At 32.8% G+C, this 72,089-nt stretch overlaps 6 protein-coding genes across 7 annotated transcripts in view; 1 reads left to right on the top strand and 5 right to left on the bottom strand.

The window, feature by feature from the left end:
• The first annotated feature begins 27,916 nt into the window (after nucleotides 1–27,916).
• Nucleotides 27,917–29,283, top strand: LOC137835609 (probable CCR4-associated factor 1 homolog 11). Its single transcript, XM_068644198.1, has one exon. The coding sequence runs from the start codon at nucleotides 28,281–28,283 to the stop codon at nucleotides 29,223–29,225; it is 945 nt and encodes a 314-aa protein (XP_068500299.1). The 5' UTR covers nucleotides 27,917–28,280; the 3' UTR covers nucleotides 29,226–29,283.
• A 3,917-nt stretch (nucleotides 29,284–33,200) lies between these two features.
• LOC137834393 (uncharacterized) lies at nucleotides 33,201–33,815 on the bottom strand. The gene has a single exon (XM_068642450.1). It carries the CDS (start codon nucleotides 33,813–33,815, stop codon nucleotides 33,201–33,203), a length of 615 nt encoding a protein of 204 aa, XP_068498551.1.
• A 6,274-nt stretch (nucleotides 33,816–40,089) lies between these two features.
• On the bottom strand, nucleotides 40,090–40,587 carry LOC137834392 (transcription repressor OFP6-like). The gene has a single exon (XM_068642449.1). The coding sequence runs from the start codon at nucleotides 40,585–40,587 to the stop codon at nucleotides 40,090–40,092; it is 498 nt and encodes a 165-aa protein (XP_068498550.1).
• A 12,685-nt stretch (nucleotides 40,588–53,272) lies between these two features.
• LOC137835608 (NDR1/HIN1-like protein 1) lies at nucleotides 53,273–54,241 on the bottom strand. Its single transcript, XM_068644197.1, has one exon. The coding sequence runs from the start codon at nucleotides 54,205–54,207 to the stop codon at nucleotides 53,455–53,457; it is 753 nt and encodes a 250-aa protein (XP_068500298.1). The 5' UTR covers nucleotides 54,208–54,241; the 3' UTR covers nucleotides 53,273–53,454.
• A 10,958-nt stretch (nucleotides 54,242–65,199) lies between these two features.
• On the bottom strand, nucleotides 65,200–66,366 carry LOC137835607 (uncharacterized protein At1g08160). The gene has a single exon (XM_068644195.1). The coding sequence runs from the start codon at nucleotides 66,253–66,255 to the stop codon at nucleotides 65,512–65,514; it is 744 nt and encodes a 247-aa protein (XP_068500296.1). The 5' UTR covers nucleotides 66,256–66,366; the 3' UTR covers nucleotides 65,200–65,511.
• Nucleotides 66,367–68,824: 2,458 nt separating this feature from the next.
• The window catches only part of LOC137835606 (serine/threonine-protein kinase Nek5-like), an 8,118-nt gene continuing 4,853 nt past the window's right edge, over nucleotides 68,825–72,089 (bottom strand). For both annotated transcript variants that reach the window (XM_068644193.1, XM_068644194.1), the window contains 4 exons: nucleotides 71,895–71,968; nucleotides 71,580–71,631; nucleotides 70,836–71,486; nucleotides 68,825–70,734 (listed from right to left, as the gene is read on the bottom strand). In XM_068644193.1, the coding sequence (XP_068500294.1) occupies nucleotides 69,022–70,734; nucleotides 70,836–71,486; nucleotides 71,580–71,631; nucleotides 71,895–71,968 (2,490 nt within the window). In that variant the 3' untranslated portion in view covers nucleotides 68,825–69,021. The remainder of the gene's footprint in view (nucleotides 70,735–70,835; nucleotides 71,487–71,579; nucleotides 71,632–71,894; nucleotides 71,969–72,089) is intronic.

The following is a 72,089-nucleotide window of genomic DNA, read 5'->3' as shown; positions in this document are numbered from 1 at the left end:
ACGAGAGAACGGTCGGCTATTAGACAAACTCACAAATGAAAAGAACAATGTCTCGGCACTGTTGAGACCGCTATTTATAGGAGCCAACAACCTCGGAATTCGAAACGTCAAATTAATCTCAGTCGTTAGATCTTCTCGATCCAACGGTCCACAACGCTTCCCGCCCGAAAAACTCCTCCTTCATGTCAGTCACGTCACACCGCCTGAGGTCACGTCACGCCACCTGAGGTCACATCACACCTCGGGGAACGAGACAACCACACGACTAGGGAGACCGAACAACACCCACTTTTAAAGATTCATCGAACGTAACCGTCCTCGAGTATGGGGGGCAAGTGTACTGGTATGGGCGAGACCGAAGATCCGGTCACCCTGACTGAGACTCGGGCTTGTTGATCGAGAACGGTGAAACCCGACCGAGACCACGGAAACTTGGCCAAGACAAGGGAAATCGCCACGGTCGGCCTGGTCGGCCGACCCATACATCCATTAATGATCAAAACCAAGGTCAGTGAAGTTAATCCGTCATTAAGGATTAGGTAATACACCCATAAGTGAGATCCATTCCACTAATCAGGCCCAATAAGGTAAGCCCATTAAAATAATATAAATAGCATACATCCTAAGGAGAAAGGTACGTCATTTATTATTGTGCACCTACCCGAATACCGATCACCTGCTTTACTGACTTGAGTGTCAGAGTGTCTTCCGCAGGTACCCCCCCCCCCCCATTCGGTGTTCACCCAAGACCGAGAGCTGAAGGAGAAGCACGAAGACGAGAAGGACCCCAGTCAAGCACCCAACAACTTGCCCGACCGAAGGAGGAAGACGAAGACTTCAATAGTTCTCTAGGTCCCATCTCCCTAGCAGGAACATATATTGAAGACAATATATGGGTCATGAAGAAGTCTTAGTGAGGGGAAAACGTTCCCTAAGGAGTCCATGGTGGAGGAGTTTTTTTTTTTTTTTTTTGTCAAAGAATATAATGAATTAATTGGAATTTTTAAGAAATGTATATCAATCCATTTTAAAAAAACCAAAGAACAACTATAAGTCATTTAGTACACACACCATGTCTTGTAAAACGAAAAGTCTATACAAGACTTGGTCTCTTACAATTTTTTTTTACAAAGAATAAATAAAATAAATAGGATATTTAAGAAATAACCTAACCCTCATACAAAAACTACTTCTTATAGCTCCCAAGAAACCAAGCATCACAGAGATCTTACAAGAGATCACCTAAAAACATTAGTTATACTAATACAATAACATCTACAAAGAGCTTTTCAACCAACTAATTTTACTAGAGGACTTGCAATCCCACACCCATACTATTGATGACATTTACCATTTCCTTATTTTTGTTTGATAGCAGACTCAACACAGTTCCAACACACTTTATTGTATTTTAGCTAGCTAAATCAACCATTGAAAACTTGCAAACCCATTGTCATACTACATATGACATCCTTCCATGCCTTATGTTGGTTTAAAGTAGTTTTAGCATATCACACAACATCCCGTAATCCCCTCATGTAGCTTTTGATAACTAAAGTTCACCAGCTTTGTGGTATGTATCCTTGAATTGCAAAGGTTCAATGGAGAACAAAAGCCACTTCTTCCATGTATTAGACCCTTCCACACGTAGGTGCTAATACAAGACTGATAAAACATTTCCTTGTTGCCTAACACCCCTGCAAAACAACTACATCTAGACCTTTCCCAACCCTTTAGCAGAGAACAAACAATAACAATCATAAAACACACACCACCACAAAACTAGATTAAACAGAAATTTTCAAGCAAATATCTGGATTGGTGATCCAATCAGAATAACCAAAATAAAAGGCATGTAATTTATATTTCAGCCATAACCAAGTTTTTAGTTGACTCATTTGCAAAACTTTCTTCACATCAAGCTTTCCTTTGTTTAAAGATAACATTGCTCCTATGGTCTCAAATTTGACAGTGACCCATAAACCTTTCCATATCAAATTTTGAAATTGGTTACTAAACAAGTGAAATTGTTCAAAGTAACACATAAGATCCTTATGTTGGACAAACTTATAGCTTATCCAGGTACAACAACTATTCGACAAAAAATTAGCTAAACCACATTCCACAAATAGATATTGCACAGATTCTTCATTTGACAGACAAATAAGGCATAAATTAGTATTTAGATTAATCCCTCTCCTTAATAAATTTACTCTGTGGGGACTTTACCCAACAACACCCTCTAGGCAAGAGTAATCGTCACACTAGGAAATAGGGGGTGTTTTATAGTGCCAATCGTTGCTAGGTGATTTTCTCCCCTCTATAAACTCTAGTTGATTATCATTAGGTATGTCATTTGTATTTATGTGCTTCGAGGATCTTGTTCTTGGACGAAAAGATATGTGTATGCAGATTACGTGCCAAAGGAGCAGAAGACGATCTTTGGAGATAAATGTAACCATTGGACAGGAAGGATTGGATAGACACCTTGTAATTGAGACGAGGCAGCTTTGGAGAACATGGCAACATGAGCTAATTTTTTGTTGTCATTTATATGTTGTTTTGAAAAATCCATATTTATGCTCTCTTTTTTCTAAGGTATTGATGGAAGAACAATGATAGAAACATATGCTTGTAATTGCATTCATAAATACGTGAACTTTTCACTTTGGTTCTACAAGTTCTAAGGGGATATAAAGTAGGTTTATTACAATGCCTGTTTTTAGCAAACATGGTAGGACTTTGTTGTTGAAGATAGGCTTTGTTGTCTCCAAATCTATGAGGATTGCTTGAAGGCCTAGGTGTTGCTTGTATGTGTGTGTTCTGGGTAGTTTAAATTTGTAAATTCACTCTTTGTTATGATCCAAACTTGTTTTAATCAAGATCTTTTGAAGAAAGAGTGTTTTCTAAAGAAGTGGAAAAACAACCAATTGTTTCATCGTTTCAATCGGTTGTTTTACACTTAGTGGTTTTTGAAAAGGATTTGGAAAACTTGACGTTGTTTGACTTTGCTGTCAAACAAATTCAACCGGTTGTTTCAAGAAATCAACCGATTGTTTTTTGAAAATCCTTAACAGAATCTGTTAAGTTTGTTAAAGTTGTCTTAAATAATTCAAAACTGATTTGGCTCTTGCTTAAATGTTTTTAACAACTTTTTGGAGTATAAATAACTGTTATACGCTCCTAGTTGTTATGAAATCAAATTATACTTTTCAAATCAATTTTCTCCAAGATTGCTTCAAGCTTTGGATTCTTTTAAAGAGTGGAATAAGATTGCTTTGTAATTTTCAATTCAATCTTTTGATTGTATCAGGTGTGATCATTCCTTTTCTCTCTTGATCTCTGTAATTCTGTAAAGACTGGTGTGTGCAGATCTAGAAGGTGTTCTGATATGTGGTGTGTTGTTAGCCAAAGGAGGAGTGTGTTCTTGAAGGATTCAAGATCACCTCTTTGGTGTGTGGTTTGTAATCAAGGTTTTGATTGCTTAGTGGATTGCTCAAAGGTTTCTGGGAATTGGATGTAGCTCTTGGTTAAGAGTGAACCAGTATAAATTTTTTGTGTGATCTTTCTATCCCTTATCTCTTTTAAATATGTTTTAGCTTATTTTTATTCATTGCTGATAAAAACATCCGGTTGATTTTCTAAAATCAACTTAAAACAGTTTTATTTGTCGGATGATATGGTTTCTTATTCATTAATTCTTCACTTTACCTTCAATATTTGCGAAAAACGTTTATAAACAATTCACCCCCCTATTGTTTAAGGCCTACAATTCCAACATTTGTTACGAGTTTGGTTGTTTGTCCCTGTCTCTAGACAAGATGTTCTGCTGGTGCAGGGTACACAATGAGAGGGGAAGCAATTATTGCTGGAATACCTTACTCATTTTAGGTAGGGAAGGGGATTGGGATTGCTTGTGTAAGGATTTGCAAGGGTTCTTCACACTATAACTTTTGCAAATTTGCTATCTAATTTGCAATGAAAAAAGCCTAATGAAGCCTAGGTGTACACAAGCCTTTGTTGTTTTGTAATGCTTTTGGTTTGTAGGATAGGCGGTGAGGATTTTGGGACTTGTATAAGGAGTGGGACACCTTTAAGTTTCCCTTTTTAATTTAATTTATTCTTTGCTGATCAAAAAAGAAATAGACATGAAAAAAAGACATCCATATTCCACAGAGGTGGATTTGTGCAGCATTTTATAGGTAGACCTCATTGAGAACGACCCAAAGACTTCACTTGCCCAAGGCATGGAGTCACTAGCCTCCCTATGGATTTGTGCACAATTAAGGAACAAAAACAAGTGACCTACTTGTGCATCTTTTCATTCCAATATGATCCTTCTCCAATTTAGTCTCCACTATCAACCTGTATATGTACACACTCCTACTTCCCCCACAATTTTACCCTGGTCTACTGATGTGGAAAAGCCTAGGGAACATATGTTTGAGGCTATCTTGATCTAACCAAGTATGCTCCCACAATTTGATTGTATCACCTGCTCCGATTTTGCTTTCCCAACTCCCACAATTTTCTTTGTTCAATCTTATCTTTATAGCATGATAACTGCCTATTGTAATTGAAAATGTCTTTATCAGAAATAGATTGGCAGAGGTTATGGATTGCTAACCTGTTTGAGCTATTCTACTTCGATTGAAGCGCTTCTATGATATCTATAGCTTTCTACCATGATTGCCTACTTCATTCGCCCCGTAGAAGCATCCTTCCTTGTTGTATACCTTCTAAAGTTATTTGAGCTTCTTCAATCAAGCATATCTTCCCAACAATAGGTTCCTTTGGGTGCTTTGATTTTTGTCAATCTTTCATTATTGTCTTTTCTTCCCCCCGAAAGCCTCATTTGGGACGTTTAGGTTTTGTCTAACATTTGTATAACCACTAAGCTCGCGCGTGGAATTATTGATAAAGAGCGTGTCATTTGTTGACTGAGGCCCACCAATAGACGTCTCCACCAAACTTTTTTAGGCTTTAATAGTACCAGACTCACTGCTTTGGGTTGTTTCTATGTTGAGCCTTTTGGTAAATTTATTAACAATTGCTACCAAGTTAATCAAAGCATCTTGTACTACCACAAATTCTTCAACAATGGAGTTAGCTGTGTATATCTCAAATCCCACCTAACAATTAATTTCCAGATTGATGTTTAGATTTGCACCTTTCACCTGTTTACGCTTTTCCATGGCAAGACTTTCCAAAAAGGGGGATGTTGTTGACCTTTGTAAATTTTGAGCATCGACTTTTGTGACCATCTCCGGTCAGAAGTATGCATTAATGATGGGAAACATGATGTTTATGGATTCATGGATCCCCAATTAATTAATCCTATGGGAAATAGGAAGACTAAAACTAAAACTTACATAACGAACTATCTAGTTACAGGGGAAACAAATATATATTTCCCTTATATTAATGAGTAAGTACAAATTTTAAGTTGCCAATTATTAATATTTCATCTTTTAAAGTTATACTAATTATTTTCTCAATGCTGGTGTCATTGGCCATTACTTGTGATATCCCTAAATAATCACATTGTTGTGTGATTCTGCTCATTACACAAGAAGTCACACACATACCTTAAGTAAATAGTGGATTGGTAATTACATTATTAACTTACCTAAAAAGTTCTTTTATTAATTAACTCATACACTAAATAAAACATATGAAGAGGTTACTAATGAGAATATATTTATTCACACACAATAGCCTTAATCATATGCCCCAACAACCCATGCTATTTTGTGAAGTCTTTGATGTGTGGGGTATTGATTTCATGGGTCCCTTCCCTATTTCTTTTGGATTCACTTATATCCTTCTTGTTGTGGACTATGTCTCCAAATGGGTGGAGGCAATAGCCACAAGAACTAATGATTCCCATGTTGTTGCAGCTTTTATTCGATCTAACATCTTCTGCATATTTAGGATTCCTAAAGCCATCATCAGTGACCAAGGCACACATTTTTGCAACAGGATACTTGATGTCCTATTTCGAAAATATGGGGTGATCCATAGAGCGTCCACACCATATCATCCACAAACAAATGGTCAAGCTGAGGTCTCTAATAAAGAAATAAAACGCATTTTGGAGAAGATGGTTAAGCCAACAAGGAAGGACTGCAGTAAACGTTTAGACGATGCTCTTTGGGCCCATCGTACAGCCTATAAAGCACCTATTGGGATGTCTCCCTTTAGGGTTGTCTTTGGAAAAGCTTGTCATCTACCTTTGGAGATCGATCACAGAGCTTACTGGGCAATAAGGACATGCAACATGGATTATGACAAGGCAAGAGAGCAGAGAAAACTTCAGCTGCAAGAGTTGGACGAGATCCGTTTGGAGGCATATGAGAACTCCAAATTCTACAAGGAAAGGACCAAGCATCTACATGACCACTTCATCACTGGAAAGGAGTTTGTTGTCGGCCAGCGTGTGTTAATGTTCAACTCCAGATTAAAGCTCATGCCTGGAAAGTTGCGTTCAAGATGGATTGGACCGTTTTTTGTCACCCATGTCCACCCTCATGGTGTTGTAGAATTGCAAAGTCTAGCATCTACCAATACATTTAAGGTGAATGGACACCGTCTAAAGCTCTTTCATGAGATTCCTCAAGACGAGACGGTGGAAGAGATTACCCTCAAGCTTGAGGAGGGAGTATTTCTTCCCTTACTTTTATCATACACATATATTAATTGTTTTTACCTGTGGACAATGTAGGATTTAAGTGTGGGGGGAGAATTGTAGTTAGGATTTGTTTTACTGTTTTATTTTTATTTTTTTTTTTACATTTTCTTTTACTCATTATTTATGTTTTTTTTTATTTAAAAAAAATTATTTTGAAAAGTGATCCAGGGAAGACTCTGGCTAGGAAAGACTTGGTATTTAAGTTTGTCCATTTGTGACTCACCTCTCTTTCCTGGGAGTTTACTTGGTTTGCTTTCAAATAAAAATTCCTTAATATTTTTTGTTTTCTTCTAGCAAACATTTAGAGCATCTAATACAAGCATTATGCATGTTTCTAGATAAATTTTGAGTTTCTTGATCTTTGTTGTGTGGATTTCTTAGAAAAGTTTTGAAAAATAAGTTGGTTATGAGAAATTTAGAGTTGAATATTTTGTGATAAACTGTCCCAGGTGAGATTTTGAGCTTCATTGACAGATTGTCTAATATTCTTTTTAGTGTGTTTTCACTTGTGTTTGCTTATACTCTAGAACTTAGCTTGATTCTTTGTTTTACAACTGTGATTTACGTGCATGAACTGATATGATAGAGGCATTTTTTGTTTAAATTAACCCACTAGCCATATTAGCCTACCTTTATGATAATCCATTTGTTAGCCCCTTGAGCCTATAACCTTTTTCTTATTTTTAACCCTCATTACAAGCCTCAAAACAAGAAAAACCATGTTTGTCCCTACCTTAGAAGATAAAGGAGCTTTGAAATCATTTAGGAATAGGTTTTTGAATAAGTGTGGGGGTGTATGTCATTTTCATAGTTTACCTCTTCAGTTATTTTTTTTTTAAAAAAAAGGGATAGAAAAAAAAGAATACAACAAGAAAAAGAAAAGCAAAGCAAAATAAACAAAATAAGAGTATATCTTCTAATACATTGGATTGACTATCTACTATATGAAAAAAAATTATATCTTGAAATAAAAAGAGGAGTTGAATTGTCATAATACTTACACTTATTTTTAGACCTATCCTTCATTGCTCCTTTGTTTTTCTATGGTTTTTAAGCCTATTTTCCCACTTTTACCTACGTTTACCTTAGCCCCATTACATCCCTTATAAAGTCCTCTTGATCTTTGATTGCATATTTTTCAATGGTTGTGAATATTAGAGTCCTGCTAAGCATATGGTGGTGTTTGTCTGCATGGGTGCTGAGTGTAAATATAAACCTAAACACTTGAGAGTTAGAGAGCATTTAGTGAGAAGTTTATCAAATTTTGATTCACCTTTGAATTCGATTACCTACTGGTAGTTCAATTCATAGGATTCCATTCATGCTAGTTTTGATTCCTTGATTGTCTTGAAAATGTATCATGTTGATATAGTTGTTCTGGTTTGCTGCATTTTAGTTTTCATTATTTTTCCTTTTAGCTTTCTAAATATTTGTAGAGTGTTTTGCCCAGGAGTGCAAAAAGGATAAGTGTGGGGGTATTTGATGAGCATATATTTATTCACACACAATAGCCTTAATCATAGATTATTGGACTATAATAATAAATAAATCCATTGTTTTAATTAATATTCATATAATTGGATTTATTTGGGCATTAACTATTATCTTTGGTAATTTTGTGTTTTTAGGGTAAATTATCTGAAGCATCTACCTTTGTGAGTGGGCCAAACATGCAAAAGTCCAAGTTGCTTCTTTAAATCAAAACAGAAAACAAATTTTGAGGAGAAGAAAGAGAAAATAAAAGCTACAAGATTCCAGAAATAGAATTGGAAGCAAATCTTCTGCAAAATAAAAAGAATTATGGAAAATGGAAACTGTTTACAAAATCTAAACTGCAATATTTTCCCAAGATCCTTGGAGCAGAAAAGCCTATAAAAGGACACAAGCATCAAGGAGAAAGGGGAGAGCTTCATAGGATTTTCTTAGTTTCTTTTCTTATTTGTAATTCTTTTGCCTCCGCATGGAAAGCTAAACCTTTTGGTTGATTCCTTTGTGATTCCCCATTGAGTTTTGAGGTTTTGATCAATAAAAGTTTCTATTTTTAATTCTCTATAGCAGTTGTTTTTATTGTCTAATATCCTGGAAAACTAGTTTTTGTGAGAGGTTGTACTTGAACGCATGATTGAGAGTCTTCCTTTTCTTAAACTTTGGTTTCTTAGTTAGTTCGTATCGTTCTAATTAATTTCTTGGGCGCATGATTCAAGACAGAGGAGATAAGCATTCCCATGGAGTATACGCATGGAACAAAGTGGGTATTGATTAAACCGGTAGACGCATGCTTTACTGGTGAGCTTCAGTTGAATTAGGTTTGGCGCATGTTCAATCTAGTTTAGCTCTGCTGAGGATTGAGAAAGGAATAATCTTTAGAGAGCCTGTGAAGAATTCATTGGTGGAAGAACTTGGGAGTCAATTTGCATTCTTTACTGATTCAAATCATCATTTATATTTTCCTGCTTAACGATCGCAACCCCTGTTACTTTACAATTATTGCTAATTTTCATTGTTTGCAGATAGGTTTTGAATTCTATTCACTGAAATTACTATTGGATTCGTTGGGAGACAACTTGGGGTTATCTGACCACAACTATACTATCATCTCTCTAGTGTTAGACAAGTCTACACTAGAATCATATTAATTTGACAGCAAAACGACAGCTATCAGTTACCAAGTGCAAAGTCCCAAAAAATGACATGATGGCGGCTAAAGGTTTTGTAATTTTTTATTATTAATTTCCTATCTTGTGAAAGAAATATCATTATTAAGTTTTCATTAATATTGAATTGTAGTGCAATAAACAAACGAGAGTATATGAATGTGATTACTATGTCATGCAATGGATGACAAACCTTGTATGAGCTGGCAATGACAGAGGTTGAGGCCAGGTAATCATGTTTAACTAATTGTTTATACAAAAGTATGCGTAGTTTATAGACTTATTTGAACTTATTATGTGATGCAATATTTTATGGATGTTTAATCACTGGTTTCAGAATCAATGGATTACGCGAGGAACGCTTGGACCATATATGTCATTAGATTTTATAGCACTCTAAGATAGATGATGATCAAAATAGTTAAATCATATGTTGTTAGTTTTAGTTTTGCTTTATATGATTTAGTGTATAGAAATTTTTACTTTAAATATTACTTTATAATTTTGTTTGATTTATTATATATTTTTTTATAAGTATTCATAATTTTTTTATATTATTATTGAATTTGGTTAAGGTTTTATACAATACGAGTCAACTAAGAGGAGGAAATGTAATAAACAAAATTGAATCTTAAAAAACCCCATATAGACGACGATTTTGACTAAAACTGAAGTCTATGAGGCACTATAGGCAACAATTTTGACTATAATCGTCTTCTATGTGAGACTTTTGTCATACAAAACAAGAACATAAACGATGTCTCATACAATAACCGTCGTCTATGCTTTCATTTTTTTTTCCACTACATGACTCACGTTAAATGACGATTGGTCAAGTAACGATCATTTATAAAATATAAATTGGCGACAATTTAGATAACAGTCGTTATCTATATAGCAAAATATAGACGATAACTTAAGTCGTCGTCTATATTAAATTATTTTAAACAAGATCAGTAAAAATTAAATTTTAAAATTTTCGCCTAACAATTTTAAAAATCATAATCTAAACATGTTTCTACAATAGTATAAATAGGAGTATCATAACAAAATTTATATATATAACACTTTTTGTTCCATATATAACAAGAGATTCTTTAATTTTGTGTATAATTTATATTTTAAAATTAGAAATTTTAAATAACATAACTATATTAAGTAAGTAGCCTAATCGTAAAGAGAAAGAAAAGGAATAGAATTAATATGAATTACTTATCTACAATAAATAAATACACATTTTTCAATTATTCTATAATATAATTATGTTTCTTTCTCTTTATAATCTATATCACATTTTTTAATCAAATTAAAAATTACATATATCAAATTAAAATATAATGATCTAAATATTATATTTAGGTAAACTTATTAAATTAAAAATTAATATAAATATTTAATTTACTAAAATAAAATATCCTAAATAAAAATATTAAGACAAGCATATGCCTTTTCATCAGTTTAAATAATGTCGTTTTAAGAAAATGATTTCAAAAACGGTTTATTGTAATTATATAATCATATCTAAATATTATGTGATTAATTTTAAATAAAAATATTATATAATTATATATTTATAGTTATTAAAAAGAGTTATAATAAAAATAACGCAACAAATAATATATATTTTTATAACTAATAAAAAGAAACCGTCCATATATTTATATATTTTTAGAAGATATAGATTATTTGAAAATATAAAAAAAAATTATGAGTGGGAAGTAATAAAAATAATATTTACAAATGGTAAAATTGAAGATTAAGTAGATAAAAAACAAAGCATGTTTTTGTATATAGTTGTTGACCATAGTGTCCGAGTCCGCGGAAGCTGTTTGGGAGTATTTATAAAAAACGGCCCACTTATCCCTAAGACAGCACAACATGGCTCATCTTCGTTCCGTACCATGTAGAAATAACTAGGTAACTGCCACTATTAGATTCCAATTTAATTACACATTTTAATTCTCTCAACCACTTTGTGTATCTCTCTGCCTCATCAGATGCCACTAGTCACTTCACTCCAATCATATACTAACAACTTCATGCAATCATCCTCACATCAAACATAAATTATGTTTTTTTATCTTTAATAGGATTTTCAATTTACCTTTAGAAATAAACCTCTCAAATTTAAAATTAGATATTTATAAATAACTATTTTAATAAATTTAACTATAATAAAATCTGATATTATAATAGAAAATATACTTCAATTTTAACTTAAACTTTACTAAGAATAAAATTTTTATTATTCATAATTATAATTTTATCTTATTTTTAATCAGTATAAAATTTTAGAAAAATTATATCATTATTAATTACTAATTTATTTCAAAAATAAAGTTTGATGAATTAAAATATTTGTTTGCTTTAAAGTAATAACCTTATAACGATTTTGTTTTAACATTAAAATAAGATAATATTAGTAAATTATTCTTAGCTTTAGTTTCTAAAGAAGTTTATCATTAATTTCTTTTAATAATTAAATGTTTTTTAATAGTTTAAAGCTAGTAAGTTTTAATTTTAATTCTCTAATTTTTTTTCTTTGTATTTATCTTTTTAAAATTTAAATTTGTCACTTTTAATGTTTAATGGTATATATTAATAATTAACTATTTATGTAATGCACGTGTCTTCTCAATGATATAATGTATACGTATATTTCTTTGTCTCTTTAAACCAGTAATAAACCATGTTATATCCCAACAGCTACATGTGCACAAAACTTTAGTGGGATCACTAATTTTAATAATTAATCAACTTATTATAAATAAAATATTTATTGATTCTAGCTTTTTAATGCTTTTTTTTTTAATTTATAATTTACACACCCTTTGCCAAGTACAGAAAGATGTAAATTTGTCTTTCTTCTTTTCTCACACAGTGCCTAGAGATTAAGCTGAGACATAAATGTTGAAACAAAGAAAGAAGGGATGAAAGTGACCTTTCTGCTGTACATGAATTGATAGGCCAAACAAACTTTATTGGGTTAAGGTGTTTATTTTCAATGTCTTCGTCAATGGTCTGTTTGCTTTCGGGTGAAAATAGTTCATGTCGATGAATTATAGGAAAGAGTTGTTTATATCAATTGATTGTAAGAAATTAAGAGTGTGGAAAGATAAGGAAATAGGAGAGGTTTTTTTCCTTGTGTAGTGATTGTAGAAAAATACACTTATCTAGCTGAAAAGCTCGTGTGGTGATAGTTTTTCTAGTTGTCGGTGGTGGTTTGCTTTCGAGAGTGAATTCTTAATCATCTCATTTTAAGTAACAACTCTCTGCTTAAATTTGAATGTTTAGACTATTCATGTTGACGAGGGAAAATTAATTCTCAGACTTTGATTTGGGAATCAATTATCAAGAAAGATATAATCAGTTTTTTAAGACAATTTGTAGGGATATTACCTTTTTTTTATCTGGAAATCGACTTTTGCCAATCATAATCAATGTTTATTTTTTTTTTTATGTTTTATGTATACATGGGTTTATTTGGTTTGGAAGAATGAATATTTTATTTATTTTGCTTTTGTAACAGTATAGGCAAAGAAGAACTAAATGGTATATAAGACTACTGGTATAATTGTTTACGTGTCGATACTTTTCTAGTTCCTTCCTTCGAGTCTCCTTCATGTTGATGCTTGGTCAGGGTTAACTGAAAAAAGGTACTTTAACGATTAAGTAAATACTCTATGTAAAGAGTGTATATTGGTAATTGATAAAAACGTACCTTACACCTCCGCAAAGGGTTTTTATATAGTGTTGGTCATGGGTCTTTGTTATGATGGGTCGGATTCCAGTTATTCTCTGATGTGCATCATGATCCCTCTGTTTAATAGGGAGGTATATTGATATATAGGTATGTTGGAATATCTGAAGAATATTTGTCTCATCTATCAGTTAATCAGTTTGTAGCTGATTTGTCAGAGATACTTTTCGCGTTTGGGATACAAATTATGACTCGTTAAGTGTTATTGGAACTGTTGTTACTATCATTTATTCTTGAGGTGTCCTTTAACTTGGATGGTCAGTCACTCAGGCAGAGACTAGCTTGTCCGGTATCGATCATTACACTTTTTATTTTTTTATGTATATATATAATGTTTATTTTTGTTGAATAAGGTGTATTTTTCATAAAGTAATATGAAATTATTGATTGATAATGGTAATTAGGTTTGTAGATATAAATATTTTTGAAATAATAATATTAAGTAGAGTTTAGAAAATTAAAATTTGTTTATATTTAACTGCAAGAAATATTTTTAAAACTCATTTTGATAGATATAATATAAATAAGGATATAATTGAAAAAACTTATAAATGTTATTTTGAATTTATAATATAATTATAGTTTTGGAACAAAACTAAATTGTTAACATAAGTATAATTTCGAAAGAGTATTATTAATTTGGGTGCAACAAAATATGCAATAGGTATGGGGATAATCTTTTAATTGCAAATTACTAAATTTTATTGGAAATAATTACCGAAAATAATGTTTTAATTTAAAACAATTATCATTTATAAATGAATAAATCAAATTAATTTTTTAATAATTTTAAAATATAAGAACAAATTTGTAAACTTATATTTTTATCAATTAAAAAAAATATAGTTTCAATAACAACAACACAAACTTCAATAAATTTTTAACAAATATTTATTCTGACATAAAACAATCTCATCTTCTTCACAATTTTCCTTCAAATCATCTGAAATTCATTCCCTCAATTTTACTCTCTAATCCAAACAAAACATAAATATTTTTTATTATTTACATGTAATTTTTTAATTATTATATTATTATTATCTTAAAAATATTCATTTAAAATGTAAAATGAAATCGATAAATTATAAATTATATATGGCTAGAAAGCTAACTAAATATATTTTGTAATATTTAATTATTATTAAAATATATTTTATCAATTTATAAAAGAAACTCAATAAAATTGAGTAATTTCGTTTAAAGCCTTTTCACAATAGAAGTCTTAAGTTGGAAATTTTATAATTTCTGCATTTCAAAATTTTCGTGATTTCAAAACCTAATTTAAATATTTTATATATATATTTTTCAATAAAATGAATTTCAAAAATAAAACATTCATTACAATAAAATCATTAAATAAAAACTAATTTTATAGAAAAAAATAATTAGGTTCTATATTGACTAAGTTAAAATTAATTTAGATAATAATAAAATTATTGATATCTAAATTAATTTATATTATTAAAAAATAATTTTTAAATTGATATCTAATTATTTACCAAGATTTTAAATATTAATTTTAAAATCTAAATATTGGTAGCTAAAATTAATGTAACTAATTTTCGAGGATTTGACGTTTATAATTTTTTTTTGGACATGTAGACTGAAATTAGAGAAATTTATAGAGTGAATTGAAAGATTTTAAATAATTATCAAATAAAATCACATTTCGAATGAGAGATAATATTATGAGTATTGTGATTGGTTGGTATATGTTTATATAGAATTTAATCATGTATGGATAATCTTGAATGAATAACCAAAAGATAGAGTAAAAGATAAAAAATAAATAAATAATATTAAATTAACAACTGTAGTAAAGTATACAAAATAGGTTTAAATGTGTAGTGTGTGTTTAATAAATATTAAATGCAAAAAGAAAAGGTTCAAAACAGGTTCTAAGTCCAATAATAGAGTATTATAAATAGATGACCAATCCAAAAGGTAAGTAGAGTGAATTTATCTAATGATTAACTAGTACTAATTCTGACTTTAGCATCGGAGCACCTTGTAGGTACACACACCCACCTGTGAGAGGAGATTGAGATCGAGAACCGAGAGATCCCGTTGACCTAGACCCAGGGAAGCGAGAGTCATCAAATCATATCCAAGCTCAAGCCCAAAATAGAAGAGTAGCAAATTTGATAGTTGTCGTTTTGCTGTCAAATTAATATGATTCTAGCGTAGACTTGTCTAACACTAGAGAGATGATAGTATAGTTGTGGTCAAATGACCCTAAGTCGTAAATCAATAAATCAATGTTTAGAATCTATCTACAAGAATAAAAGTTAGCAATAACAACAATAATAAAAAGGGGTTGAGATAGTTGTGTAAAAGAGATTAAAATAAAGAATAAAAAAGCGGTTGATCCCCAAGTTTTTTCATCATTGAATTCCTCACAGGTTCTCTAAAGATTATTCATTTCTCAATCCTCCAACAGAACTAAACTAAATTGAACACGTGTCAATCTAACTCAATTGAAACTCACTAGTAAAACATGCGTCTACTGGTTTAATCAATACCCATTTTGCTCTATGTGTATAATCCATGGGAATGCTTATCTCCTTTCCCTTGAATCATGTGTCCAAGAAATTAATTAGAAGAGTGCGAACTAACTAAGAAATCAAAGTTTAAGATAAGGAAGACTCTCAATCATTCGTTCAAGTACAACCTCTCACAAAAACCAGTTTTTCAGGATATTAGACTATTAAAACAACTACTATATAGAATTAAAAATCGAAACTTTTATTAACCAAAACCTCATAACTCAATGGGAAATTGCAAAGGAATCAACAAAAAATGTTTAGCCTTCCATGCGGAGGCAAAACAAAAGAATTACAAAGAATAAAAGAAACTAAGAAAACCCTATGAAGCTCTCTCTCTTCTCTTTGATGCTTGTGTCCTTTTATAGGTTTTTTTGCTCCAAGGATCTTGGAAAAATATTGTATTTTATATTTTGTTAATAGTTTCCAAGTTTCCAATTTTCCATAATTCTTGTATTTTGCAGAATATTTGCTTCCAATTCTGTTTCTGAGATATTGTAGATTTTATTTTCTCTTTCTTCTCCTCAAAATTTGTTTTTTGTTTTGGTTCAAGAAGCAACTTGGACTTTTTCATATTTGGCCCATTCACAAAGGTAGATGCTTCCTCCTGATAATTTACTCTAAAAACACAAAATTAACAAAAATAATAGTTAAGGCCCAAATAAACCCAATTATAGGAATCTGAATTAAAACAATGAATTTATTTATTATTATAGTTCAATAATCCATGATTAAAGCTATTGAGTGTGAATAAATATATGTTCATCAAAGCCTAAAGTCGAAAGCCCAGACCGAGAGCTCGCACTGAGAAAGAAGATCGAGAAGTCAATCAATCAAGGAAGAAGAAGTTTGCTTCTAGGCCCTTGCAAGAACATTTTGGCGCCCACCGTGGGACCCGAGAAGCAAGTTAGTTGAAAAGGGTAAGAAGATGAGTGAAAAAAAAAAGCAGTCTATGGAGCAGGGAGACAATCAGAATGCTATATATCGATGGCTATGTTGATGCAAATAGATAAAGAATTTGAATGGTTGAAGAAGAGTAATGAAGACGAGTTGAGCATGTTGAGAGCAGAAAATGCGTACATGAAGCGGAAGTTAAATGAAGAAACAATTTTAAACACATCATTTGAAACTGTACAATCGAGAACACAAGTCCACCAAAGGGTGCACAACGAATAAAGTTTTGAAGCAACAAGGAAGAGATTACCATAGGCTTCTGGTATGTTTGCTGGAATGTCTTCCAGAAAACATGCATTCTCAGATGCCATCGTAGAAACTCCATTGCCTAAAAATTGAAGAATTTAACCATGGACAAGTATGACAGAAGTACAAATCCTGATGAACATATTGTAATATATACAACTCAGATAAGTTTGTATACGTGGAATGATGCCATTTTGTGTCGAGTGTTTCCAACAACTTTGAAAGGAGCAACTTTGAGTTGGTTTACACGGTTACCATCGTTATGTATTGATTGCTTTGATACTTTAGTTGAGAAGTTTGTTGCTCAATTTGCGACGAGTCGATCACATCACTTGACATCAATTGCTTTAGTGAATATAAGACAAGAAATAGGAGAATCCCTGAGGATATTTATGGATTGCATTGGAAAGGTAGCATTGAGTATTCAAAATCTTAGTTCGGAGGTTACAATGCATCATATGATTACAGCATAAAAACCAAGACCATTTTTCGACATTCTTTGTAAAAAACCGACAACAAATCTTGTTGAGTTAAGACAACATGCGTCAAAATTTATGCAGATGGAAGAATTGAGAGAATTCTGAAATCAAGTAAGGGTGGATGAAGGAGGTGACAAAAAGATGGGTGAGAAGGAAGTAGGACATCAATTCAGAAAAGGGAAAGAAGAACCTCGTGGCCGAAGGTTTCAACAATATACACCGTTGAGTACTAATAGAGCAGGAATCCTACATAAAGCAATGGCAGCAGAGATAATCATGCCACCAAGGAAGGCAAAAACACTAGAGAGAGTTGATCAAAGAAAACATTGTCAATATAATAAAAAACATGGTCATCATATGGAAGAGTGTGCAGCCTTGAAAGACCGAATTAAAGAGTTGATTCAAGCAGGGCAGTTGAAACATTTTGTTAGAGATGGATGAATAAGGAATAGACAAAGTCCTGAGCTGAGAGGTAGGAGGTATGTTGGTAGAAGAGAAGAACAATTCGAAAAGGGAGAAGGTAGGAAGGATGAGAGGAGGGACGACAGAAAAGAAGGAAAATTGAAAGGAGAGAAGAAAGAAGCTACCATATCCCTCGGCAAAGGAGGAGAAGTCAAGAACGAAGTCTAGGAAGACCTGTCAGAGGTTTCATCCATACAATCTCTAGAGGCTTTTCTAGAGGAGGAAAATCTTCATCCGTGAGGAAGAAACATTTGAGGAATGTCAGAACAGTTAACCATGTTTTCAAAAAAGAAGTTTGTTGCCAATGCTTTTTACTGATGACGATTTTCAAGAAATTGATCCTGAGCAAGATGACCCGATGGTAATAACGGTGGAGATAACACAGTATGCCGTAATGAAGACTCTTATAGATCAAGGAAGTTCAATGGATATTTTGTTTTGGGAAACTTTCGGCAAGTTGCATTTGAAAGAAGAGGATATGATATCATTTCAAGAACAAATAATTGGGTTCTCATGAGAGAGGATGGATACAAAGGGTAAATTGATTTAGAGACAACGTTTGGAAGAGGAAGTGCCACAAAAACAATGAACATCGGGTATATAGTGGTGGATGCTTGAACTTCGTATAATGCTTTGTTAGGAAGGTCTTCGTTGAACAAGCTAGGAGCCATAGTGTCAACACCACACTTAACTATGAAATTTCCAACTGAACGCAGAGATATAACAACCATATATGTTGATCAAAGAGCGGACTGAGAATGCTACGTAGCAGGGTTGAAGATGGTTCAAGAGACCAGGAATATGATAGCGATGGCGGATTTAGATATGAGGATGAATGATGATGAGAGAATGGAGCCAAGGGAAGAAACAACGTCTATTCGGTTAGGTGAAGATGAGAAACAATGCACGTATGTTGGAGGTAGTATGCCTGAAGGGTTGATAAATGGCTTCATTGCAACATTAAGGAGAAATAAGGATTTATTTGCTTGGAAATCAGCTGACATGCCGGGAATAGATCCTAGTGTTATTTCTCATAAGTTATCTGTTTTTCGAGAAGCAAAGCCGGTAGCTCAAAAAAGAAGGAAAATGGGGGAAGAAAAGAGGAAAACAGCTTTTGAAGAAACTGAAAAGTTGTTGCAAGCGGGTTTTATTCAAGAAGCTCAATAAACAATGTAGCTAGCTAATGTGATGCTTGCTAAAAAGCCAAATGGAAAGTGAGAATGTGTATTGATTACACAGACCTGAACAAAGCATGCCCAATGGATTCATAGTCGTTGATAGATTGGTGGATGGAGCTTTCAACATGATTGTTAAGTCATGTAAGGTGGAAGAGCATGTAAAAGATCTTGAAGAAGTCTTTGCGAAGATAAGAAAGTACAATCTATGATTGAATCCTGAGAAATGTGTTGTGAGAGGTGGAAAGATTCTAGGTTTTATGTTGATCAATAGAAGTATTGAGGCAAATCTAGATAAGTGTGAAACAATTTTGAAGATGAGAAGCCCAAAAAAATTGAATGAGGTGCAGAGGTTAGTTGGAAGATTGAATGCCTTAGCAAGATTTTTCCAATTCTTGCCGAGAGATCAAAATCGATAATAAAGTTATTGAGAAAAGCTGAAGCTTTCAAGTGGAACGAGCAATGTGAGCAAGCCTTTTCATCAATCAAGAAAATGATAGTTGAACCCCTACCTTAGTTAAACCAGTGTCGACCCAACCTATCATTGTCTATCTAGCAACCTCATATGAAGCCATATGAGCAGCCTTAATCCAAGAAAGTCCAGAATAAAAGCCAATATACTTTGTAAGTAAATCCCCAAAAAATGTCGAAACCAGATACCAGTTAGTTGAAAAGATAGCCTTGACCCTTGTGTGTACAACAAGACTTCTCCGACCGTACTTTCATAATCATCAGATAATTGTGAGGACCAACTATCCAATAGCAAAAATTTTAAGAAAATCGGAAGTTCCAGGTAGAATGGTAGGATGATCAGTGGAGCTTTCAAAGTTTGGAATCAGATACGAATCGTGAAGAGCAATCAAAGCACAATCACTTGCAGATTTCGTTATCCAGTTTCCAACAAAAACAGTCAATCAAGAAGCATGGGTTTTGTTCGTTGATGGATCATCAAACAGAAAGGGGAGCGGAGCAGGAATTGTTCTAGAAGGACCTAGAAGTTTTCATCTAGAGATGACGCTGAAATTTGAATTCAAAACTTCAAATAATCAAGCCAAATATGAAGCTCTAATTGCAGGGTTAATTCTTGCCAGAGATATGGGAGCTCAAAATGTCATATGCAAGAGTGATTCTCAATTAAAAGGTGAGTATCAGGTAAACGATCCATTGTTACTAAGATATTATCATAGAGTTTATTATGCAACACTTTAATATTTCCGAAGTCAACCACATCCCGAGAGAGCAGAATACGAGAGTTGATTCCTTATCCAAGCTGGCAACTCAACGAAGGAAGACTCAACACAACTCCATTATACAATAGACCCTCAATAATCCGATGGTTGGAGTAGAAGAATTCTCGACAATCACAACAACAAAAGACGACTAGATCAAAGTATATAAGGAAGTAATCAATAATCAATAGCAAGGTAATGAAAATTATGTTAAGATGGCAAGAAAAGCCGCCAACTTTGTCATCATAGGCGACGAGCTATATAAAAGAGGACATTCAACTCCACTGTTGAAGTGTCTTTCTCAAGAGCAAGTCGAGTTTGTGATCTGAGAACTTCATGAAGGACTTTGTGGATTACATTGCGGTGCACGAACCATGGCAACAAAAGTTTTGCGAGCCGGATACTACTGGCCAACAATACGAGAAGATTGTAATGAATATGTGAAAGTTTGTAAGAAATGCCAAGAGTTTGGTAGTCTTAATCATATACCATCTCAAGAATTACAAGGAATTGTTTCTCCCTGGCCATTTGCCAAATGGGGGATGGACATTCTCAATCCGTTTCCTCTAAGACAAGGACAAACAAAATTTTTTATTATTGTAGTCGACTACTTTACAAAATGGATAAAGGCTGAAGCTCTCACAAAAATAACAACTCAGCAAGTCCAAACATTTGTGTGGAAAAATATAATTTGTAGATTTGGTATCCCATACGCTATTATAACTGATAATGGTCGACAATTTACTGATAAAAGGCTTATGGAATTCTATGCAGATTTTGGAGTTAAGTCTGTGACAACCTTTGTAGAACATCTACAAACAAATGGGCAAGCAAAGTCTGCCAACAAAGTCATTCTCGGCCAACTGAAAAAAAGACTTGGGAGAGCAAAAGGATTATGAGCATACAGATACACACCTCAAACAACAACTGGTGAAACTCCATTCAACCTTACATATGGTACTGATGCCATGATACCAGTTGAGGTAAATGAACCAACTTTGTGAAGATAAATAGAAGATTGGAATATCAACAATGAATGCTTAAGAACAGATTTAAACTTAATCTAAGAGCTTCAGGAAAAGGAAAAAATAAGAGAGAAGACAGTGAAGAGAAGAGCATGTAAGAGGTTTAACGCTAAAGTCAAGCCAAGAAGTTTCAATGAAGGAGATTTAGTATGGAGGATGAGAACTGATGCCAGAAAAGATCCGCAACAAGGCAAATTAGCACCTAACTAGGAAGGCCCATTTAGAATAATGGAAAATATATAAAATAGAGCTTATAGGTTAGAAACATTATATGGAAAGATTATACCGAGAACATGGAACGCAAGCCATCTAAAGTTTTATTTTAGTTAAGTATGTTGTAAAGACGAATATCAAAATTTTGTATAAAGCTTCCTAACAAGGATGGTTTCTCTTGTATAAAGAAACTTTCATCCAAGATCAAATCATTAATGAAGCAGATATTCATGAGCAAAACTATTTCTTAATATCACTTCAAAGCCTCTCGGCCTAAGATGCTTTCACTCAAGGTGAAATCTCTCCCGGAAGTGTACTTCATCCAAGTTATAAACCTCTCGGCCTAGGATGCTTTCACTCTAGGTAAAATCCCTCCAAGAGTGTACATCATTCAAAATCCAAACCTCTTAGCCTAAGATGCTTTCACTTCAGGTGAAATCCCTTCTGAGAGTGTATTTTATTCAAATTCCAAACCTCTCGACCTAGGATGCTTTCACTCCGGGTGAAATCCCTCTCGAGAGTGTACATCATTCAAAATCTAAACTTCTCAATCTAGGATGCTTTCATTCAAAGTGAAATCCTTCTCGAGATCACATGTGGTTCTAACTTCTTAAACTTCTACTCAAATATGAATCACCCTCGAATCTTTTAACAAAAGGCATCCCACACACGTAAGGCTTCACAAAGAAAAATAAACATTTTATAAAAATTTATGCAATCCAAGTTTTATAAACCTTGAATTCAATAAAAAGTTAAATATTGAAATTAAGCATGTCGCATATATATGATATTTTCGATAGATTAGCTGGTAAGCCAATACCGAAAGGTCAGCGGAAAGGTTGGACCGAAAGGTTGATAAAAATGGTCAAAAGTTTTTACGAAATTTATTTAACAAATCAAAGGGTCAAAATCTTTGAATACATATGGAAGTTCTATATATAGATTAAGTTTTTCTTTTAATCCTAATTTGAAACTTATTATATTTATTCAAAGTATCAATTTGAAGCTTTATTATATAACTGAAAGATCAAACCTAGAAATTAAATGATCAGAAATGTAACTGAAAGGTTGATAAGAAAGCTACGTAGCAAAGAAAATATTATATATGTTTAAGTTTCATACAATAAAAAAGGGTCATTAAAGGCCAAGATGAAACATGTTGAAACCCGATAACTCATAACCAGGAGCTATTACAAAAAATAAAAGTAAGCACTAATGCATCCTTTAACATCAACATGCTCATCACCACGCACAGTTCCTTCTTCCGGTGTTTCAACATAAGGAATTTCGTCAACCGGGATAAGCTCATCATTGTGAAAATCTTTGCCAACATCAAAGTTTCCTTCATCTAAGAGAATATTTTAAAAATACTTGGCTTGTTGAAAAGCTTTGTCGAAACCTAGTTTATGTTGCTCAATAACGTAGTCCTTAGCTTCTGACTCATTTAACTTCAACTGACTTATCTCAAGTTGCAAATGATGTATATGCTCGGCATCAGCTTGCTTCGCGAAAGACAAGTCAAACAAGCCTTCTTTCAGTTGTTGATTTTCATCATGAAGTTTCAAACTTTCACCAGTTAAACCGACAATTTCATCCTTTAGCGATTCCTTCTCGTCCTTGTATTGAGCATTCACATTTGATAACTCTTTAACTTTAGTAGTTAAGGATGAGTTGGCTTCAAGAGCCAGTTTAAGATTTTTACCTAACTTGGCCAACTCTTTTTTTAAATTTTCAAGTTCAAAAGAAGAAATACCTGTTATACTTTCTTCTTTGATAATCTTGCCAAATAACAAAGCGTGACTTGCAAGTTCAACCACTAAATCTACTAAAGAAGGAATATAAGACGTCTTAAGCATGTGATGAGAAGGCTCATCAAGATTAATTTGAACAAATTCTGAAAAACGTGTAGAGGCAGCAAAAATTGTTTATGGAAGAACCCGAGAAGAACTGTCGGCAACATGGAAATGACGTCTAGAAGAAGAATGTGATCGTCTACTACTTATGTCTCGCTTCTTGCTCTTTTTAGAAGGCCCAACATCAGCATTCTCGGTGTTACCGATTTTGATGGCAACTTCCACTCGACAAATAGGTTCAACAACTTCAACTTTTATTTCATGTCAAACTTCTCTCTCGGGTTGAGGAGTTGAACCTCCAGTCTTGCTAAGAATCTTTGAAAAGTAAGCTCGTCCTTTCAGATTGGTAGTGCCCATTTAACCTAAAAACCAACAAAAGATTTAGCAAAGTTAAAAAAAAAAAATTGTAAAAAGAAAAAGCTCGAAAAAATCACATACCAATAAAATCCTTTTGTGGCCTACGAGAGGTGTACACTTGTAACAAAGCGCGAGTAGAAATTTTTTGGGATAAGTGACCAAGTACCGAAAGAACATGTCGATTTTCTGCGTTCATTGAATGATATGACCAGGAGTTAAACTTCAAAGGAGAACACGTCCAATAGTGAGAAAATTTCGAAACATTACCATCATAGAAATCATTTTTTCTAGCTTTCTCAATAAGTATTTTGAAGAAACCTCCTTTAAAGTTCTTATAAGAAGAGGTAAATGGAGAAAAAATAAATTTTTGACTTGCTAATAAAAGATAACCAACTAGGTTGCTTGCCAGGCCGAGAACTATAATAGTATAGGAAAGCTCTCGGACTAGGAGACAATGAAAGAAATTTACATAAAATACTAAAAGTCTGCATATAAGCCCAACTATTGGGGTGAAGTTGAGTAGGGGCAACATTGAGAAAATGAATGATACCCATTTGAAATTCATCTAAATGAAACTTAACATGAAGGTCAATGAAAAGACATTCATAAAAATAGAAAAATTCACAACTCTCACCTTCACGGCCATGGCAAACATTGTCAATGTCTCGAGCGCGTCGAAAAGAAATAATTTCATTTGTTGCATTACGAGAATAAATAGAAATGTTGGAAAGAAAACTATGAAGGACTGAAGAATAGCAACCAAGAAAAGTATTCCCGGACTTTAGGGTTAACCCAATCATAGCCGAGACGAAGGCTTAGTTTCTCTTATGCTCTCTCGGCCATTTCTTCAACCTCAGCACCTATAGCTTCTTCACTCGAATCTTTCATACAAGAAATTGTAGCAGATGAAGAAGCCAAATCAATATCTTTATTAGTCTCAATCACTCTCCCAGTAGACCCATTACTTGCACTCGAAAACCCAGTAAATTCATCAGAAATGGAAACAGAGCTCGAAGAAGACATTGTACCTTACGAGAATATTCGACTAGCCTTTCGGAAGCAAGAATGCAAAGAGTAGTAGGGTAAATCATATGAAACCAAATATTTATAGCGTTCACAAAGCCCTTACATGCGAAACATCATAACATCACGATCGTTGAATTGGACTACATCCAACGATCAAGGGTTCATCACTTGTCACATCAATTGGCACATTCAAGAGAGGTACATGAAACGATGCAATCTATTCATACGAAAACACATTTAATACAAAATCAAAGCCATTTTCAACAAATATTTCTTATGACAGACATTAAATGCAACTTTTCACTTTTTAATAGGCATTGTGTCTTTTCAAATTCCTCATGCCTGGGGCCTAGTGTACTATCTAGATCGAAAGGTCAATCGAAAGGTTGAGTGAAAGGTAAAAAATAAATAAATAATATTAATAATGCGGCTATTTAAAATAATAAATAATATCATGCGCTTTGATGGAGAAGAACTAGTTTTGAGGTCTTTAAGTTTTTTTTTATTTGGTTACTTTTAATTACAATTTTAGGTTTTACTTGGATCAGGATGAGAGTAAAAATAGAAGGAAACAAAAGGAAAGAGAGGGAAAGATGAGATTGTTTGAACATAAAAAAAAAAAGTAGTGCATTTGAATAAAAAGTAATATAAAAGTTTGTAAATGATTTGATTAATTTGATAAAATAAAAAATTTATAAGAAAATATAGAAATAATTTTTAGAAACATAAATTAGAATTAAAATAAATTTTAAATTAAAAAAAAATAATTATAAAATATTAATAAAAATCATATTTAAAACAATAAATTATTATTTTTTAAATATCAAAATTTAAATTATTTTATTTTAATTATTCATTTTATTATAATATAAAAAATATATTAATAAAATATTAATAATTAATAAAAAAATTATCAACATTATATATATTATATATACGGTGGGTTATACTTTCAAATGTCAATTTTTTTTTTCACAAATTTTACCATATTTCATTTTTTATTGGTCATTCTCAGGTCTTCAGTTCAAGCACTTAAGTATGATAAGTTTGGTTAGATAAGTTATATTCAACTGGTATGTTCCTGATAACACATTACGAGGAGGTCAGTCTAGATGTTTGGTAGTCTATACAAAAAAAATAATTAAAGTAAAAATAACATAAGAAATAACTGAATTAATTAAAGCATATATCTATTAAATACAAATAAAAGTTGTTTGGAATGATGTGGCATAGCACCTGGAAATAAAGGTGGACGTTAACATAATGTTTTACTATGAAAATTATATTCTAGCGGTTGAAATTTTTGATGGTTTTTAAATTATTTTTATAAAATTATTATGATAAAAATGTATTTTTTGTTATAAAAATAAAATTACTTAAAAAAGTATCATTTCCCTATATCTATCACAAATGATGGAGAAGAACTAGTTTTGAGGCCTTCAATTAGTTTTTTTTATTTGGTTACTTTTAACTACAATTTTAGGTTTTACTTGGATAGGATAAGGATGAGAGTAAAAATAGAAGAAAACAAAAAGAAAGAGAGTGAAAGATGAAGTTGTTTGAATATAAAAAAAATTGTGGATTTGAATAAAAAAGTAACATAAAAGTTTCTAAATGATTTGATTAATGTGATAAAATAAGAAATTTATATGAAAATATAGAAATGATTTTTAGAAATATAAATTAGAATTAAAATAAATTTTAAATTAAGAAAAATAATTATAAAATATTAGTAAAAATCATATTTAAATAATAAAAAAAAATATCAAAATTTAAATTATTTTATTTTAATTATTCATTTTATTATAATATAAAAAGATATATTAATAAAATATTAATAATTAATAAACAAATTATCAACATTATATATATGGTGGGTTATACTTTCAAATGCCATTTTTTTTCACAAAATTTCCCCTATTTCATTTTTTATTGGCCAGATATGTTTAGGTCTTCAGTTCAAGCACTTAAATATAATAAGTTCGATTAGATAAGTTATACTCAGCTCGACCTGGGAAGGCATGGGCCCGATAACACATTATGAGGTCGAGATCGAGGTCGGTCTAGATATTTGGTAGTTTATACGAAAAAGATAATTAGAGAAAAAATAACAGAAGAAATAGTTGAATTAATTAAAGCATATATCTATTAAATACAAATAAAAGTTGTTAGGAATGATGTGGCATAATACCTGAAAATAAAGGTGTACATTAGCATAATGTTTTACTATGGAAATTATATTCTAGCGGTTGAAATTATATACCCGTTGTTGAAATTATATTTTTATTGTTGAAACCATATTCAGGTGGATGAAAGTTGTTGAAGGAATGTTTATAAAAGGGGTTTAAGACTCCAAGTAAAGGTAAGTTATTCTAAACCTGATATTGATACAAAATTATAGTTTGAATGCTCTCACTGACTTACTCCGACGAGTGTGATAAACAGGTGGAGTCTCCTTCGTCTCAAAGTTTTCTCAATTCGGTTCAACACCCAAGTAAGGACACTTCTGATAGGAGCTAACTTCTGAATCTGACTGAAATTAGCTGGTGAGAACACAATTAAAATTGATTATGTTTCAAGTTATAATCAATTATGATATATTTTTTTTTCACAAGTCTCTTGGTTATTGAAAAAAAAGGTTTAATTCATTAAAATTACCTTTTTTCTTTTGTTTTTGTATATTTTATTACCTTCTTTTTTAACTTTCCTCCCTGCTTCTAATCTTCCCCTTTGCGTGCCTCCATCGAAAAAACATAGTTAGCCTTTGTCAATTGGTTGGAAGCTTGCTTGAAGGGTACAATTCCCATCTCTAAACTAAATTTCACTAATTTCTGAAAAATATCAATAAATTAAAATAAGTTTACATTACATTACAAAAATATAAAATATAACTTATATACTTAAAATTATATTAATAACATAATTATAAAACCTTAGCAATTAAGTTTCAAATTTGTCAACTTTATATTTCTATAAAAGTTCTTACTTGAAAGACATTTTAAGGTAAGACCATTTAAATTTCTGAAAATATATAACCCTATATATCATGGCAATTTCTAAAAGTAAAAAATCTTAAAAAGTATAATTTGTGGATATTTTAGTAAAAAATGAAAAATGATATTAACTTACATAGATTTAAGGACTACATGATATAAGTAATTAAGTCTATAAATTGATTTATATTGAAAGCATTTGTTTAACCATATTTGTTAATCTGAAAACCTATTCTAACAATGTGTCTGGATTTTCAGCATAATTTGAAGGCAGTTAATGATATTTAACAAAAAAGTTGAAGAAGGATCACTGTAGGTGACACATATAATGTTTTAGGGAAAAAAGAAAAAAAAGTGGAACAGGAATAGGACTAGAATATGGAGTATGGACCAGATGGATGAATGGTGGCAGCAATGGCACATAGTATTAGGTGGATGACTCAAATTTTCTGAACACTTTTTGAACTTCAACGTAACAGTTATGCACTCTTCATATAACACCAATCTCTATATATAAGTTCACCGTTTCGCATACACACTCATTGTCGTCACGTTACCCACTCTCGAAGCAACATCGCCAGCCACCAGCCACTTTTTCTTGCATATAAAACTTCCCCTTCATGATTTCTCCGCAACCCAAAAAACCCTTATTCTGGTTCTTCCTCCTTTTCCTCGTGTTGTTGCAGAAGCGATTCCAGATGGGCGTGGTCGACCAAGACTCTTCTGATTCCCAATCCAATCGGATCCTGATCCGTGAGGTCTGGGCCTCCAACCTTCAATCAGAATTCCAGATTATTCGCGACGTAATCGACCATTACCCTTTTGTTTCCATGGATACGGAGTTCCCCGGCGTTATCTACCTACCCCAAGTGGTGGCTCCGACAGAACCCACCCGCTGCGCCCTTAAACCCTCCGAGCACTATCGCTTCCTCAAATCCAACGTCGATGTCCTCAACCTTATCCAGGTGGGTCTCACGCTTTCCGACGCAGACGGAAACCTCCCTCACATCGGGACCAGCAACAGCTTCATCTGGGAATTCAACTTCCGCGATTTCAACGTGGAGCGTGATTCCCACGCTCCTGACTCCATCGATCTACTCCGCCGTCAAGGGATTGACTTCCGGCGGCACGCAGCGGAGGGCATCGACTCCTGCCTTTTTGCGGAGCTGATGATGTCATCGGGATTGGTGTGTAACGAGGCGGTGAGTTGGGTGACGTTTCACAGCGCATATGATTTCGGGTATTTGGTTAAGATTCTGACCCGACGGAGCCTGCCCCATGGGTTAAAGGATTTCTTGAAGATTTTGAAGGTGTTTTTTGGAGAAAATGTATATGACATGAAACACATGATGCGGTTCTGTGACACCCTTTATGGCGGTTTGGACCGGCTTGCACTAACCCTCAACGTGGACCGGGCTGTTGGGAAGTGCCACCAGGCCGGGTCTGATAGCCTGCTGACGTGGCATGTGTTTAAGAGAATGAAGGATATTTATTTCGCGGAGGATGGGCCCCAGAGATATGCGGGTGTTTTATTTGGATTGGAGCTTGCATTTTCTTCAAGTTGAGAAACTCAAAATGAAAAAAAAACAACAATATATATATAAATAAATATTTTATTCTTTATTTTATTTGTTGGTAAATTAATTATATATTCAGAAACTGCCAAACTCAACGATCTTCTCTTACATTGGGGCGATGAAAAGTTTGGAATTTGAAACTTGTGCGTTCTCTTGGAACTTGAAACCAGGACCAAGTTAGCCTTCCACTTTAGTTTTTTTTTTTTCTAATAATTTAGGATAATTCACTTCAGTTTTTTAAGGTTTTATTTAGTTAATAATTTAATTTTTATTTATTAATTACTGTACATATATGATAAAGAATAAATAATAAAAGTTACAACTCTCTGAATAATTTCTGTTTGTATTTATTCTTGAAAAATTGGTCTGTGACTCATTTTTTTGTATTTGTGTCATAGAAAAGTTTGTAGATGTCTAAAGTGAGAAACAATTTTTGTGAAAAAATATCTCATTTTCTGAGTTCAACTTATCGGTTGGTTTTGGTACTATTCTTTTACTGTAGTTTTATTTTGATATATTATTATTTTTAATATATTTTAAAATATTAAAAATTAATATATTTTGAAAGTACTCCAAAAGCAAATCCAAATTCTTATTTTCTCTTTACCACTGGATTTTTTATTTCTGTAGAAAGCAAAAACATTTGTATTTGACCATTGACCGTCATATATTTGTTTGAAACTTATGACAATAAAGTGATTTATCAGTATAACTATCACACTTCAAATACACACGTATAATTATCACACAGAGCAATATTTGTATTTGAACCACCATAACTATGAATTTAAAATTAAAAATATAGTTTATTGTTACGGTGAACATATCATAAAATATAAACTAATTTTATAAATTAATTAGTTGTTATAGTTATAAATTAGAAAATATTTTAAAAATTTTAAAAATAATTTTTAAATTAGTTTTTATTATTATTAAATAGTTTTTAAATAATATTTAATTAGCTGTCAAAATTTTAATTACTAATAATTCAAATTCTAAATTTGATAGTAGAAAAACTTGTTACTAATTAGATATTAATTTAAAATTATTTAATAATAATAAAAACTAATTTTAAAAAAAAATATTTAGTTACTATAATAATTAATTATTATTATTAAAATTTAGTAGGGTTTAATATTTGAAAGTAGTGATTAAAATTTGAAACTGTAATTAACATTTTAAAGCAGAGTTGGATATTTTTACCAGGACTAAAATTCTTTATTTAGGATTTTTTTTTAAACTTGGGATTCAAATGCTAAAATAGGTTTTAATATTTTTAACTAGGAATTATAATTTTATTTTTTTTAACATCTTAAATTAGTTGGGGATTAAAATTTTAAAGTAAGATTCACATGTTTCAAAATGGGAATGAATTTGAAATTATTTTTTAATATTTTAAGCTAGAGAATCAATTTTAAATTATGTTCTAATATTTTAAACTAGGACTAAAAATTTAAAATAGAGTTAAATATTTTGAATTATGAATTAAAATTTTCAAGTTGAGTTTTAATATTTAAACTAGGTAATAAAAATTTAAAATATTTTAAACTAGGGATTAATAAATTAAAATAGTATATAATACTTTTAATTGGGTTTAATATTTTAAACTAGGTGATAAATTTGAATTTATTTTTTAAATTAGGGAATGAAATTTTAAATTATGTTTTAATAATTAAAATTACGGATTATAAAATTAAAATAATGTTTAATATTTAGCACTGAAGATTAAAATTAAATAAGGTATGATAATGGAATCCAAGTTTGGAAATTTCGAAATTATTGTAGTCTTTCCTGATTCAATATGTAATTTTAAATTATAGTTTAAAATATGTATTTTTAATATGTGATTAACATGTTGTATTATATTCTTAAATTTGTTGACTACATTTTAACTTAATTTTAAACTCTTTGTTTGTCTACAAGAAAGTTGTTATTTTAGCAGGACAGATGAAAATCAATAAGTGTGGAAATAGAAAATAGAAGATATAAATAATAGTATTATAGGTTTGACAATTAATTACACATGTTTAGGGAGTTAGAAATGTGTAGCTATGTAATAACTGTTATGGTGTTGTGTCTTATTGTTCATGGATAACATATGTTAAGTTTGTTATTTAGTAGCAAGAATATTAATGTTACTAATCTTGGTCCTAAAAATAACAACCGGTGTCAGTTGGTGTCACATTCTGTTTATACAAAAATTGTCGCTATATTATTGGTATGAGACTTGACATATTCATTTATTCATTTCAAAGCAATTAATTTAGTGAAGGATGCATATAGATTCACAATAGAAGAATAAGTGGTTAAATTTTTGAATATATTATAAAAAATTGAACCTTTCTTTTTTCTTCTATTTAATTTGGAAGACTATTAATCATATTTTTACAATGTTTTGAATATTATCATTGTATTGTAGAGGAAAAATTATTTGTTCATCAACGGGAAGGAATGTCCAACCACAAATAATGAATAATAACATATTTTACCCATATTTCATGGTAATATTTCACACTGTTTGGAAGACATAAATAATATTTTATTATTTTCTTGTTATAAGTTTATTTAATTGTGACTTTAAAGATTAGTTGGAGGATCATCAATTAAATTAAAATTATGTTTAAGTTAAAGAATAGGGATTTGATGTACTTTTGTAATAGAATATATTATTCATTACAAAAGGCTGAAATAGAGTTAAAGTAATACTATTTAAAGTAAACAAATAGTATGGAACAATCTTTTATTAATCAAATCATAGAAGCACAACTTCTTCCTAATAGGAAAGGTTTGATTGTTGAACAATATGATCTTAATCGGATATTATCATCTATTTGAAAATGATTATTATTTAAATCTGTTGAGATTCCTAAAATTAACAAATATAATTGTTGTTATTTAAATCTGTTATGATTATCATCATTTAAATCTGTTGAGATTTTATCCTGAAAATAATAATTATAGTGGTTGTTATTTAAATCTGTTATGATAATCATCATTTAATCGGTTGAGATTTTATCCTGAAAATAACAAATATAATTGTTGTTATTTAAATATGTTATCATCATTTAAATATGTTAAGATTCTATCCTGAAAACACAAAACATAATTTTATTTATTTAAATTTGGTATGATTACCATATTTTAAATTTGTTTGAGATTTTATCATGAACATAACAAACATAGTTGTTGTTATTATCCTGAAAATAAAAGACATAATTGTTGTTATTTGTCGGAATTATTATCATCGCAACACAATTGTTGTTATTTTAATTTGTTATGATTTAAATCTGTTGAGAGTTTATCTTGAAAATAAAAAATATAATTGTTGTTATTTAAATCAATTATAGTTATCATCATTCAAAGTTGTTGCGATTTTATCCTAAAAATAAAAAATATAATTGTTGTTATTTAAATATGTATGATTATCATCATTCAAATTTGTTGAGACTTTATCCTGAAAATAACAAACATAATTATTGTTATGATTATCATCATTTAAATTTGTTGAGGTTTTATTTTATCCTGAAAACAACAAACATATTGTTGTTATTTAAATATATTATGATTATCATCATTTAAATCTGTTGAAAGATTATTCTTGTCAAAATAGACGAATTGGAGGAGATCAGACAAAACCCTATAAATAGAGCATGAATCCCAAAAATAAGATAAGTATTATTCTGTGCAATACATACTTCAGTGAAATATTTTATGCTCTTACCCACTTGATTGACGTGGGATTTAAGGAGGGTTCTAAACTGATAAGGTTTTCAGGAGGTACTTAACAATTATATATTATATTCTTGCTTATTTATACGGTTAAACAAGAATCATACCGACTGCATTATCGCCTCGCGCGACCAGAATTAATTATTATCGCCCGGCTCCATACCTCTATTCTTGGCCCCAGATTCTTGTCAGTCTTCTAAGGGAACCTCAGCTTTTCCACGACCCTTGGCACGCTCAGCAATTCCTTGTAAGATACTTGGAACTTGAGTCGAAATGCCAAGTCCTCCCTGGTCTTAGACTTGGACTCGCTTCTCCTAGTTGGGTATGGCGCGCGCCTGAGTCTGTTCTCTTCTCGGCTGAGGTTTCGTTGACCCTCAGAGGTCGGGATCGACTACCCTCCTTAGGCTTGGTCTGCCCTGAATACAAGTTGATGTGCTTCGTGGATACAGCCTCCTCCGCGTTGATATGGGCGACAACCCGTATTTCGGAGAATGTCTCTGCCGGATTCTTGATCAATAAGTCGCTAAATGGTCCTATCATGATTCCTTGTTCGAAGGCGTTGACCATCACAACCTCGTCATGGTTCTGGAGCTTCACTGTAAGTGCCCAGGATCTATTTAAGTAGTTTTTCATAGACTCCCCTTCCCTCTGTCTCACGTTGAAGAGGTCATATAAAATTGGAGGTTTGACCTGGTTAATAGAGAATTGTTCCGTGAACAGCTCGGAAAATTGGTCGAAAGAGGTGATGTGGCCATCAGGAAGCCCACTAAACCACTGCAGGGTTGTACTTGTGAATGTACCCATGAACATCTTACACTGGATAGCATCTATTCCTCCATAAATAATCATATGGGCATTGAACATCATGAGATGATTTTTAGGGTCTTCTACCCCGTGAAAACGATCTTGGGCGTGATGTAGTATGGTGGCATAAACTCATCCATGATCGCCCGCGAGAATGTCTTGGGACGAGCTCTTAGGGGCGCATTCAAACCTCGCTCCCTTGTGGAGCATTGATCATGTTGTTGTAGACTCTTGTGCAAGTCCTGGTTGATCTTGCACAATTCCTCACTGTTTGCTCGCGAAACATCTATCTCCACCATCAATTGATCTTGCCTAAGCACTTGCTCAGCTCAAGCTTCTGCAATGAGCTTCTTCTGCTCGGCTTTAGCTTCTGCCATTAGCTTCTCTTGCTCGGTTTTAGCTTCTTGTTGGATCCGCTCCTCCTGCTCTCACCTATACTGCTCGTTGACTTCCTGGAGAGCTCTTAAGGTGTCCATGAGTTGTTGTAAGGTGGGGACCTCACCTCCTTCAGATCCCACATGTCCTTGCCTAGTGTTCCTCATGTCGTTGGAAAGCTTTGAACACGAATGTGGGTGGAATCAGATTTTATTGGGTCCCACAGTGGGCGCCAAATGTTCTCGTCGGTTGACTTGAGTGGAAAGCTCCGCTCCTAACCTGTCTCCTCTAGCTTATGTTTTGCGTCTTCTCATTGCACTGGAACGTGGCTTTGTTGGGACAGAGGGGGCTCTACCTGTTGATCACACTCTGACGATCAAGTCAGTGAGAGCTTACGAAAATAAGATAAGTATTCAGTTTCAGTCTAGTATTCAAAAACAGCGTACCTTTACCAAGGGGCTCAAGCCCCTTTTATAATTACTCTCATAACAACTTTCTCTCATGAGCTCTACTGAAAGAATAAAATAATAACAGAAAAATCACCTGCCAACAGGACACCACTTCAGGTGCTAACAACAGGAAAATATTTTGTTTTACGTGGGCACCCTTACTTATGGTGCTTCTCTTATTTAACAACTTTATCTTTTCAACCAACAACTATATGCATGTATTTACGTATCTTAACAACCACGCACACTTATCTGTTAGGTTAAAAAACATATTATGCTAATAACCTTATTTTAATAATATATAACAAAAATTATTTTAATTAGTCTCTAACGGGCTTACCAACATAACTGGGCCAAACTCGTGATCCACCCCTTGGACCAAACAACCGAGTTGACTTACTCACGCCCGTGCACCGAGCATCCGAGGACTCTGTCCAGTACAAAAACTAATAACACATACTCGCTACCGACAATCATATCCATTAATTATAAGAACAAGTAATCAACCTTTGGGTGATTCACAAATGTCTTATAATAATGAATTTCAATTTACCCATAAATAAATAATTTAGCATTCATTCTATAGGTAATTAAAATAAAATTCATCGGTAATTTATAATTAAATAAAACATAAAGATTTGATCATTTTGGTGATTAACAAATCTATCATACAAATAATTCCATAAATAATATCATTAATTGAAATAAAATCCATCCGTAATTTGAAACTAAATAAAACATAAAGATTTGATCACTTTGGTGATTACAAATCTATCATATAAATATATCCATAAATAATATCATTAATTGAAATAAAATTCATCAGTAATTTGGAATTAAATAAAACATAAAGATTTGATCACTTTGGTGATTACAAATCTATCATACAGATAATTACAAAAATAATATCATTAATTGAAATAAAATTCATTAGTAATTTGAAATTAAATAAAACATAAAAATTTGATCATTTTGGTGATTACAAATCTATAATACAATAATTTTAGAAATAATATCATTCATATATATATATATATATATATTTATGCCCTTACTTTTATTTACTATAATCGTTTCATCTTCCATTTAAAATAAAAATAAGAATTCACGATTTATGATGCAGCGGAAGACTTGAGATTTTTCATTATTTTAATTTAAAATCAATTAACAGAAATAAAGGGATAAATTAAACCTTACAATTGCAACAGAACACTTGAGATTTCATTACTTTAATTTGAAATCAATTCGTAATGCAACATAAATAAAAGGATAAATTAAACTATCAAAATTATCCTCAAATGATATTATTTTCTTCAAAATATTCATAATTTTAAAATTAGGGTTCATAAAATTGGGAAAAACATAGGAGAATCAAAAGTAAAATCTGATATTTTTCCCACATGTAAAATCAAAAGTGTACAATAATAAACAATAATGCACGTCATCTTCTTAAGGATCTTACAAACTATGATTCTCACACATCATATTAATTACAATAGGGATAGACACTGACCTTGATCCAGAGTTCCTATGTGAACAATTTCTTAATCTCTTTTTCTCAATCTATCTTTTGACAATTTTGTTCTTGTCACACCCTTTATTGTTGACCAACACTGAGACAACTTTCTTTACAGAGATACAAAACCCTATTTCTATTTTTTTCAATCTTCAGATTCAGTTTTTATTAACTAATATATATATAATTTCTCACATGTGACTTTTATTTTATTAAATTATATTCAGACTTAAATCCCACATTTATTTCATGTCAGTCATTATAAAATTAATTTACATCTCTTCTTTACCTGTGAATGAATCGTACATCTACAGAATAAACATACCATAAATCTTTGCTAGAAATCTATGTGGAGATTTAAGTGACCCACAAATCATTTGGTAAAGAAAAATGGAGTAGCAAAAATTTGGTGAGGAATAGGAGCATTGTACGAGTGGCAACGATTAAAGTTATATATATATATATATATATATATATATATATATATATATATTGGATTCTGCCATTCCAGTGTTCGTCACAAATACAGGCTGAAACTACGGGCTCATTATGCATTAATGTTCTACATTCCTTTTTTATTTTATTTTATTTATCTCTTTTAAAATTCAAGTAAAGAATATTACCAAGCGGTCCATTTTAAATAGAGGTAGCAAAATGATATGTCATTGGTCATGATTAACTAACAACCTAAACCTGTTCATTAAAGAATGAGTTTATGGGTGAGTTCATTTTTTCTAAATTGAAAATGTCAATCCATCCAATATTTTTATTAATGTAGCACTAGATTATTTTACAATTTTTTTACAAAAAAAAAATAGTACAAATAAAGTGGAATAGAAAAAAATAACTATAATCGAAGGGAAAAAAAAACTTTCTTTAAAACAACTTTACATAAGAGTTTTAATTTGTGGAAGCCCTATAACCTCCTTATATTTTTCCCACATCTAATATTATAATATATGTATAGTGGTTTAAAATACATCTCTATTCATAGGAAAAATAATATTTACAACAAAGTAATAAAAACAAAATATATATATTTCATCTCCTCACTGGGAGCTCTCTCACCTACAACTTCAATTGCTCCAATGAAAAATACACGATCATCAAAAATAAAGAAAACAAAACACAACACAACAAACAATAGGGTAAGCTAGTGTTCCGGCCGGTTGACCGGGATCGTCTTTGCGCGTGGTTTGTCCTTGCGAGCTAGGGCACCTTCGTTTGCTCCGTCAAAGACACTTGAAAAGATAAGTGAACAAAGGGGCGCCCTCGCGGCCGTTTGCACTCCGACGATCAAGTCAGCTAGCGAGAAACATCAAAAAACTGCACTGAATGACTGAAACTGTGTAACTAGAACTATGTTGCCCTAATTGCCTTGTGCTCACTGTGAGTGTGCCGCGAAAACAACTAGGGTTTTCTCTCTATGTGTATTAGGTTAAAACTCGGGTCCCTCTTCAAATGCCTCAAGGTCCCTTTTTATACACCTCTAATCTTTAAAGCGCGTTAAAGCGCATTGAAGGCGTATCAAAACATTCCTTGGAACATTCGAATCTTAACTGAATTAACGCGTACCTTGGCAAACTTTCCCTGAAACTCTTAATGAGCACGTGGGTATTGCCACGTACCCTTTTGACTTGATCGTTTATTCTGTGCAGAGGGTCCTACTAGCTATATAATTTCAATAAGCAACAAACATAAAGTCATCAACTCTCATACATTTTCTCAAAAGTCAACAAGTGTCTATCATAATTCATCATTCACATTACTCATGTCAAACTTCTACTGACCAACATACTCAAATATTTGACTCTAATTTTGAAAGACTCGTGCATTAAACTTGTATATCTACACATGTCATACTATCTCACTGTGAAACCACACAATTATGTGCATGATAATCTCAATATCATATCTCCTAATATGACAGGGCTAACTCTTATAACAAGTCAAGTTAATTATCTTTCAAACAACTTACACATTCATATGAACCGCTTTCGACCCTCACCACCTGAATAACCTCATCTATATGATTCCATTGTATCATTAGAGTCAGGATACTTCCTTCTAGACGAATCCCTATTCAATGCACAACCTAACCATCTTAGATATTTTCTTTCTTGAAAATACTATGTCTTGATTAATATTCATATTTCACATCTCACAGTATTCAAAAATCACACAATTAAATCATACTAAAGCTTAGAATTTCAAAACACACAAAATTTCATCCAAGAATCACATAAATATCTAATTAAAGGATTTTTTAAATAAATATACATAAAATAAATTTTACATAAATTATAATTAAAAACTATAAAACAGAATTAAACCAACCTTTTAAAGCAAAAAAAAATGAGTTTTTTTTAATGGCTTGATGAGAATGTGTCTCACTTAAGCGAAAATCCTCTTGCTTGAGCGAAATTGAACCCAAGAGTACCCGAAAATTTACCTCAAGTGAAAATGGGTCTCACTTAGGCGAGATATGCAAAAAAATCTGCCAATTTTGCCAAAAATACATGATCTTGATCCAATTTCATCATATATACACAACCCAATTTAACAATTCAAACCACATATATCTTATTCAACATGGTAGGAGTACTCTCATCAAATAACTCTATCAATATATCATCATTATATCCAACCAAAACCATTCAGAGTCAAACAAGAACAAATTCAATAACTCATTCACTTCAAGATTAACTTACACTATATTAACTATACCAGTCAACTAATTTTTCAGATTCAAACAAAACATCTACCATAAATCATATCCATATCAAAATCAACATATTCACATTTGATTTCAAACAATACTCTACATTATCTGTTACCTGGGTTTGAGCAGGTGCTCATTAAGAGTTCCAAACCTACCAAACGTTCAAGGGTAGCTTAACCTGCACCATCGAGTCCAGATGAAAAATCTAACTACATCACTAGAATCCTGAGCTAATAGGAACTAATCCTAAAGCTAGAAACCTCACATGCAACAACATCTACCAAGACAAGCTTAACATTTCAAAAACTGACTCAAAGGAAAAAGGAGCAAAATTGAACTTACTGTATCTAAAACTCTGATCGAACAGACTTGTAGAGTTTGCTGCCAGGAGTCCAATGGTCGTTCAATCTGATGAGCGAGGAGATTAGAATCTTGGAGAGAAGACCGAGAAAATGAAAAATGAGTTTTTAGAGAAATAGTGGTTATTTTTAAATAAAACCTGAATAACTAAATTTTCTATTATATACTCTTTTCACTTTAACAATAAAATATTCAGATGTCATTTTAATTATACCACTTTTATACTAAGACTATTTTTTCTCTATCCTTACATGCATCATTCAAAGTATTCTCATAATTATAATTGTTTAAAGTGTTCGTCTAGCATATATATATATATAATATTATTTCAGTTTTGTTTCGTAAAGTTATCTATGTACCTAAATTATATAACTTTCCATTAAAAAAACTGAATAACTATGATAAAACTAACCAATCTAATTCTTTTTAATTCGACTTATCACCAAATCATATATAATAAAGCCAATTTTGGTTGGCTAAACCTTTTTTTATCCGTGCATCTAGAAGTGGATTGAGATTAAAATAGTAAAGTAAAAATACAAAGAAAAATATTTAATTTTTTATTTTTGTAAATTAATTTAAATATAAAATTTAATTAAAATATCTATAAAAAAATTAATTTAGTGTAAAAATTTATACGTTCATATATATATATATATATGAGTTTTTTACAAAAGTTAAAAACTTTAAATTTAAAATTGCCTCACCCTAATTTGGTATAATATTTAATAACAAGAAAACTACATACTTCTGGATCAAAATTTGAGATCTCTTTACAGTATTTTCTGGAATTACAGGGTATATTGAACAAACTGTAGCATTTATCAATAAATGCATCAAATGAACCGTGGCATCACAGAGATGAATAAGAGCAATACACTATAAACTGAAAATGCATCAAATTTTGTTATTGAAAGAAGCACCGTTGCCGTCAGCGTCGATATTCTTCTTGGGGAAGATTTCTTGACAAATCTCCATGAATGCTCGAACTATAACTTGGTGATGACAGGCAGCGTTCAACTGGAGGAAGCACTCGAGAAGGTCTTGAAGATCGGTTTTGGTGTAGATTTGTCTCTCGAAGATCATTTGGAGTATGGAGTCTCGAAAATCCTTGTGCGGGTCGTTTGAGTCCTTCTCAACGGCCACACTGTGAATGAGTTTTGAATTTGGTTTTGGCATGATGTTGTTGTTGCTGTTAGGGTTTTGATGGTTTGTGTGGAGTTGGGAGAAGGGTTGGTTCTCGCCGGAAATGGTAGGGTTTGTGTTTTGGTAGACTGATATCTTGAGTTTTGGGGAGGGTTGGAGTACATCATAGGATTTAGGGTTGCTGCATCCACAACATCCATTTGTGTTGAATAGGCCTCTCATAAACCTTTTTCTCTTCTTGGAAGACATTGTGATTTTGTTATGAATAGAGTGAGAAAGTAATCACTAATTGTTGTTTTCTATGTTAATCTTAACAAGATTTAGGTTGTTAATATTGTAAATCTTCTCTATTATTTATTTATTTATTATTATTATTATTATTATTATTATTATTATTATTAAATTAATGAAATTTAACGTAAAGATGCAGATAAAGATAGTTTCCAATAGATAAGATAATTAAATATATAGATAAAAGATAAAATTAGAATGATTTGAGATGGTTAAAAAAAATTAACTAAATTATGTGGTGTGTGAAAGGCATTTTCACAAAAAAGATAGAGTATTTATTATATTTAAATTCAGTTTTTAAAGTTTATTTTATTTCAAATATTAAATATATTGTTCGTCGAAATTTATTTTTGTTTTAATTCAAATTTTAGATTTTTTATCATAAAATTTATTCTGATAATTTTTGTACTACAAGTATAAAGTACAAATACAAGTATAAAGTTTAACTAAAACAAAATTAATTTATTATAAAATTACATGAACAAACTTTAATTTAATTATTAAATAAATAATTGAAGAAAACTGAGAAGTAGCATCAAATCATATCCTCGTTAAAATTGACCAAGTGTTGTATTTAATTGGCTCCACTTTGATTACAAAGACTATATTTTCGTGCAAGTGACATTAATATGAGTATTTAAAATAAAATAAAATCAATAATATTTAATAGCAACATTGATATATTTAGAAGAGTTGTCTTTTCATTAAGAATTTTTCTACTATGTGCAAAATTGCAAAAGTTAAGTATTACTAATTATAATCCGTTTTAATTAACTACCTGATTAATTTTCAGTTTTTAGAAAAAATAATATTTTTTTATTAATTATCATAATGTTAGTGTATAATGTGTGTCTTCCTCTCATAAATGATGTGTATTATATATAAATTTGACTCAAAGTAACTTTCAATATCATTAAGCGTAACTTCTTTCTTTCACAATGTACAAGATAACTAAAAAGATTATAATTAATGTTTAACATAATGTGCAAGATTCCACATATAGGAAAATCATTTGAATGATATTAAATGAAAGTAAAAGAAACTTTAAATATCGCGTTGGTGTGACACCAATAACATTTAAAAGCATTTATCTCTTTATTTATCTCTTTGAATATATTAAGTGCAAGAAGAGTGGTGTTTTGAAAGTGTTGCTCACTGAAACGGGCTTATGCAGATAGTTAAGAGGACTATTTCTTCCTGCACCTCCATTACTTCTTCGGCCACCTCCATAAACTTTGAAACTTCCAAAATTATCTTTCAGTAAAAAAATAAAAATAAAATCAATCTTTTACATTATGGATTATGAAATTCGAAAGTAAAAAATTATTACTTCTAGATTAAGTAATCCAAAATTTATTTAACAACTAATAATAATCTATAACTTATTTAAAAAAATAAATATATCAAATTACGTAATTTGGAAGTGGTAATTTTTTACTTACATTATCTAGAAGTAATAATTTTTATTAAGAGTAATTTTGCGAATTTTAAAATTTATGATGGTGGCTGAAAAAATATGGAGGTGTAGGAGTAAGGAGTCAGTTAGGAGAGGCTCATTACGTTCAGGCCCACATATCTAAGCAGCACTACATTCCAAAAGGAAATTAACTCAAACATGGAGTAAGATGGGATAGGAAAAACATTAGATAAATTTGTTTACAAGTTATGCTTTTCGTATTTGAATTATTCACATGCTAAAAAAATTATTAAATAAAAATAAAATTTTAAAAAATAATTAGTTATTATATTGATTAAATTATATATTATTTTAAAAATTAAAAAATTTATTTATATTTAAAATGGTTCCTGTTATTAATAAAAATTTATAAAATAATTTCTAAATTGGTATGTATATTTGCTACCGAAATTTTGACTACTAATATTTTAGATTATAAATTAGCTTTTAAAATTTAAATAGTAAGTAACTAAAACTTTGATAACTAATGGTTGGATACCAATTTAAAAACTATTTTATAATTTTTTATTGATAATAAAAATTACTTTAGAAGTAAATATTGTAGTTTATAAAATTGTTTCTAATTTAGTCAAATAATAACTAATTATTTTAATCTCTAAAATTGATTTTTTTTTAATAATTTTTTTATAATGATAATTTTAGAATGTTTATCAGATATGTTTAAACATGTCATATAAAATAGAAATAAAATCAATTTACACTATATAAATAATATAGTGTCACAACCTTTATCTTTTAAATTGATTTTGTAAAATTAAATTAGACACTATTTAATCAAAGTTACAAAATCATACCTCATCTTCAATCAGGATCTGTTATCCACTATCTTTCTGGTGAACAGAAAAGTCCTTCACTTAACAGAAAAGAAAAGGGCTAAGTAGTGTTTTTCACAGCTTTAAATATTTGTGAGCATATCTAGTGTCCAAGTTTAGTTTTCTTTGGCCCACTTTTTTCTCTTGTGTCTCAACTGTTGTTGTGGATTTAACAGTGGTGACAAACAGATGAATGCCAAATAGATGAAGGCTCTGAATCTGTGATTACACCAAAACAAAAAACAAGAGTGTGGTTTTTTCTCAATGGACAATGTACATGAGGCAACAGGCCAACTCATATGCTCCCTGTTCAATCCAACTTCCCACTCCTTTGCAAGCTCTGTCCAAATTCACCCTATCTCCTTCACTTTATTGCTCACTTTAATCTTTCATCTTAATCTTTACAAACCAATATTGTATATTTCAAGCTTGAGTCTCAAAGATCTCAAACCTTACTTTCATCAGTTTATGTTCCTTCAATTTGAGTTTCAAAAGCCATATCAAATTTATGTTCAAGTCATATCCAAGAGTGTGAAAAATATGACAATGAATTTTTAACTTGAATGACTTAATTATCTGTTTCATAATTCTGTTTAAACAAGAGAGAGATTAGGTAAATAGGAGAAATATGGAGCAATAAAACCTCCAAAGACTGAACTTGATTATCCAAGATATTAGTATAAACCCAATACAAAAAGTAAGAGAGGAAGTTGGTGGAACAAGTTGATCCATCTCTCCTTTTAGAATCTGCAGGAACTAACTTTTGTAAAGCTTCAAGTAAAAGAAAGCACCACGAATATCTATCCTTACCCAAAATCATATGCATTTAATTATGTCTATCACCACGAATGACTTCAAAACTCTTTCAAAAGTGAGATATGCTCTATCATATCCGTGTGTCATGTGGTCCACATAGTTCAACACCCACCACCACCACAATATTCACTCTATTATGCTACAATTTAGTTACTCTTCTCACATTCTACTTTTCTTTGTTCTTCTCCATTTTGAAGACTAATATCACTGTAACAATGACAACAAAGAATAAGGATTTTGAATCAAGATAAATTCATAGATTCAGCTAAAATTTTGAAAATCCTATCATGAGAAATAAAAATAAATTCGATTACTTATACATTAGTGCAAAAATGACTATTCTCGACATGATATTTAAGGTCATTTTATAATTAGACGTTGTTTTTCAAAATACAGTGACAATTTTGTAATAAAAAAGACTCTAAAAAGGCGGCTATTGGATAAAACCGTCTTCTTACACGAAGTGCTTTGTTGTAAGAAGGTTGCTTTACTCAATAGTCGTCATTTTAAAATCTTTTTATTACCCTAACTTATAGTGCGTCAGTTACGCTTTAATATTTCCTTCGTCTTTTGGCACTTCGTTTTTCTCTTCTTCTTTGTGCTTCTTCTTCGTTTTTGTCAATCTATTATCTTCTCCATGTCATTGGGTAAGTTGCTTTCGAGCTCTCTACTTTTTCTTTACCATTGCTTTTTGTTTTTTTTTTTCTCTTATTTGTTTCTTTTCTGCCAAGTAAGCAAACAACTGCATCCACCTTTGCGAGCCAACCCTTCACCTTCGCACGCCGGCAACACCTTCCCCATTGTACACTGCCAGCACCTCCACCACACGCTGCCACGGCGGACTTGGCTGCACCCGCAACTCCACTAGAGAAGGTTAGTACTTTTAGGATTTAGTGTTTTAAATTTTTTAATAAATATTTGAATGTATGTGTTGATTAGTTAATAGTTTAGGATTTGTGGGAACTTGATTTAGTGAATATTTGATGGAGAAGAGTGATAGATTTGGAGTTGACAAAAATTAGCATGAAACGTAAAAAATGAAAGTTGATCGAAATGAGGTAACGAATCACGTGGCCAATTCTAGAAGGGGATTGGAGTCCACTAAAATTCAAAAAATCCACAATTTACTATTATTTTTTTACTTTTAGGTATTAGTTATATATTTTTAAAGTATTTTAAGGTTTTTTTTTTCTCATACTCTCAATTGTAAGAAAATTCTGAAATTTTGCATCATGTTCCTCCTGTAAATTACAGATTTATCAAACCATTATGATTATATTACATTCACAAATTTATTACTCATACATTATATGTTCTAATATGAAATTTTATTATTTCAGTGCTTGTAGTGGGAGGAAAGTGCAAATGCAAAAAAAAAAAACTCACTATGATGCACCTTAAGGTATTTAAAGTATATTTGTTCACTCCTTTTATTGTGTCTAATTTATTGTTTATCAATATTAACTTTTACTTTCTATTGAATTATAGTGTAATAAACAACTAGGAAGCTATGAGCAAAGCATTGTCCTCGGTCGCCATAGAATATGTGAGACATGCTTGGCCACATTCCTAAATTTTTATAACTTTAGGATAATTAATCAATAGTGTAAGAATTAGATAGATAGATAAGAGTATAGGTAAAGATATATTTTATTAATATTTGTAATACATTTTTATCAATATATTTTTTTTTATCAACAAAGAATTAAGTAAATTAAAGGGAATACTTCAGGAGTATTCCAACCCTTATACAATCACCCACATTTAATCTAATGGCTAGAAACAGGGACTACAAAAGCAACAAGAACCTGTATAAAAACTAGCCAATCCTAAGCTTTTAACCAATACTTAGGCACAAATCTGACATAAGGAGCTGAGACCGAAGTCCACTTCCTCCAGTGTGAAAATCAGCCCCACGAACACAACTCCAAACCAACTTGCGGATTCAACTATGCCTACGCCTATCTCAATTGAGCCATCCAAGACCAATCAAATTTGCTCAAGTATATAAGTCCCTGCATGAAGAACCACATAAAAAACCAACAACTGTGTTCATGACAGCAAAATACCGCCACTTCACCTACACAAAGATTGTAATGCTGCACTTAAAATCCTAACCATGCAGTACCATAAACCCTCCATCGACCAGCCCTTGCTATAACACACATCTCACTCCCCACTGGCAACAAATTCCATTTTAGAATCTTTGAATCTGCTATGGCATCCACACAGAAAACATGACAGACAGCCAGGCATTGGACCCTCCAACAACAGTTCACATCACGCTTGACATAAGCCACAATCACTGCAGATTACAAAAAGGCCACTTGTACTCTATCACAACAGTACATTTGCCAGAGAAACTATGCCAAGGTATTCTTCCCCTGCATCCGACACTTCATCTACTCTGTCAAATCACACGTGCACCCAATGCTTAACAGATTCAGAATGTGGCTCTAGACACTCCTTCCTCCAAATGAAAAATCTGCTCCATTATCTACAGTCGGCCAGCTCTTCCCCTTCCCCTACTACCTTCACTCCATAAGTAGTGTCTTCAGCCTTACTCAACTACAACTGCTAATACACACCAGAGGGTTCATCACCCATTCAGCAAAGGAGAAATTGAAGTGTTGTGCCTTATTTTTCAGCCATAACCACGATTTGAGTTGGACATTGTGAAAAACTTCTTTCGCATCAACTACTCCTTGATTGAACACCACTAAGTTTCTATGCTCCCATAAGCATCGTACTATGACTGCCCACACTCCTTTCCACACCTCGTTTTGTTTATTACTACTCTGAGTCAAATGAAAACTCACAAAGTGGGTCATAATGTCATTATGTTGGACAAACAATAATCCAATCCATCTGAAACACAAAGCCCATACACGTTGTGCAATATTACATTTCAAAAAGTGATGCTGGCATGATTCCTCCTTTGTCTGGCACAACGGACACACTATTATGTTCAACACAACCCCTGACGCCCTAGTTGGCATTCAGCCCAACAAAACCCTTCAAGTTGTGGTTAACACGTTGGGGAACGCCTTCGCCTTCCATAAATACTTAAAAGCATCATAATGTGGACCCCTATCAGGTTTATCAAGGAAATCATAAGCAGAACTTACAGTATAACATCCAAATTCATCACATGTCCATACCTGTATATCCTTTACATCCTTAATAATGATGGCTCTAGACAAGTGCATACCGAGCTCCACTTCCATCGGGATTTTCCACTCAAATCTTGCACGCCTCCACCTTAAACACCACCTCCAACTCGCATCATCCCACATTCCTACTTCCCCCACCTTCTGGCCTTGGTTCAACGACACAGAGAACAGTCTAGGAAATAGAGTCTTTAAGTTAACATTTCCAACCTATACATCCTCCCAAAACCTTGCTTTATCGCCACTCCCTATTTTCCAACCAACAGCTTCTTGAAACCACCCATCTCCATCTCCCTCCCCACAGACCTTCCCAAGATCTTTCCACCACCAGGATTGTAGTCTCACAAATGTATGGTTACCACCATGTTCCAGATCATACTTAGAGTCCAAGCATTCTTTCCATTTCCCTTTCTCACTCGAGATACAACGCCATCTCCACTTGGCTAAAAGTGCTACATTAAACTTTCGAATGTCTCTTATTCCTAGACTGCCTTCCTCCCTCGGTTTACATATGATTTTCCAGCTTACCCATGATATCAGTCTCTTCTCCTTGCCCCACCCCCATAGGAACCTCCTTTGAATGCTGATGATACTTTTGCACACCGAGTCTGGTGCTTTGAATAGAGACAAATAGTAGAGCAGCAGAGCAGAGATAACAGATTTTATTAAGCATATTCTACCAGCCATAGACAAGAATCACCCTTTCCATACACTAAGCCTCGACTTTAGCTTGTTCAGAACCGGCTCCTAGAACTTCTTCTTCCTTGGATTTCCCCCCACTTCTAAGCCCAAGTACGTAAACGGGGTTCCCATTTGTGCACAATTCAAAGTCTTCGTGTAGCACTCCAAATCTCTTTGGAGAATATTGATACCCACTAGCTTTGACTTATGGAAATTGATCTTCAGGCCAGATGCCAGCTCAAAACCCCTAAGAATAGCCTTAAGAGTGACTACATTGGCAAAAGAATTCTCACAGAGGAACAAGGTGTCATCTGCAAACTGGAGAAGACTCAATTCAACCTCCTTTCTTCCGATCTTAAGGCCCCTTAATAATTCAGCCTTCATAGCTTGCCTTACTAGCCCTGCAATGCCTTCAGCAACCACTAGAAAGAGAAATGGTGCTAAGGGGTCGCCCTGCCTTAGCCCCCTTGACGGTTTAAATTCTTCCGTGGGGTTCCCATTTACGAGTACTGACACCGTGGCACTTTCCAAACACCCCTGGATCCACATAATCCACCTCTTATGAAACCCCAACCTCTGTAGCATATCATAAAGGAACTCCCATCTTACTGAATCATACGCTTTTTGAAAATCTACTTTTAAACACAGGCTGCTCCTCCCACCCCTCTTTAGATCCTCCACCATCTCATTGGCCAGGAGTACACTGTCAAGGATTCCCCTATTCTTTAAAAAACCCGATTGGCTTTCATCAATAACAGACGCTAGCACTTTCTTAATCCTTTCCGCCAACGCCTTTGCTATAATCTTATACACAACACCCACTAAAGATATTGGCCTATATTGCTCAAGAGTGGACGGATCCAACTTTAGGAATCAAAGCTATGAATGAGGCGTTACAGCCCTTTGGTATACAACCATTCTCGTGAAATAGGCGCACTGCTGCCACAATCTCTTCTTTAATGAAATCTCAACTCTTCTTAAGGAAGTTAAAATTGAACTCATCAGGACTTGGGCTCTTTGTACCTTCGCATTGCCACACTGCATTCCTTATTTCTTCCTCAGTAAAACCAGCTATCAGACTCAAATTGTCTTCTTCTGAAAGGGATTTAAACTCAACCCCATCTAATCGTACTCCAAAATCTTTTGTTGCTTTGAACCTCTACTCGAAGATCTTCTTCGCTTCTGAACGGACTGTACTAGGTTCCTCACACCATTGACCCCCTATCTCCACACCTTTTACTTCATTTCTAAGACGTCTCCACCTCAAAGTCGAATGGTAAAACTTAGTGCATGAGTCCCCATACTTAAGCCAATTTACTCTAGCTTTTTGGCACATAACAAAATCCAACTTCTTATCAATATCCCTCAGGCGACCAATCAACTCACACCTTTTCGCCCTATCACTTTCCGTAAGGTTACTGAGACAATCTTGGTTATCAAGATCCGCAATTGCCTATATAATCTCATTCTTGTTAGTATGGATGTTACCAAAGACATCCCTATTCCATGCTTTTAGGTCACCCTTCATCCGCTTCAACCTCTCTTTACACTTAAAGAATTCACACCCCTGGACATCATATGAGGACCATTTCTCCTTCAGCATGTCACTAAAACCCCTTTCCAAAAACCAAGCATCGATTGTTCGAAAAGGCTTAGGCCCCCAATCTTTAACTATAGATTTGACCACAATAGCACAATGGTCGGATACTTCCTTTCGTTGTACATACTGTTCGCACATAGGCCACTGATCCAACCACTCCTCCGTAACAAGCACCCTGTCTAGTCTACTTTTTGCCGAGCCATTAGAGTTGAACCATGTGAAATTTTTACCCACAATAGGTACATCAAGCAGCAGATTTGTATCAATGAACCTATTAAACCCAACAATCTCACTTGATTGGTCAACCCTAACCTTACTTCCTTTCCTTTCACCTCGACTTCTAACAGCATTAAAATCACCACACATACACCATATGAAGAAGCTTTAACATTAGACAACTCCGCCCATAGAATCCTCTTATCACTCAAATTGCATGCAACATAAACATTTACCACTACACATCTTATGTTAGCTTTGGAGTAATTTCCAAACACAGCAATGAACCCCTTCCCCATCACATGATTATCGTAACTGAAGGCCTCTTTATGCCACATTGACAAGATGCTACCACTTCCGTTATCACCTTCATAATGTAACCACCCAATATTGTTATCCCCCCACAAGGAAAAGCACTTAACATCAGAAAACACCTTTGATTTAGTTTCTTGAATACAAACAAATTCCGCTCCTTCACTCCCTATGATATGTCTCAAGTATCTTGTTTTGATATTTCCCCCCATACCTCTAATATTGAAATTCACAATTAACATAAATCACCTTTTTTGTCACCCTTCTTATTGCAGATCACCACCTCTGCATCCCTTGCTTCCATTCTCCCATATTCATTGATGACTTCATCTTCATCTCCTCGAAATGATAGCCCAAAATGCTTTCCAGATTCCCACAGATTGAGTGGATTATCCGCATCACGATAGGAGCACCAACGGGAGTTGCAAAAATTAATGTCCTTATCAGAAATTGAATCCATAGACAAGCCGTCCCCGTGAAACAAGGTTGCATCTGCCTTCCGAAGTCTCGCTCTAATCCTTGCTGACCGTCTCGGATTGGATGAAGAATCCCCTAGCTCAGACAATACTTTCTTCTTTCTCCTTCCTAATGGAGAATTGGACAAACTTCTCGCCTTTAATCCCCCCCTCTCCTAGAAGTTGTATAGAGGATGCGCGTAACCGTGCCACTCCTACTGTTCTGTCATCTTCTTTGATTCCTTCCTCTTGCTCCACTCCTTCCCTTTCCATCAAATTTGTCAGCGAACCATTCTCAAGCATGGCTGCTCCCGTTAGGCTACCTTCGTAGGAATGCTGACGTGAGTAGAGAAAATTCCTTCTTAACTAGCCTCCTAAAAGGTTTCCCCTTTTTTACATGTATTGCCAATGGCACCCCTACAGCCACTAGCCTCTTCTATTGGCCCTTTCGCAGTCCCACTCTGTTTCGCTTCTACTTAGGCTGGAAGAGAGTGGGCCTTCATCTCCCTTGCACAGCCCAACCCCACATGAGTTTCTTCTAGGTTATTAACACATTCAATGTCCATCACTAGTCTTGCCACCTCAACTTGTATAGGGGCGCTCCGAAGTACTGCGCCACATACACCTTCAGAGGGGTAGAAGTCAACATCTTCAGACACCTTTTGCTCCTTCCTTCCTACATTCGTTATAGCTGCATGGCTTTTCCCCTGACATGTGATATTTTCCGCAGTGTAGCCCCTAATAAGTGATTTTGTCGTTAGCGGTTTTGTCATTTGCGAACACTGTTCATCTTCTTCCTTTGCCTCTCGTCCTTCATTTGCCCCGTTTGACCAGCGGTCCTCCCCCTCCCACAGTCGATACTCCTCCATACCATTGTTGGCTGTAAAATTTGTTTCTTCTACATAGGTTTCCGAAGAGGAAACGCTATCGGATGATTCTGAAGGAGCACTGTTAAGCTTATAACTATCTTTACTACACACTGGTGCCTCCTCCTCAATAAATATATTGCATAGCTGCTTATTGACTTGCACACATTTCGCTAATCTCGCGCTATCAACTTTCAAAATGCGAACTTGAAGTCGTGCGTATGCCAGAATCTCCCACGATTCAGTCGCCTTGTCAATGGATATAAGCGAAGCCGATGGAGTCACAATTCCGATCAACTTGGCAAAGCATTCCCTACTCCAATAAGGCAAGGGTAAACCATAACATCTTACCCAAACTAATTGGTGACTCAATCCGCTAGAGACCATCCAAGGCATTATGTTGGCAAAAACGTTGTCAAACCACTCACCATTTAGTTTAATAATCTCCTCCATACTCTCCCCTTCTCTCGAAGTAAGCATTATAAGGTTGTCCCCCATGGCCCTCACTTTGAGCATACCCATTCCCCCTTTCACTATTTCCTCCCCCAGTCTGTCAGGATCCATAACGTCTCTAAGCTTCCCAATAACACTTCTTTCCATCCACGGAGAAACAGAGGAATGCGTTGTGATGCTAGGACCCTTCCATTGTTCCGGGTGTTCTCCCATAACAGCTTCCGCATAGGACCTTCGCCCCTTCTTCTCCACCCACGTCTCCTTACTACTCTGTTTCCCGCTAGGCTCAGCTACGTTCTGGTATCGCTTCCTATGTTCCGTTTGTTTCTCTGCATGTAAAACCCTCGAGACCTTCGTGTCCAATCTGCGTGGATCGGAAAAAGTTCTCTTGTATTTTGGGATGTTTACATAGAGCTTCCTACTCCCTATGTACACCTGATCCAGCTCTCTCTCCAAACGCCCTACATTTCTAACACCGAAGAAGCTCACGAATCCAAACCTCCATCCCCGTTTGTTGAGTCTTCGTGAAATAAATACCTCTTTCACTCTGACCCATTTCTGGAAGATCTTGAGTATATCGATTTCTCGAAACCCGCTTGGAAAATTCGAGAAGAAGAAAGTTGTAAAATCTTGTGCAGCACCGTTTCCTCCATGATGGTCCAGGCGTCCTCTATCCGAGCGTCCTCTCCTCTCCTCTCCTCTCCATATTTATTTGATACCTTCTGATGTCCTTGTTAAATTACCTATAGCTCCTGATACACAGCAGAGGATTTTATCAATATATATAATTTGATTATCTAAATTTATGTTTATCTGACTGGATTATAATTGAGCATTTTAAATTAATATATTTATTATAACATTTTATTTATATTTATTATTATCATTTTATTATAAAAAGTAGTTATTAACTGAATATAAAGAAAATAGTGAGCCTAAAAAGGATATTTTCAATATTGAAAGGAACAGAGTCCAAGGATACCCTGGTCAACTTCGTAGAGGACTACACCAATTCCATCAAATTCGAGTCAATTTACGATACACATGTTTCTTCTAAGAAGGATCCGAAAAGTATTATTTAAAAATATTATTAATATACTTTATAATAATATTTAATATATTCTAAGCTCTTTTAATATGTTACACATCTTTTTTATATCGCTGGAAAAGTATATTGGATTTCTCAATTTGAGTCAAATATAAAATCGCGTGCTAAAATTAAACACAGTCGTAACACATGCATCGACCAGATAGTGAAGAACCAAAACTATCATTTTCAACTATTACTATTCTCCTTCCCTTTCTTCTTCAGATTTACAGTTACATCTTCCACAAAACACTCGTCGTCTTCATCCATTATTGAAACAAAAAACCCCTAACTAAAATCAAATAAACACTGTTAGTGTCTTTTTGTTGTAAGAATGAAAAAGAAACCATCTTATGTTCAAAATTAAATTATATAACAGTTTGATAATGGATGGTCTAATAAAAAAAAAAAACGAGATTTATAGTAATTTTGTAAACTTTAAGTTTAATTCAATTTTTAAGTTTATACATTTATATTTATATAATGTAAAAAGTTTTAATATTTAATTTATATGGAATTCTACTGTATACTTATGGATAATTCAATAATGATAATGATTTAATCACAACAATAAACTCTTATTAAAATAAACTGACATCATATTAAAAAATAAATTTTAAACTTAATTTAACGATAAAGTTTCCGCACACTTTTATATAATATTATATTAAACACTATTATCTCTAGTCATCAATGTGTAATATCTAACATCTTTCATGTTTATAAAACTTTAGAGGACTTTATCCAACATTATATTAGTGAAAGAAAAAAAAGAACATACTTATGAAGAAGGTAGTTGAGACTAACTGAGGGAAAGAAAGAAAATTTAACAACTACAGTTTGCTTCCATTTCACTTCTAATTGATAAATAATTAATAAACTAAACATCAACAATGCAACTTTGTAAAAGCTGAAACTTCACAGCCGGAGCCGCCACCCCGATGGCGTCATCACTGTCACCGGCGAGTCTGATATACGCGGGGCAGTTCACGTTAATATGGTACCTTCCGGAGACCCAAGTCCCCACTTTCCACTTCACTCTGCCGTTGACTTTGACGTTGACCAGCACTCCTCCGGAGGTTTTGTCCTGCTGGAGAATCTCGAGCATGAAGGGGGAGACGGGAACAGCGTTGCCGTAGAGGAAGGGGGACCAGACGGCGGTGTCGCGGTGTCCCTGGTAGGTGGGGGGGAGGGCGGTGGCGAGGGAGACTTGCTGGCCGCGGTAGGAGGCGTAGGCGTCGAGTTTGGTGTAGTAGACCCCGATGCGGTGGTTGGGGTTGAAGGCGGAGAGGGTGACCTGCATGGTGAGGGTCAGAGTGTTGGGGGTGGGGGCGGTGGGGGAGGGGATGGCGCCGCTGGAGGAGAGGTTGAATGCGTAAACGGTGGCATCTTGGAGGAGGAAACGGGGTTTGGTGGGGCGGAGGATGATCCAGATGATGAAGACTACTAGGAGGACGAGGAAGATAAAGCCGAGGATGGCCGCAAATACACGGCGGAGGAGCTCCTGCCGCTTGTGGTGGTGGTGGCCGCAGTCCTTGGTCATGGTTGCTATGAGTGTGGGTTGGTTGGTAACTAAGGGTGAATATGCAATGCAGAGGTGTGTTTTGGATTCACCCTGAGGAGAATGTTTCATAAAGGGTACATTATATAGGCACCACAATAATTTAAGGGGTGCCACTAAATATGCAGAATGGTTTCACCATGAAGAAATAGATGTAATGAAATAAATAAATAAAAAAAGAGAAAAAGAAAGACATTTTGAAGAAAATGAGTTGGCGTAGAAAAAAAAAATGAATGTGAGATTATAGAGAGAATGATCCATTTTCGAGAAAGACATGATAGCTTTGCTGTTGGATTCAAACATGTGTCAAACCTTGTAGTATACGGAAAGTTGATCAGTTTTTTTTTTTATTTAAAATGAAGTTCAATTATGATATCGATTATTATACAAATTTTAATTTTTATTAAATAATAATAGAAAATAAATAAATTATTACATATGCAAACTTTATCCCTTTTATCCTTTACCACCAGGACATGGTTTTTACAATGTTTGTATTTCTTAACCCATAGCAGGGGTATTTCTAGAAACACTGTGCTGGTATCGACACGGTTCATACATTGGTGTTTTCTTGATTGGTTAATAACTTATTATGATATATAATTGAATATTTACATTAATAAAAATTATAATTTCAACTTAATTTAACTTTATAAAATCGATCCCATTTTATATTGTTTTCGAACGGATGTTGGGATCTGAAGAACTATTATATTGCTCCTCCATTCGGTCAGTCGTTACTACACTTAGTTTCCTGCTTCACCTTCCTCCTCTCGGTCGTGTGGTAGCAGAGGTTAGGATAGTACCTGCAGAAGGCATTCCGACGATCAAATCATTCAGGATGTCAGAGTATTGTAAATAATAATGACACCTAATTCTTGAACTTTGTGTCGGTTTATATTACCTTAATGGGCCTTCATTGGTGAACCAGATTAGGAAGTTGGTTTGTGTTTAGGGTTGCACTAAACTACTCTTAATTATGGGTTAGCCCTGTTGACTTGGTCAATCCATGACTCGTCGTCATGGCACGTGACCTTCTTGTCGTGGTCGTGATCGAGTGGCCAAATAATTCGGGATTCTTTTCGACTGGTTGAGTCGTCCGGTCGTGTCAGTACATATATATTATAAAATATTTTTTTTTTATTTTTAATTAATTTGGTATCTTCAAATATATTAAACATATTAAAGTAAATTAATGTGAATGACAATGTACTAATGTTGTAGTGGAATAGAGGCATAAGAGTGGAGGGTCCCTTTGATAAATAAGTTAAAAAAGTATAGGGTAGAGTTTAGAAATGCCAATTATGACATACTCTTACATACACCCACCACTGACCAAACCATATGCCAGAAAGTTTGCTCCACCTAAACGTTAACTTACTATTTTTGCAATCAAAAGTGGGAAGCTACACACTAACTTAAAAGAGAGTTATCAAATATTTTCGAAATCCTAGGTCAGTTAAGAATAACGTTAATTTAAATATATAACTGAGATAAATATTATCTTAAAAACAACTTTTACGATAATGAATTCAGTTTAAACTTTATTTTTTTATAATATCAAATTTTATTTTAGAACAATAACTCATCTTGAAGAATTATTGTAGATAAGTCTTTCAATACAGGGTCAAAAGTGTTTTTTTATGTCTATTTTTTCTATGTTCATACACTAGAACAAAAGTTATATATGAAAATTATTCTTTATTGACTTGGAATCTTGGAGAGAAGTCTGAGTCCAATGAATATGTACAAGAAATATGTTTTCTCGTAATGACAATTTTTGTTTCCTTAAACAATTGTTCTATATTTGAATTTTGATAAACTTATGTCAATTTTTTAGGTAAACATTATTTGAATCGAGAAAGTGAAATCATGCATAACTAAACTACAAAGATAAAGTTCAAATGCAATTATGTAAATCAAATTAAATAAAGGATAATCATTATGGATCCTAAAGTAAGCAATGCTCATAAAATTTAGCAACTTATATGAAAATCCCATCATGATCTTGATATTTGATATTGATAATTTTGTCTTGCCTTAAAATACATAAATAACATATTAGGTTTGTTTGTAAAATCAGCTAAAAGCATAGCAGAAGACTGAAAAGTTTAACTAGAATCTCTAGATTTTAGACAAAATCAAACTAATTGGGTTGAAGAGAATTTTTATAGTAAGTTTTCATGGAGAAAGGAGATAAAAAAAATGAAGAAAGTTGTTTGGTAGGGAATAGAACCAACACATTCCCACACTACCAAGAATTTTTAAAAAGGCAAGCATCGGATCCAGAGCAGAGTTAGTAGGGGCATTACTGTCACAAGGAAATATTTTTTTATTATTTTACTTCTTTTCTTTTGTTATAGCCCTCACGTTTTTAAAATATTTTTTTATTAAAATTTTGAAAATGTAAGATCATTTTTATCTATATTAATTATACGTATTGTGATAAAACAATAAATAAATCATTTTTATAAATATTTTGTTTTAATGTCGTGATTTTCCAAAACAACTTTAAGCTACAGTTGAGAAAAACAGAGATATTCATGCTTAATATAATTTTATTTATTATTTTTCAATTATATCTATGTTATAATAAAGAAAGGGCTTGAATTTTGTGTACTTATCGATGTAAATGTCATTTTACTATTAACTACTCCCTTCTATTCTCATTTTGGTGTCTTAAGAAATTTTATTGAGTGATATTTTTTTTATAACTTGTGTAAGGACTAAAAAATAATATTAAAATAAAAGGAGTATAATTAAGATGTAACTTAAAATTTTATTATTTAAATAAAAAGTAGTTTTAAATGAAATAAATAAATTATTCAATTTTCATTTTAATATAAGAACTATCTCTCTAGATCACTTTATCTGATGGATGATTATATAGATATATTTTTAAATTCCTGAAAGTAAATAAAATAAAATTGTCTAATAATTTTTTTATTAATTGTTGTATCTATCTTTGTGAGCGAATGTATTTAGAAAAAAAAAACTATTTTTAATAAGATTGTTTAAAACTATGAGGTGGGTATGGTTGTTTGTTGAAAAAGTCACTAAATATCACTCAATAATTAAGGATCATAACTAGTAATTTGTTAAATTATCATTATAAAACTAAAAGCATACTATATATTAATACATTATTAATGAAGATATAAAAATTATTAACACGGTATATCAAGTTAATTCGCCGGCTTAAATTTACACTACAAGAAAATCACTAAATAAAAACCAATTTTAGAAATAAAAAATAATTAGTTGTTGACTAAATTAAAGATAATTTTAGAAACTAAAAAAATGATTGGTTTATAAATTAGTTTCTATTATGGATAAATAGTTTCTAAATTGGTATCTAATTAGCAATCAAGGTTTTTGTTACCAAACTTAGAATCTAAATAATTAGTAGTTAAAACTTTGGTAGCTAATAAGATACCAATTTAGAAACTATTTATCAATATTAGAAACTAATTTAAAAATCAATAACATTTTTAAAAAATAGGGGTGGCAATGTTGGCTGGCCCGTCCCGCACTTGGCCCATCCCGCATAGAATTTGCGGGCTGATTTTTCCAACCCGCCCCGCATAAGGGTTGGCCCGCGAGCCTGCGGGCCAGCCCGCATAAGAAATATTTATTAAAAAAATAATTTTTTAAATAAAATTTTTGAATTTTTTTTTATTTAGAGGCATTAGGTAGATAGTTTCATAATATTATTTTCATGAAACATGTGTAGTAAGATGTTATTAAAAATTTAGAGATGTAAAATGTAAGGCTACATGAAGAAAATATAGGGGTGTGAAAAAAAAATTATACATTTTAAAGTTATGCGGGTTATGCGGGTCAACCCATCCCGCCTCGCACTTGGCCCGCGCGGGCTGCGGGTTATGCGGGACGGGCCTCAGCGGATTGAAATAAGCAACCCGTCCCGCGTTTTTTTAGCGGGTCGCGGGCCGGCCCGTACGACCCGTCCCACTTTGTCATCCCAAAAAAAATAGTGTCTAATTTAGTTAGTATAGTAACTAATTATTTTTTTTTCTAAAATAAATTTTTATTTAATGATTTTTTTTTAATGTTATTATATAAACAAGTAGTTTGTTAATAATGCATATAGGATTGCTAAATAATGAGTGTCCTCTTATAATATACACTCAATCACAAAACACTCATTTGGAAGGCCCCTCACCAAATGTAAGTGAAAAGTCTAATCATGTGTCTAAGGTCTTTTCCCAAGAAAGCCAGAAAGCTTGATAAGGTTATCTCTTATGTAACCACTTCCCATTATTTCTTTTCGTTTTTGTGCTTTTTATATGTTGTTTGAGATGCATGAAATAATTATGAAACCACTTTTGTAGAAAACAGCTTTAACAAAAGATTCATGATATGTTAAGAAATCTGCACCAGATTTCATCTGGAAACAGAACTAATAACTTTTTGTTGGAATGTGGATTTCAGAGGAACAATGGTTAAGTGCCTGCACTGGTACCACAGTATCATATTCACATTGACTGTTGTAGAACATGCTCCTCTACCTCCTTTTTCTCCTCCCCTTTTTACTTTAATTATCCAGTTTTGGTTGCACATTGAAAAGAAGAAAAAAAAACTAACAAAGGGTTAAGACAAAGGTCAAATCAATAATGGATCTTCATTGAAATTTGAAGTCACATTCAAATCCACACCAATGTCACTGCTATTTGGAAGGGTAGCCATTGGAGGACATGCAGATACAGATAGAGTAGTGCAACCTTTTCAATGGATGCTAGCAACATTGTAGCCTTAAAGGGGTGCCTTTTTCCAACACATGATGAATCAAAGCATGAGACTCAAACTGTTTAGCTTTTTGAGATTGGATGTAGTGGATACTCAAGTTCTAACAGTTATTATTAATCTCATACTTAGGCACTAACAAACTTTGATTAGACAGAGGTAATAGACAGGAAAACCAACTTGTGGGACCTTGACAACCACATGAGATATAGTCCTTATATTAGATTTGTTATTGTGATTATTACTGGAATTATGATGGTATGATAAAAGTATAAGAAGGTAGTTGGAGGTGGGTGATGGGTAAGTTTGGGAAAACAACCGGTTATAGTACCAGATTTGAGATTTTGCCTTATCTTTGAAGGTAGACATGTAGGGCTTTTGAAAAATTTGTAAGCATATCATGTCCTCCTAATGCATAGCCACTTTCTGGTCACTTTCTTCATGACTCGTTCATTTCTTAACTTGCTCTATTTTCATTTTCATCACATTATGGTCGATTGGTCGTTAACTTCATCACCACACGACTTTAAAAGTAGGAGATCACAATTCACAATGAAACCTCTACTTTTCATCTCACCTGCACTGCATAAATTACTCAATGTTTGAGGAAGAATCTCATAAGTCTAATATACATAACTTTTGTTTTCTATGTAACTCTTCGTTAACATTGTTAAAAAAAATTATTAAACTGAAACTAGTTTTAAAAATAAAAAATAATTTAATCAAAATAAATATTATTTTAAAGACTTCAAAAAATTATTGGTATCTAAAATAATTTTGATTATTGATAATTAGTATTTAATTAGTTATAAAGTTTTAACTACCAACTTTAAATAATTTTGATAATTAAAACATTATAGCTAATTAAGATATAATTTAGAAATTATTTATCCAATAACAGAAAATACTTTAGATATCAATAATTTTTTTAATTTTTAAATAATATCTACTTTGATTAGTAACTAATTATATTTTTTCTAAAATTAATTTTATTTAATAATTTTTTTAAAAATTAAAATTTTAAATTCTAAAGTTGATAGTTAAAACCTTATAACTAATTAAACACCAATTTAAAAATTATTTATCAATAATTAAAACTATTTTAAATATCATTAATTTTTTAAGTCTCTAAAATATCTAATTTAATTAGTATAGTAATTAATTATTTTTTTCTAAATTAATTTTTATTTAATAATTTTATAAGTTAGTCATTTATTGATATATAATACAATATTCACCTATGTTTTATTGCCATATTATCTTAAACTGAGGAATGAGGAATCTTAAGAAGGTGCTAAAGTGAAAGTAGAATTTTCTTTAAAGCTTCTGTTTGAATATCCATTTATGAAAAGAAGATTCCATTGCACCGCCATTTCTATCTTTACCCACCGCATTCTGCCACTTTTTTCCAAGAAAAAATAGTTTACAAAAAATTGTTGTGTCGTGAAGGAGAAGGAGGAAGAAAGATGAAAGGAGGAAGGTATTTAGAAATTTATAAAACATAAAGAAAAAGGTGTATCAAAAAGGAGAGCTGCAAAAGGCCTATATTCAGATGGCCCACTCAAGTAGGAGCTGGGCCTGGATACTAAATTTACACAAGCATAACTTACTAAATTTATTGCTTCCTGCACCCAATAACTTTGCACTTGCACCAAATTAACTTTTGAAATTTCAGAATTGCTCTTCATTCTGGAATTGAAAAATAAATTCAGAAAAAAGAAATCTATAATATATCTTTTGTGTTTTAAACATGAAATTCAAGAGTAAAATTAATAAATTGAAATCTTATTTTAAAAAAGTAAATACAAAATACAAATAATATATTTAGAAAGAAATTTCGGAAGACAAAAATGAGAAACATATTTAAAAAAATTTCAAAAGTTTTTCCTGATGCAGTGTTTCAAAAATCCAAAATCCGAAATACATTTTCGACATGCAACTCCATTCATATTTAGGGTATTTTTGTCATTTGACATCCGAAATACATTTTCGACATGCAACTCCATTCATATTTAGGGTATTTTTGTCATTTGACGTTAGGGTGTAGGTTCAAATTTTGTTGGATGCAGAAAGTAACAGCCAAAATTTAGTTGCACTTCATGGTCCGCGGATCTGCTGACAGAAGGGTTCACGTGTCTGCTTTTCTTTAGATTGTTTCTTCCTGCACCTTCATATCTTCTTCTGCCATCTCCATACACATCATGAAAATACATTTTTATCTTTTTTTGTCACCCCGTAAACTAGTTTCTGAATTACGTAATTCAGATTATATTTGAAAAAAGACTTTCAGATTACATAATTCGGAAGCTAAATAAGACATTCGGATTATATAATCCAAAAAGTAATAATGCATCTAAAAAAAGACTTCTGAATTACATAATCTGAAAGTTAATTATAAATTTGAAAAATAACTTTCGGATAATATTTAGAGAAACATTTTTGAAAATTCAAAAATTTATGGAGTTGAGAAGAAGGTGCGGAGGTGGGGAAAGAAACAGTCTTTTCTTTATTACTATAAGAATTCTTTATTGCGCTACCCCAACCCAAGACAAGTGAAATGATATTATTATTTTTATTTGCTTTCGAAACAAACTTTTTTTTTAATTTCATTTTTATACAAATAAATAAGTTAAACTCTGACATGCAAACCGGGGCTGATTCATCTTGAACCTCCAGAGGTTTTGGGGGCTCCCATAACTTTTATAATTCCAAAAATATTATTTTGTAAAAAGTTAAAACGTTTGAAGATTTAATTATAGAGGTGTGTTGTAAAAAAGTTAAAATGTTTGAAGATTTCATTATAGAAGTGTGTTTTCTGTATATTTTGCATCGTATAATATGTTAATTTTTCAAATTATATAATTTAAAATTAATTGAAATGTTTAATTAAGCAATCCGAAACTTATTTATAAATTCAGTAAAATATTCTAGATTAATCAATTTGTAATATAAATTTATATTTTGAATTATGTAATTTAAAATATTTATATTTTGAATTATGTAATTTGAAATATATTTATTTTAAATATATTTTGAATTATGTAATCTGCAGTAGAATCCTTTTCTTGATAGAATCTGAAAGGAATATTTTGAAAATCATATTATGAATTACATAATTTTTTTCTGAATTTTGAAAAATACATAGAATTATATAACGCACAATGCATTTTTTTTAAAAAGTGTGTTATGGGTTTTTCTAGATCCAGAAAAAGCTTTCAAATTAAGTAATTCATAATGTATTTTTTTTACCGAAAGACAAAAACATATTTTCACATAAGTATGAGAGTGTTCCAAAAATGTATGGAGGTGTGGTAAGAAGTAGCCACAAACTAATCCTAGTTAGGCCCACAATAACATGACCACTAATCTTGACTGTTTCATCCTGCCTCTCCATATGTTCTTGTGTAACCCCATAAGTTTATAACAATTTTAAAAAATTATACATATTTCAGATTTCATCATCTAGAAACTATTCTTAAATCCAGAAAAAAGTTTCAGATTATATAATTCAGAAGCTAATCTCATACTACAAAAAAACTTTTAAATTATGTAATTCGAAAACCAATCACACAACAAAAAAACTTTTAAATTATGTAATTCGAAAACCAATCACACATCTGAAAAAAAGGTTTCCCGAGTACATAATCTGGAAGCTAATTACGAATTTTAAAAAAAACTTTCAGAATACATAATCCAAAATATTACAGAATGATATTTTTGGAATAAAAAATTTATGGAGGGTTAGAGAAGAACATATGGAGGGAGGTGCAGGAAGAAGTCTTTCACTTTTATACTCACTTGGATTGGCAGAAGTAGGAATGTCCTGTCCTCTCCAAGCCCCTCAGAAATTTGTATACAAAACCTTCATTCTGGATTAACAATTCTGTAGAGAAAGAAAGCACCCCTTTCGTAAATTCTGAATTAACTAGTTATCTAAAAGGAAGTCTTTAGATTTCAAATTAACCTCTCCGTGATGAAAGAGCCCTAAGGAGTGTGTGTAAGCTGGTATTGTTATATAAACAACAGATAAAAATGGACCAAAATTATTCGGAACAAACAAAATATAAAAGCAAATCGGAATAAAGTAAAGGCAATCACATGACTTCCCTTTACGGATGAAAGATTCCGATTGCCTACTATAAAAATCAGAGGAAAAGCAGATGACAATGTTAAGGAACTTGTATCCATGACCAGCACCAAAGGAACAAACCAAAACCAGCGTGCGTATGCATGAATAGAACACAATGAATTAAGAGCCCAACCCTGTTTGTACTATTGTGGACAGAAATGCATCTGCAGTAAGCATTCATATCCATTCATGAATAAATGGGTCGAACACCCCTCTCTCCAAACAAAAAAGAAGTATGGGGAAGCCAATCACTACCAAAAATTGCAAGTCTTCAAGGCATTCAATAATTGCATTCAAAAATATAGTTTTTTTAAATGAAAGAAGAAACCATAGTTTGGCTGGTTTAACATTTCACTCCATCATTTGCAATTTTCTAATCGCCACTTCCGAACAAGTAAATGTAAGACCATAAACAGATTTTTTTGTGGTACCTAAATTTTGCAAAACGATGAACAGAATATTCACGAGTGTCTGGTACATAAAAATTACTTGATTTTTAACAAAAAAACTAAATGGACAAATATTGGTGAATGGCAATGCAATTCTTGAGTCTTGACCACAATATCTAAGAGTGAATATAATAATCCACAGATTTAAATAGCATCTATTTCTCCCCTCTTTAAAACAAGACACTTAAAATAAATAATGAAACTAGCTACATCCATGGCTCCAATGACTCAAGAGGGCAGGTTAGGACTACTCATAAAGCAAGAAAGGGCCCAGTCCACGTTATAATTCAGTGTAAGTACTTTTGTGCCTGAAGCGCAAATATAGTTCGTGACAGGTTAGTTAGATTACATAAACAGTGAGATTTTACATTTTACTTGTATGTATTTTAGTTTGTTTCAGTACAGGTTCAATTTGTACCAACTAGAGATTGATCTTCCTTTTTTACTCTAAGATGAGACCACAGATCCCAGTTAGAAGTAAACAGACACAATTGACAGTCATCTCATCTCATCTCATTAGATTAGATAAATGTCAATGTCAAAAGGTTAATAAATCAAGTCTATAGTACTAAATAAACCCAACACAGATCCAAAAAAAGACCCCATTTTTAACCTTTCCCCCCCTCCCCAATAGGCACCAGCCTGTACCACTTGCATAACGGATCCAACAAAGTGAAATGACAACCCCAGTCCTCCATGGCATGCCAAATCAAGCACGTTTCTAGACTTTTAAGTAAATGACTATCTAGCTTGTAACTTGGAACAACTGTCGTCATGATCAATGCTCTCCAGGATATTTTTAATGAATATGATCTTTTTCTGTGATAATTTATTAATAAGAGAATAAGGACGGCAGGGAAACAGCAATGTTGCCTCATCATTTAGAGTCATAAATTTCTTAAATAAACAAGTACTCTATGAAGAAAGGTCTTAGGTATGGACTTTGGATACTCAGAAACACTTGCAAACCCAACAGGTGGAAATACGAAAGTTTTAGATTAATTATTATATGGTCATGAATATACTAGGCATGGAAATGTAACAAAAAGATTTAAAAAAACACAGTTTCGTTTCTTTCAGAACATATTACTATGGCAAACTGCAAGAGTCATCATAATATCATCAACCACCATCTATGAAACAATATAAAGGAACAGCCAAACCAGAACTAGAAAAGGAGATTTTTCTATTGCTAGCCATATACCAGTGACCACATAGACAAGCTGTCAAGCATTCCGTGGACTCCCCAACTCAAAATCCCCAATATAGCACCAATTCAAAGAATACACTGGATGATGCACGTATTTTGAATTGAAAAACATTAACTAGGTTTGACTGCTAGAAGATTAATAGAACTGTTAAGCTTTTGTGATCAGTACCGAAGGATATTAGTTTAAATTGAAGAGCCTATGCCATCATAGATATTTTAAACACCATTAAAGAGACTACAGTTTAGTAAGGGTTTGCAAATGAATGGTTGGGTAAGAAGCCAATGCCTTTATCACAATCTGAAGCAGCAGTTAGTTCTATATTCGTCTTGTGTATAAAAAACCTCCATTCGGTGATTTAAAATGGTATGCTTTAAAAAAAAAAACCAACAACAAATCCTTACCCTGTTTGGCCCGATTAAAGACCAAAATTTCGGAGATGTTTTCGAAAATCAACACGATTTACACATATATTGAGTTGAACAAAGACGAGTGAAACAGTAAGTCAGTGATATCCAAATAAATATTACTATCTGCCTACTTTCATGCCTCCAATAATCATACAGTTGCAAACTTTCAGCATCAAAGTGCTTCAAATCTCCACTGATTGAGATTTGAAGCCAGGTGTTCTAGAAAGCCAAACAAATAACACAAGTTGTGATGTGATGTGATGATAAATATATACAGTCATATACTACCAACAAAAAATTCCATTAAAAACCTAAACCAAATCTCATAAACATAAACCGTTGAAAGTATCAATTACCCAGACAGAATCAGAAAACGAATCTCCAAATTTTTCAAAACATCAGCCCGCCCAAAGAATTCACGTCCAAACCTGACATTCCCGATCTCCACCGACCAATTCGCCGGAACTGGCTTTCGAGGAAACACTAACGGGAACTTTCCGGCAGAGAACCTTTAGGATTCGCGTCCGGAACCTCCAGGAACCGGAGCGGAAGGAGGTGGAGGCGACAACCTGGACGTCAAAGAGAACGGAATTGGCGGTTCGTTCGGCGTTGAGATCGTTGATAAGAGAGGGTTGGAGGTAGGTGCCGGCAGCGACGAGGGTGGCATTGAGAGTGGTCTCGGACTCGGTGTCCTGTTTGAAGGGCGCGAGCTGGGAGTCGGCAACGTCGATAGTGCGGTAGAAGATGAAGGAGCGGAGGTCGTTGTAGGTGACGCTCATCTTCTTGTTGCCGTTGCGAACGATGAAGGCGACGTGCCACGTGGCGGAGAGGGATTGGGAAGTGGTGGAGAGGTTGGTGAGGGAGAGGGAGTGGAGGGTGAAGTGAGGGAGGGAGGGGCGGAGGACGAGCCAGGTGACGATGAGGATGACGCCGAAGATGACGGCCAGGCATATCATGGTGGCGAAGAAGGCGCGGAAGAAGGAGCGGGAGGCGTAGGACCGGGGGGCGGGGTAATTGGGGTTGTAGTATTGCGGCTGGGGGTAGGGAGGGGGAGCGGCGGCATATGGATATGCGGTGGCGGGCGGAGGAGGTTGAGCGCCGTTGTGGTGGTGGAAGGGCGGAGCGGGGTAGCCGGTGGCGGGGCGCGAAGGATCTTGCATAACGGAACGGAACAGCAAGTAACGTAAAGCGGTGTGTGAAGTGAGTGAGGGAGTGAAAGGTTGATGTTTTGATAGGTTGTTGGGATTTGTGCGTGTCGCTTTATTGCTCTTCAATTTTGGCTTTTTATAAAGAATAATACCCTTTTTTGACCTTCTCTCAAATTCTTTCATTCTAATATCGTTTTCAAAAACCATGCATAAAAAAGATTTCTCATTCTATATCTCTTTATTTATTTTTATTTTTTAAATATAAGATTCCCTTTTCATCATTCTCTAAAAGTATATTTTTTATTTTTTATTTCAATATTGTCGTTAAACATTTGCAAACTGATATTTTTTATTTTTTATTCATACCAAATTTGACTCTATGATTTGACTTTAAGCTGACTTAATAGATATGAGTGAAGAGTGAAATATTTCTAACAACAACGTGCGTGGGACGCATCCATGTCTCTAACACACCAATTCACGGTCAAACGTTTGTCACTTAGATATTGTTGTTTGGGTTTGTTCCGCTGAGTTCGCTATGAGACACGCTACCAGAAGTTCGACACAGAAAGTGAGGTGCTAATCCAACTTACAGTTTTTATAAAGAAGGTGAAGAACATTGGAGATAAAAAAAGTAGTTGTAATTTTGTACTCTCCCGGAATATGATTCTCATCGGATATAGACCTAATTTAATATAATTGGTTAAAGAATTAACGTGATTTCGGTCAGTATTATTTTAATGATAAAATATATATGTATATGGTAGTTTAAAGAATTATATTTTTATATAACACATTCTGTAATATTGTTTTCCATTATATTTTTTTATTGTTAAAAATAATAAAAAAACTATATTATCTTTCGTTAATGACGGTGTTGTCGGTGCAAATTTAGCTGTGGCAGCTTTTAAAGAACTTTGGTTTGAATGTTTTCTATTTTTAATTAAAAGGCATCTCTTCGTTTTTACTATTTTTTGTTTGTTTTAAAAGTCTGTACAAGAAAAAGGTCATTATTTTCTATTTTTATTTTCTTTTTAGACAAACTTTTGAAAACATAAAGATAGTTTTGTAATTAGAGATGAAAACAAAAACAATATTTTTTTCTCAAACTAAACTGAAGTACGTTTCTTTAGAATAATTAAAGTGCGATTTATGTACCGTTGATCAGTATTATTATTTTTTCTCTAAATGTTGTTACTATATCTTTTATTAATTTACTTAACTATCAAATAAAGTAATTTTAAAATATTTTAAAATTATATAATTGAGTCAATATCTTTAACTTTTTTTAATCCCACTTTATCATTTTTATTTTTTATGTAATTTATCATCTCAAATTTCAATCATATATATTCTCCGATTTTTTATCTTTTGAAATTACTACGCAGCAAATCTACATCTAAATTACTTTTTTTTCAAATATTTATTACATTTTCGTTTGTTTTCAACCTTTTAAATTTACTAAACTTAAAAAATCTAAATACTATAAAAAATATATACTCTCTCCATACCTAATTATAACCCTTTTTTAGAAAATTGTGTATATAAGAATCCTTATAGTTGAGTAATACATTAATTTTTTTAAAATACATTTAAATAAATGAGATATTTTCAGAAAGAAATTAATAAAATGCTTTAAATGAATTATATGAATTTTCTCCCTTCTAACTTGATAAAAGTTAATAAAATATTTAAATGAATGACATAAAATTTCTCTTTCCTAATCTTACTCAATTTCTTTACCTTTAAATATAATAAAAGAAATTTTGAAGAAAAAAATACACATTAAAGACCAATCTATTGTTTTTAACTATATTGCTTACATGTTACAAAGGGAAGAAAATCTAAAAATGTTGGAAAACGAAAAAAACATGAAAAATAATAAATAAATATTAAAATAAATTGATACATTAAAATTTTAATATATATAATTAATTATGTGCATTAATGTAATTACGTACGAAAATATAATTAATTATATGGTAAATTTTTTATTAATAATTTAATTATTAATGACATTTACATTTGTAAAAAATGTAAAATATAATTATGTTATTAAATCTATTCATATTTTATTATTATTATAATAAAAAATAATTAAAACAACATCATTAATATAATAAATATTTGTTTACTTTTTATTTATTTCCACTTTATTACTAAGTCCAAATAAGTTTACTTTTTTTTTTAATTTGTTTTCCACTCTCACTATTTCCATTGTCTAATTCAAACAAAAAATTCTTAAAGAATGTGAATCAGTTGAAAAGGTATTATAAATTAGGCTAGAGAGTAATATATTTTTTTCCTTCATAAAATGAGCATCTGTTACAAGTTATAGAGAAAAATGATCTGAGGAAAATATAATATATTTTACCTGATGCTTTCAATTACTTAAAATGGGTATAAAACAAATTTTCTGTATGTAATCTAATAATATATTTTCAGTAAATACTTTTGATTGTTTTTCTTGAATTACTAACCCCAGAATATTGGATTAGCTAAATTTCTCTATTTGCTTCTTATTACATCAGAATTGGAGTTCACCAGAAAGGTAGAACAGTGAAGGAGCATGTCCACACAATTGATCGTAAGTTGATGTTATTCATTCGTATGGTTACTATTTACAACAGCATAAAAAGAATTACAAAATAAATGAAAGAAGAAAAGACAAAGCCTGTTTGTTCTCTCAATTCAAGTGGCACTTGAAAAGCTATAAAATGTAGAAAAGTAAATGAAAAAATCAAACACAAGCAAACTTACCAGGATTAAAACACCCCATTAACTGCGCCCTGCACTTTCGTCAATCATCAATCCTTTTAAACTCTTGGCTAACCAAATGGCTGTCTCCCTTGGGGAAACTTTATCTTTTCCAAAAGGCTTCAGAACAACTGCAAGTTCCTCCAATCTATTTTGCTGCAGCAAATCTGCAGATAATTCTAACAGTCCTTCAAGGGCCTCAGCTCTCTGCCTGGAAGATTTAACATCCAAAATTTCCTTTGCTGGTGGTTCCACTTCAGCTGTAGGAGTGTATCCGGAATACTCAGGAGAATCAGATTTTGCAACAAGAGAATCAGGATTTTCCACATCTTGTTCCCTAACACCAGGATGATCAGAAAAACTTGATTTCATGCTCAACGAGTCGATGCAACTTGAAGATTTTAAGTTAGGAGGATTACTCAAGTTTCTAATTTCCATATTTTCAGAAATATTTGACTTGCCAATAGCTTCTGAGCAATTAGAAGATTTTAGGGTCAAAGGAGTGCTCACGTTTCTCATTTCTATATCATCCCTTATAATGTTGATAAACTTACCAACATCTACATTTTGAACTCCCATGTCCACGGATTCCTTCACTGGCTGCTCACTCCCCACACGATAACTGCTATGGCGTATGACATGAATGACATCATCAAAAGCTGGAGGAAAATGGCCAACAGCTGGCCTTTCTGGTCCCAGAACAGTTCCTTTCTCCTCTTGTAAAACTTTCTGGCTTGAAATTTTAGTGGAGATAATCAAAGGAGCAGTTTCTTCTGCTGATGACAGTCTTCCCCTCACCATAAATTTGTCATCACTGGAGAGGCACATAAGTTTTGGCTGGCTAACTCTATCAAGCATATTATTTGGCTTGCTTGCTGGACCAAATTCTTCACAAACAGACTTTTCTCCAGAAATGGGGACTGGCTGTTGAGGAGACTTGGTTGAAGACATCTCCTTAGAAATATCTTCAACATCTTCCATTTCTTCAGTGATTTCAGCAGAGGATTCTACAGATGTATTATCACACCTGGAGCCAGCAGATATGGTCCTCTGATTTATGGGAAAACTATCATCAGAAGCAAACATTACCTCAGCATCTTGAACTGAATGATCTGGAGATAAACTGGGACATACTTTCTCGTCACTAGTCATTATCTTCTGAAAGTGTGGCGTAATGACAGGGGTTTCCTCAGAAAATTGTTCAGACATCTCAAAATGCGAATAGGATGCAGGTGAACTGCTATCTGCTCGTGATTTCACATTTTCAGCGTTGTTTAAATTCTCTTGAACAGGAAGTGTTGTTTCACTTAAGTCAATAAAAGTGGTTGCAAAATCAGAAAGTTCGAATCCTTGAATAGAGAAAGAAGATGAGACAGAATTGCTGCTGTCTGTTTGCATTCCTTTGGAACTGCTTTCAAAAGTCTTTAAAGGCTCTCGGGTAATCTCTCTAGAAACATGTGGTAGAAGACTGTTGGTCAACTGGTTATGGCTTATCTTAGGCTCCCGAACCATTTTGTTTGGACTTGACTTTCCAGTATAATTTGCTGCATTTGGAACATCAAACCCAACCTGTCTCACGTGTCCTGGAAAAGAAGGTGGCTTAAGTAAGCTTGGAGGAGTCTTTTGCCTTGGCTTAGCAGGAACTTCACGACCTTCTACTTGCTTGGAAGGACCCAGTGGTGGAATCACACTATGTCGAGGTTTAGTTTTTGGTGTGGATTCAATCATTGGTAACTGCCAGCATGAATCAGTGTACCAGAAATAAATTTCAATGTTACGAAGGAATCTTCAAAAGTAACTAATATTACACTAAAGCATTTATAATGGTTATGTACCTGATGCTTTGATGTATGTGATCCTGGCAATCTTTTTGCAGGATCAGGAGTTGCTTTTGAAGGTGCAATAGTTGGCACCTCCAAATTCGACTTCAAATCACAAGCACCAAAATTGAGTTTGGGCAATTTGGACAATGTCTCTGTATTTATTTTATGCGTCAACACACCACCACCCTTTATGCTATTACCCCTTATTGGAGAACTTGTCTCTCTAAGTTTTCTATTTCTTAATGCTGTCACTACGTTCTTAATTGCTATTGGTTGCTTAGATACAACATTAGAATTGTGATCATTATTAAACTGCTTTGTCACCACTTGATCAACAGTTTTGGCATTGACTTTGATAGAGCCATTTCCTTCTTCACCAGGCCGAAGTTGCTCAGAGCCATCATCCTCAACTGGGGTCATGTCTAGTTCAGTACTTTTGCCATCACACTTCGGCACTGCATTTGCAGTCTTTTTCATATTTGACATCAAACTATCTTTCTCCGTACTTGAACTACTACTGTTTTGACCTTCTGGCTTATTTTTTCGAGGATGATGAACAACAGAAATTGGCTTTTCAGGAGAACTGACTGTTGGAGTACAGAAAGATGAACGATATTGATCAACATAAGGTAACAAATAAGGATGCTTTAAGACTTCAGATGCCTGTGAAATTATATAATGAAATTGCTCAAGATTAGCAACAGTAGGAAACCAGTGTAACATTGGAAATAAGATCACTCTCAAATAGAGGCTTACTGTTGGACGATGCTCAGGATTTTTCCTCAGCATGCCCTTTATCAGTGTTTTCCTGTAGGTATGAACCAAATTTTAAGATTTCCAGTGAACATACATGAGAAGCAAGAATAGAAATATATGTGTGTATAAATATGTATATATATCATCCTCTAAACCTAGACAGATTTGAGCTTCTCTTATTGCCAAACAGAAGCCTTTCAGTCCTTTCTAAATGAATGGCAGCAAAAGCAAAAGATAATTAATTTAGCCTGAGTAATGACTCTGCTTTCCATCAACATAATGATACTAGCCTCAACAAAAGCAGATGATACTTACAAAGATGGGGAATAGCAGGGAGGCAGAGGGCCAATAGAGGAACGGTTTATCTTGCTTATCAAACCTGCCATATCCTGAAACAATATTTACCATGCTTATCAAGGGAAAAGAAAAAACACGATGACAAATTGCATTCTCACATAAATATATCAGACAAGATGGGGTCTACAACAAGCTTATATGTAGAAGTTCGAA

Source organism: Phaseolus vulgaris, chromosome 5 (assembly GCF_000499845.2).
Source record: "Phaseolus vulgaris cultivar G19833 chromosome 5, P. vulgaris v2.0, whole genome shotgun sequence".
Classification (NCBI taxonomy): domain Eukaryota; kingdom Viridiplantae; phylum Streptophyta; class Magnoliopsida; order Fabales; family Fabaceae; genus Phaseolus; species Phaseolus vulgaris.
Note: the sequence above shows the minus strand (reverse complement) of the source record. Positions and strands in the feature narration are given on the sequence as shown.

Bases quoted from the DNA above. Each gene is read 5' to 3' on its own strand.
- LOC137835608 (XM_068644197.1), bottom strand. From the start codon at position 54,207: ATGAAACATTCTCCTCAGGGTGAATCCAAAACACACCTCTGCATTGCA.
- LOC137834392 (XM_068642449.1), bottom strand. From the start codon at position 40,587: ATGTCTTCCAAGAAGAGAAAAAGGTTTATGAGAGGCCTATTCAACACA.
- LOC137835609 (XM_068644198.1), top strand. From the start codon at position 28,281: ATGATTTCTCCGCAACCCAAAAAACCCTTATTCTGGTTCTTCCTCCTT.
- LOC137835607 (XM_068644195.1), bottom strand. From the start codon at position 66,255: ATGCAAGATCCTTCGCGCCCCGCCACCGGCTACCCCGCTCCGCCCTTC.
- LOC137834393 (XM_068642450.1), bottom strand. From the start codon at position 33,815: ATGATTATTTATGGAGGAATAGATGCTATCCAGTGTAAGATGTTCATG.